The sequence below is a fragment of the Ammospiza caudacuta genome, chromosome 9 (genome assembly GCF_027887145.1).
Source record: "Ammospiza caudacuta isolate bAmmCau1 chromosome 9, bAmmCau1.pri, whole genome shotgun sequence".
NCBI lineage: Eukaryota > Metazoa > Chordata > Aves > Passeriformes > Passerellidae > Ammospiza > Ammospiza caudacuta.
The window spans coordinates 700,828-766,918 of record NC_080601.1 but is presented as its reverse complement, the minus strand read 5'-3'; the positions used below and the strand labels follow the sequence as shown (position 1 = coordinate 766,918).

At 49.3% G+C, this 66,091-nt stretch overlaps 4 protein-coding genes and 1 long non-coding RNA gene across 6 annotated transcripts in view; 2 read left to right on the top strand and 3 right to left on the bottom strand.

Annotated features, from left to right (window-relative positions):
• Nucleotides 1–5,681: 5,681 nt before the first annotated feature.
• On the bottom strand, nucleotides 5,682–7,338 carry LOC131561138 (uncharacterized). Its single transcript, XR_009275046.1, has 3 exons — nucleotides 7,154–7,338; nucleotides 6,174–6,309; nucleotides 5,682–5,848 (listed from the first exon to the last, which is right to left on the bottom strand). It is a non-coding gene; the product is annotated as an uncharacterized LOC131561138 (long non-coding RNA).
• Nucleotides 6,993–28,955, top strand: LOC131561137 (core histone macro-H2A.2). 2 transcript variants are annotated; one of them, XM_058810293.1, is made up of 9 exons: nucleotides 6,993–7,068; nucleotides 13,208–13,441; nucleotides 20,090–20,196; nucleotides 21,395–21,592; nucleotides 22,814–22,924; nucleotides 23,282–23,381; nucleotides 24,283–24,372; nucleotides 26,044–26,218; nucleotides 28,303–28,955. In XM_058810293.1, exons 2-9 carry the CDS (start codon nucleotides 13,270–13,272, stop codon nucleotides 28,466–28,468), a joined length of 1,119 nt encoding a protein of 372 aa, XP_058666276.1. In that variant the 5' UTR covers nucleotides 6,993–7,068; nucleotides 13,208–13,269; the 3' UTR covers nucleotides 28,469–28,955. The 2 variants fall into 2 exon arrangements, with proteins under 2 accessions (XP_058666276.1, XP_058666275.1); XM_058810292.1 differs by lacking the exon at nucleotides 6,993–7,068 and adding an exon at nucleotides 7,963–8,155.
• Nucleotides 28,956–29,463: 508 nt separating this feature from the next.
• AIFM2 (apoptosis inducing factor mitochondria associated 2) lies at nucleotides 29,464–34,584 on the bottom strand. The gene is made up of 8 exons (XM_058810786.1): nucleotides 34,410–34,584; nucleotides 33,461–33,576; nucleotides 32,684–32,803; nucleotides 32,256–32,348; nucleotides 31,876–31,984; nucleotides 31,539–31,691; nucleotides 31,030–31,230; nucleotides 29,464–29,872 (listed from the first exon to the last, which is right to left on the bottom strand). The coding sequence occupies exons 1-8, from the start codon at nucleotides 34,582–34,584 to the stop codon at nucleotides 29,718–29,720; spliced, it is 1,122 nt and encodes a 373-aa protein (XP_058666769.1). The 3' UTR covers nucleotides 29,464–29,717.
• Nucleotides 34,585–42,923: 8,339 nt separating this feature from the next.
• CHST3 (carbohydrate sulfotransferase 3) lies at nucleotides 42,924–45,551 on the bottom strand. Its single transcript, XM_058810774.1, has 2 exons — nucleotides 45,319–45,551; nucleotides 42,924–45,173 (listed from the first exon to the last, which is right to left on the bottom strand). The coding sequence occupies exons 1-2, from the start codon at nucleotides 45,453–45,455 to the stop codon at nucleotides 43,940–43,942; spliced, it is 1,371 nt and encodes a 456-aa protein (XP_058666757.1). The 5' UTR covers nucleotides 45,456–45,551; the 3' UTR covers nucleotides 42,924–43,939.
• Nucleotides 45,552–65,907: 20,356 nt separating this feature from the next.
• The window catches only part of LOC131561601 (prosaposin), a 22,882-nt gene continuing 22,698 nt past the window's right edge, over nucleotides 65,908–66,091 (top strand). The window contains exon 1 of the mRNA XM_058810954.1: nucleotides 65,908–65,986. Within this exon, the coding sequence (XP_058666937.1) occupies nucleotides 65,932–65,986 (55 nt within the window). The 5' untranslated portion in view covers nucleotides 65,908–65,931. The remainder of the gene's footprint in view (nucleotides 65,987–66,091) is intronic.

The window sequence follows — 66,091 nt, the reverse complement described above, 5'->3', positions numbered from 1 at the left end:
GTCCCACACCTGGAGTGCTTGTGTCATTGGCACTGCTGTTTCTCATCTCTGTGTCACTTGGACACCAAATTCTTTGGTACTGGGACACTTTCTGTCCAAGATCTGCTCATCAGCCAACACCAGACAAACGTGAATGACCTGCAGGAGAATGATTTCTGAAGCAACTGTGTCCTTACATATCTGCTTTCCTTGTATTTTACAAGAGAGATTTTCCCCCTTTGATGGCATAGGATGTAGAATATTTATTGCAGCTGTAGCAAAGTGATGAATTGTGAGTAGACTTGACAGGGCATTGTTTCTGTGTTTCTCTTACAGACACTGATTGATTGAGATGTTTAAATCTGAATACATTTTGTACACTTTTTTTTTCCACACTGAGATTTTCAGCCTGTATATTGAATATCCAATGTTAGTTGGCATTGATTCATGTATGTGTTGTGTATACTTTTGTGTTAGCCATAACTTTTACTGTCATTGTGCTGTTTCAAAGACATTATTTCAACTCCTTTTGACATAGTTTAGCTACTTGGAATTTTTTGGACTTCCACGAAATTCCATGCTTAGTAATTCCATGCTAGAGTGAAGAGAGCAAAGGGATGTTCTTTCCCACAAGCTTTTCAACCTCAGTAGGAGCTTCTTCAGCCAAAATGAGCATTTGACTTCTCTTTTTCACTTTTTTTTGTTAATACAATAGTGCTGATTTGTTTGGTTTTTAATCCTGGGAATTCTGAATTCCATGTTGACCATTCCTAGCAGTATTTTACAAAAGCAGAGACAGCTGTGCCATGAGGAGTTATACTGATCATAACGGAATTGAAATATTGTAATTATTTGGTGTTTATTTATAAATATTTTTCCACTATTAGGTTTTTAAGCAAATCTTTTCTCAGTGTGATATAAGATTAAAAAGACACTAAAGGACTAAGCACTCAACATGGACAAGGAAAGGGATTCAGGTAAATGATTTCCATCTCTATGAGTGAAAAATAAGTTAGGAATTTTTGTCAGAACAAGAGCTGAGTTTCAGCTACATTTCCTGATTCCATTAATTAATCCAGTGATTTCTATTAAACCATCCCTGTCCTGGAAACCAGAGATACACTTAAAGAACTCCCTGAATCCGCTCCTCAGTAGTAAATAAAGCTGAGTTTTGTAAAAGTAGAGTGTTGCTTAAATGTAGCACCTTCAAAGTATTTCTTTCTTCTTGTAAAAGATGAGAATGTTATCTTTAATCACCGAGTACACATTCATCAGATAAAGAAGCCAGTGCTGATATTATCAGAGGTGCTGGTTTATATTGTGATAACAACTGCTATGCAAAGCTGTATTATTACTGTTTTAAATACCTTACCTTAGCATGGTATTTATATTAATTATCTACATTAGGAGAACAAATATGTGAGATTTTAGGAGGAACTTTGTCTGGGAAATGGGTTTTTGGATAACTAAAAGTGGGCTAAAAAGCCAGGGAGGAGGTTATGAAAAATATCTCTGCCTGGGGAGTGGTTGTAGTGTGACATCACATTTAAAGTGTCATCCTGTTGTTTTCCAAGAGGAATGTGATGAATTCCCCGTGCCTTGTGTTGAAGCTTTACTCCTTTGTGTCAATGTTTTAGTGAGGTTTCTATTTTAATTTATAACTTAAATACATACATAGGTAGCTATTCCAGTACAGTCTGCGTTTGTTCCCTACGATGTACATACTCTCTTCTCCTTTTATAAAAATGCCTGTTTACCTGCACATGGTTTGTGTCTTTTGTAAATGACACCACATGCAAATCACAGCCCATAAATTCACTTACAGGTGAATTCACTTCCCCTTTGGGGTGGTTTTAGGTTCCTGTGCTGAGGCAACCACGCCATCTGCTGTTTGCCAGGCAGGCCGGGAACTGTGGAACTGGTGGGAAATGTCCATGGATTTAGGAGAGAAACCTCAAAAATACTGTTACCACTATAAAATTAGTGTGCTTCACTCCTGACCTCCTCTGGGTACAGACAGTGAGCTTGGAGTGAGGCAGAATCCTCAAGAACGTGGGTGTTTAACAGTGAATGATGGATAAAGTTATATAGGAAAACATGTTTTGATGATCCAACTGGGAATGGAGTCTGTGTTTGAAACTTTGGTTTTTATCTTTCCTTAAGGCTTCAAGGTCACTCTTGTTAATAAAGTGATGGTTCCTGGGTATGTATTGCTCTGCCCTGGGAAAGCAGTGAAATCTTGCACTTGCTTAATAAATAAATGTTCTGGAGGCTTGCTCTGTCCTGCCTCAGAGAAACCAAAGGTTGAGACCCAAAGGTTGGCTTGGACACAGCTGAGATTTTTTTTTGCTTTAGGGCTATGCATTTAGCAGAAAAAACCAGCTAATGAGGTAAATTTGTTTTAAATCAAACTCAGGAACAATTATGAAAGCAGACAAACAAGCAAGACTGTGCTGTCCTTACCTGTGAAGCTGCTCTGGAAAGAACTTGGAGCTTAATGGTCTGAGCCCGGGAGAAAATGAGTTTGTCTGTGTCACCAGAGGAGAAAGGAAAGGTGTCACTGCTCCAAAGGACAGCAGAGGGTGTAACAGCACAGGGACAGACATCCTTATCAGCACAGGAGTGATCAATCAGATCCAGGATCCCTTTGCAGCCGGTGACAAGTGGGAAGTGTGATCTGTTCAGCGCAGATCTGGAGGGATCTGGAGTTGAGTGACTCAGTGCTCAAACAGTCCACAGAGTTCTGCAAATGCCAAACCCAGATCATCACATCAGGAGTCCCCAGGCAAGGACTGTGTCACTTCTGCAGCAGAAAGCTGGCCTATAGTAAATGCACATTGTTGCAAGTAGTTTTCTTAAAGAAATGCACAGGGATAGAGGCTTTTCTGCCTTTTAGCGTGGTTACCACACTGATCTGTGGCCAAAAGCATCACTCACAAATGGATGGTTTTATCCATCCAGCTTTCCTCTAACTCAGAAACTGAAATAGGTATTTTAGTAGTTAATGTAAAAATTGCAATCCTTGGGAAGCACAGAGCACCAAGCCAAGAGCATCAGAGAGTCCTTTCTCAAGCCACCCTCAGTTTCCTTAGCTACAGGTCTTGACCTGCTCTAATTCTTTGGAGAAGCCATTCTATGCTCATGATTCCCACTATTTTCCCTATCCCCTTCTGGCTACTCTTTCTGAGTTGTGGAGAGGGATCCTACCATGTATTCCTCTGAAAGAAAGGTTTGTAAATCTCCATTAGACAAAAAAAAAAAAAAAAAAAGAAAAAAAAAGAATTTATGTTGATTGAGATTAAACATTCAATTGGTATTTTTACTTATATGGTTAAGGAATAATTAAGACATAATCTTAGCTGCATTTAAGGATAAGTAAAAAGGATTCAAACCTCCTTTTAAAGGATGAAAAGACATCTTTGATATTTTGCTAAGCTAATAAACTATATTTCACTTTTAGAATCAGTTGGTGTTTGGGGAAGAAAGACCTTTCCCCTTGCTTACACACTTTAGCTAACCTGTGACTGCAGCTAATCAGCCCACGTTAAACAACGTGTCAGAATCTGACACACACAAAGACTTTAAACTCTAAAGTACGTGGGATGAGCTAATTTAAGAAAGCACTATTAAAAGAGAGTTCTCCAGAAAGTTAAGATGTAGGGTTTCTGGCTTCTTTAGCCCATTGTACCCAATATGAAAGATGGAGGAAGGGATTAAAAATGGCTAAAAATGGAAAAAATAATTAATTTTCATTATAGATATATAGATTAGTTGCAGAACTCGGTTGTTACAGGTGTTCACTGTGACCATTGTATAGACACACAGGTTATCCTAATGTCAGGGCAGTGCTTACACTGATTTGATCAAGTTCCCTGGATTACATACACACATAAAATGGCGCTTTTGGAGTACTTGGCCCTGAATGCCTGCCAGCCCCAGTGAGAGCAGAGCCCTTTCTCTGGGTTCTGCAGCTATGAAATATTCATTGCAATGTTTGAGCTGTAACAGCTTCTGCCCCAAAATGAGAGTGCCATAAACAGGCTGCTCCCCCATAGCTGGGGAGGCAGGCAGGCAGCAGGCTAGAAATGATCAGGGAGATGTGTTGTTTATTTTGACAAAGTGACAGATTGTATTTGTGCTTGAAAGGCAACAGGCAGATGGTCTTTGCACAACCTAGAGAGGGCAGGCCCTGCTCCTGCTGAGTGGGAAAGCTCTGCTTGACTCCAACACGGCACAAATGAGGGCTAGGACAGTTCTCCCTTAAATAACTCCATCTAAAGGGCACAAATGAGGGATAGGAACAGTTCCTCCCTGAACAGCTCCATCTAAAGGGCACAAATGAGGGATAGGAACAGTTCCTCCTTGCACAGCTCCATCTGAATGGCACAAATGAGGGTTAGCAACAGTTCCTCCTTGCACAGCTCCATCTGAATGGCACAGATGAGGGTTAGGAACAGTTCCTCCTTGCACAGCTCAATCTAAATGGCACAAATGAGGGTTAGCAACAGTCCCTCCTTGCACAGCTCAATCTAAATGGCACAAACAAGGGTTAGCAACAGTTCCTCCCCAAACAGCTCCATCTGAATGGCACAAATGTGTGTTAGGAACAATTCTTCCTTGAATAGCTCTAAATGGCTGGAATATACAGGTGCTGTGATCAGAAGTCTCTTACCTGCTCTAAAAAGCAGCTGGTTCCAAGGGTGCTGTTACTGCACAACAATTCACACCCAGTAACTGCTCCACTGTTGCCTTGCTCAGATCTGCTCTACTCAAAAATTCTTTATTGTGTCACCAAGTGACCCCCAATTTTCCAGAAATATTTGAAACATAAAATATCCATGCAATACTGTATTAGGTTTAGGATATTAAGGTTTACATTTCATATTTAAGTTAAGGATAGGCTGTATCCACTGGAGAAATAAAGAGTGGAATATGAGTTTATGGTGTGAGACTATTAAAAATCACAACAGCACAAAAACTGTTATTAAAACTCAGACATCTATGACAGACTTAAAAAGTGTTACACTGTGAAAATGTTCAGTGTCCTCTCTCGCACTTCTCCAGCACTCCTGCTTCCTTCAGGAGAATGTTGTTTATAAACAAAAAAAACTTGTTATAAACAGAGGGAGTTCTCCTAATGTTGAAAGTTTGCCTCACACAAAGACATTTTTTTTTTCCTTGACAAGACCTCCCACATGCTTGTGTTCTTATCACACAGCAACTATTTGATGTTAAACTCTAACAAACTGGGAATGTTTTCAAAAACTTGGGATGCTTATTTTGCCTCATCTCAAATTATTTTAAATTACAAAGCCACGTACCACATGCATGACTGTAAGTGTTTTTGGATGCAGTTATTTGTATCTGGTAATAAAAAAATGTAAATGCTTTTCTTCCTTTTCACATGAGTTTTACATTGTCATTAATTTTTATGCTTAGTGCTTGAAAACCTTCTTGAGTTTCCTCCTACCCTCCCAATATGGTTCAATACACTGACAAGCCTACAGATATCTTCTTCCTTTGATAAATTCCAGCTCTCAGTGGGCAAGATCAAGGTAAGGCTTCCTCTTACATGCAAAGTAAGTCAAATTCATACATGAGTTTTATCTCCTATGGTCTCAAGGCATCTTGACCTTGTTTTCAAAAAGCACTGAGGAAGAGAACAGACCCCAAAGAATTAATCCACACCAATGCATTGAGGCTCTTACTCAATGCTTGAAAAGAGAAAAGATATCTTTATTTCCATTTTAACAACAGTCAAAACACAGCTGTGTAAAGGGAACTGCTTTCCCAAGGTCACAGGAAAACGCAGGTCCTGAGCTCAGGCCCTCTTTCTTCATGAGATGGTGCGATCCACAATTAACATAACCTGGGGAAATATTCCATTGCTTTTTGACCCACCAAATCCCATCCTGTGCAGACATAAAATTGCTTACTTTGGCAGAGCCAAAACCAAGCTCAAGTGCATCTTTTATGATTTTTTACAGTGGCAAAGAGAATGCTGAATGCATGAATGGTTCTTTCTCTCTGTTGTTCCCAGACTCCCTCCTAAAGTAACCCTGCAAGCAAGCAGGAGTGGCCTGTGTTAATAATGTGCACTACAGTAGCACCCAAATGTCTTTATAGCAAAATCAGCGCAACAAAGTGTTTGTATAGGAACGATGATACAAAGCCAGTTGGATGTAGAAATATACCTGAGAGGAGTTAAAGAGGTGTAGCCCTGCACTCTGCTGTTTGCACCAGCCTCTGCTCACGGATTTGGCGCTGCCAAGACTCAAAGCACAATCGCTTATTGCGTCTCTTGGAGCTCGAGCTCTTCAATCCGTGCGGCTGCAGGGAAGGAAAGAAAAACCCTCAGCTTCCATTCGGAAGGGAACTTTGCAGCTCTCACGGACGTGTTCCAAAGCCTGGGAGCGCCCAGAACGCTCCAAGGCAAGACAACACAAAGAGCTGCCGGCACTCTTTGTTAGGGCCGTTCCAAGCCCACTTGGGGATGCTGCAATATTTGGGTTAGAGCACCATAGCGAGGCGCACAGGCCGCCCTGCCAAAGGCACAGAGCTATGGGTGGCTCTCTCTAACAAAAACCAGGCGCTCCTTGGGCTTTAACCCCATCAGCGATTGCCTTGAAACCTCTCCATCCCCGAACTCCTCCACCCCGGGAAAGGATGGCAAGGCTTTCTGCCTTTATGCTCCCGGCTACCGCAAGCCCACAGGGACTGGGGTCGGGGGGGCCCTTTCTGTGCCGGGCGGGGAGGGGGCTCCTGCCCCCACCGCAGCCCTGGGGCCCGGCCGAGGAGGGCGGCAGCCAGGGGAGGGGGGTTGTAGCGGGCCCGGGCTGCAGTGACTCCTCCTAGAGGCGGTATGTGCCGAGCGGGAGGAAACCCCTGCCGCCCCCCTCAGCAGCAGCCGCCATCGCCATTGAAACATACAATACGGGGAGAGCGGCTGAGGCGGAGCGAGGGCGGGGGGAGCCCAAAAGGGAAAGGGGGAGGAAAGGGGAGGGGGGGCAAGGAGAGGAGGAAAAGAGGGGGAGGAAAAAGAGGAAGGGAAGACAAGAAGGAGGAGGCGGCGGCGGCGGGCGCCGGCAGGTGAGGGGAGCGGCGGCGCGGGGGTTCCGGGGGGCGGCGAGGCCCTGCTCCTCTCCTTCCCTCTCTCCTCGGCCGCACGACCCACCTCCTCCTCCTCCTCCTCCTCCTTCTCCTCCTCTTCCCGGCGCCGCTGCCGTTCTCCGGGAGGGCCCGGCCATGGCCGAGGCCGTGAGGGGAAAGGGCGTGAGGGGGGCGGGTGAGGGGCGGCCATAAAGGGAGGGGGGGCGCGAGGTGGTAACGGCGGCGCGCGCGGGGCCGGCCCCGGCTAAGCGGTGTCTGGGGGGAGGGGGCGGTTCTTCCTCGCTCGCTGCCTCCGCTCGGCCGCCGCAGAGCGCTTCCCGTTCCGGGGCCGTGCGGCCGCCGCCACAGCCGCCCCTCGGCGGGCAGCGGGCGAAGCCCCCGCGGCGGCGGCGGCGCTGGCTGAGGGCGGTGTGAGGGGGGGCGTCAGGGGGGAGCGTTTGCGCGGGAAAGCCGGCGGCCACACCCCCACACACACACACTGCACTGCGCCTCGGGACGCCTGCGCGGCCCGGCTGCTGCCCCCGCCCCTCTCCTGTCGATCAAGAGGCTCTCAGCCAATCACCGCTCTCTCTGCCCGGCCCGGGCTGCGGCAGCGGCCAGTCAGCGGGGAGAATGGGCGGGGCGGCGGTGTCCGGGCAACGGCGAGGCGTGCGCGGGGCGGGGCGGCGGCGCGGGGCGGGCGGGCCGTGAGGGGGCTCGGGGCGGCTCCGGGGCTGAGCGCGGGGTGCCCGGGCCCGGCTGCTCGCAGCGGCTCCAGAGGCTCCCTGTGGGGCCGGACCAGGCCCGTCCTCTCAGGGTCCGTCCTCCCGGCCCCGCAGGGGTGGCCCGATGTTGTTTGTGAGTGGGAGCTGCCTCAGCAGGGACCCCCGGGGTTGGGGGTGCCCTGGAAGCTTTCGCGGGGGACGCGCTCGGTGTGGGCGGTTGTGGAGAAACCCCACCTGCCCCCTGAACAGCACTATGGCCTTAGCAATTCGGTCAGAGAACGAGCCGCTGCTTCTGGTCTTCCGCGTTATTCTTCACAAATATTTCCTTTATAAGTGAGTGTGCAGCCTAAGCTGGATCTAAGGTATGTCTGTGGATTTCTTGTCAACTCTTTACTGTTCTAATAGATCTTCTGCTGGAGATGAGGGGAGTGCAGCTGCGTGGATAGTCCTGAATGTCCTTTCTTTTAGCATTTGGCTGCTGAGTCCGAGTTCTCTCGGTGTTTGGAAGTCACAGAACCATGGAACAATGAGGTTGGCAGAGACCTCTAAGATCTTCGAGTCCAACCTATGTCCTAAAACCTCAACCATAGCACCAAGTGCCATGTCCAGGCGGGTAGTGACAGGGCGAGGGGGTATGATTTAAATCTAAAAAAAGGAGAGATGTGTGTCAGATGTTATGAAGGATTCCCTTAGTTCTTCCCTGTGAAGGTGGTGAGGTCCTGGCACAGGTGCCCAGAGAAGCTGTGGCTGCCCTGGATCTCTGGAAGTGTCCCAGTCCAGGTTGGATGGGGCTTGGAGCACCCTGGGACAGTGGAAGCTGGACTCTTAGGTATTTTCCCAGGAGGCAGAAGGGAAATGTCACTGGCTGCCTTGGGCTCTGAAGAAGGTAAAACTCAACAGAGGAAAGCCCTGCTTGCAGTCATGTTGTAGAGAGCCCTGTGAGATGCTGTAGCTCCTCAATCCCCCGTAGCAACACAGGGATGTTGGAATCATGGCAGAGTGGGGCGTGCTGTGACCAATTAAGGGGCAGGGAAAAGAATTGCTTCCAGTTGCCCAAGCCTGATGTCAGGCAGGCAGGTACAGACACAGCCCTTGTAGCCCAGTGAGGATGGACTTAGCACGAGTGGCACAGGTTTATTTTTAAACGGAGGCTGATATGGACACAGCCCTTGTAGCCCAGTGAGGATGGACTTAGCACGAGTGGCACAGGTTTATTTTTAAACGGAGGCTGTGGTTCATGAGGAGAAACATAGACATGATGAATCTCTGGCAGAGAGGGAACAAGTGTGGGTAGACTTTTCAACTGATAAGCCCTTGAGGCTTGGCTGTATCCTCAGCAAAGAACAATTAGGGCAGCAGTGCTCAGCTTGTAGCCCTTTACCTGTTGGTTGCAGGTCAGGTGAGTATGGAGGGCTGAGCTCATGTGCCTCTTCCTGCAAGAAAACCAGATCCCTGTCTATGGGATTTCTTTGTCCAGGTCCACAGGCATTTTCTCTGCATGTTTCTTTGTCCAGATCTTGTTGTGACTATGCCAGAGCTTGGCTTTCTACCCAAAACTGCCTCCTGTAGGAGTCAAAACAAGACAAGAGCACACTGCTGTGTTTATTGCTCCTCAGTGCACCCTGCTCCATGTAAGTTGCAAAGCAGAGACAGTGTTAGCAGAGTTTTGAAACATCTTGTATTTAGGCTCTCGCAACATTCTGCAAATGTAACCCTCAGTGCATTTGGAAAATATTTTGGGATTCCAAGAGCTGGCTTGGCAGCAGGGGAGTAAATAATGGCAGAGGGCTTCCTGTGAGAGAGAAAGGGAAAATAAAGGAGTAGGCAGGGGTGGAAAGTTCAGTGATTGCAACAGAAGGATGAGCCAAAAGTGAGTAATTAAACATTAATTTCTATAATGCAGCAATTAAACATAAATTTATGTAATGCAGCAGCATGGCCCAGAGCAGTGTGGTTAGTTGTATACAAATATGTTTTGATTTTCTACCGTGGAGATCAAGTGTAACAATGGTATTTTCTGTGGATCCAATCCCTTGATGTTTGCCTTTTTCCACTGTGATTTGTTTCTATAGGAAGGAATATATGAGAGGTTAGGTTAATATAATTTTGATACAGGTAGTGTATTCTTTCAGCATGGCTCTCTGCAGGGGTTCAGTGCTGGCCTGAACACGTGGGTGGTGCAGCTGTCCTGCCAGCATTGCAGGAACCTGTTTGTACCCTACTGCACACATTTATTAAGTTCCACTTCAGAAAGAGTTATTGTTGCTCTGAAGAGAAGGCTGTCCCAGAAATTGGCTCCTCTGATGGCTAGAAGCCCAATTCCCAGCCTAGGTTTGTTATTTGGATGTCAGTTGTTACAAACTGAAAAAGACGTGTTTTAAGGGCTGTTATTATTATGAAATAGAAAGTTCACAAAGGGTTTGTCACAAATGCAAATTTCATTAAGGAAGGAAGACGAGCAGGTCCAGCCTCCAGCCCTGAGGCAGATGGAGTGCTGCTGGATTTGTGACATTCATTCTCAGATTGTTCTGAAGATTGTTCTGAAGTTGTCCTGCTGAGGATTCTCCCTGTGTGACCAAGCCCAGTGCTGCTCTCTCATCTGCTGCACAGCTTCTGTCAGGGTCACTGCTGTAGGGAACACCTGCTCTGCACCTTCACAGCTTCTGTAAAGTCACTGCTGTAGGGAACACCTGCTCTGCACCTTCACAGCTTCTGTAAAGTCACTGCTGTAGGGAACACCTGCTCTGCACCTTCACAGCTTCTGTAAAGTCACTGCTGTAGGGAACACCTGCTCTGCACCTTCACAGCTTCTGTAAAATCACTGCTGTAGGGAACACCTGCTCTGCACCTTCACAGCTTCTGTAAAATCACTGCTGTAGGGAACACCTGCTCTGCACCTTCACAGCTTCTGTCACAGTCACTGCTGTAGGGAACACCTGCTCTGCACCTTCACAGCTTCTGTAAAGTCACTGCTGTAGGGAACACCTGCTCTGCACCTTCACAGCTTCTGTAAAGTCACTGCTGTAGGGAACACCTGCTCTGCACCTTCACAGCTTCTGTCACAGTCACTGCTGTAGGGAACACCTGCTCTGCACCTTCACAGCTTCTGTAAAGTCACTGCTGTAGGGAACACCTGCTCTGCACCTTCACAGCTTCTGTAAAGTCACTGCTGTAGGGAACACCTGCTCTGCACCTTCACAGCTTCTGTAAAGTCACTGCTGTAGGGAACACCTGCTCTGCACCTTCACAGCTTCTGTCAGGGTCACTGCTGTAGGGAACACCTGCTCTGCACCTTCACAGCTTCTGTAAAGTCACTGCTGTAGGGAACACCTGCTCTGCACCTTCACAGCTTCTGTCACAGTCACTGCTGTAGGGAACACCTGCTCTGCACCTTCACAGCTTCTGTCACAGTCACTGCTGTAGGGAACACCTGCTCTGCACCTTCACAGCCTCTGTCAGAGTCAGTGCTATAGGGAACACCTGCTCTGCACCTTCACAGCTTCTGTAAAGTCACTGCTGTAGGGAACACCTGCTCTGCACCTTCACAGCTTCTGTAAAGTCACTGCTTAGGGAACACCTGCTCTGCACCTTCACAGCATCTCTAAAGACCAGATCATGCCTCCCCACTTCTTTTCACCTTCCCTTGGAACTCTGTGGTTCCAAGCTGGCAGCTGGCAGGGAATTCAGAGTGGGATGATGAGCAATGCCAATTTTGACATGTCTGTGTCTGATAGGTTTCATCTTTCCCAAATTTTCTTATCATGCCCACATGATACATTGCTCATAGATTGAAAAAATTGTCTGGCTGATACACAGGGACATGCCAAGGTTTTACAGCTCTCTGCTGATTTTATACCTTTGATATCATAAGTGAAAATATTATTATAAAATGTAGCTATATCACCTTGATTCACTTTCCAAAGTGTCTCCCTTGTTGTGTTTCCTTGTTTCACGGAGGTGAATGGATGCTGGCAGTGAGGTGGCTGTGCTTTCCTTGGCAGAAATACCATCTCTGGCAGACCTGCTCTGTGTTTGCTTCTGAGGAGTAACCAGGCTCATAATTATGCCTCCGGGGCAGCTATCAAAATGGAGTTAAAACCAAGTTTTGTAAACAGAGTTAAAGCTTTCCCAAACATTATTTGTCTGAGAGTGAGAACTGGAGGTGTAATTGTGACCACATGCAAGCTTTGGAGTGGAGTGGAGTGGCAGAGGTTTGTTCTCTGTTTATCCCTAATCTTGTGGTTGCCAGAAAAATAAGGAGAATACAAGGTTTGTTTGCTTTGCTGCTGGTGTTGCTACACTGACAGTGCAATTCAAAAGCAAAGCTATAGCAAATATTCCAATTATCCTGTGTGGTGTTTGTGAGGGTCCCCAGGACGAGGTGAGAATCTGACTCCATGTTCAGAAGGCTGATTTATTATCATATCATATCATATCATATCATGCCATACTAAAACTATACTAAAGAAAGAGAAAGGATACAGACAGAAGGCTTAACAAAAATGATGATAAAATGAGAGAGTGTGACAGAGATTCCAACACAAGTGGCTGTGGTTGGTCATGGAATTAAAACAATTCACATGGAACCAATCAAGCATTCACCTGTTGGTAAACAATGTCCAAGCCACATTCCAAAGCAGCAAACACAGGAGAAGCAATCAGATAATTATTGTTTTCATTCCTCTCTGAGGCTTCTCGGCTTCTCAGCTTCCCAGGAGAAAATCCTGGGCAAAGAGGATTTTTCATAAAATATCACGGTGCTAATTCTGCTTTTAATGAGCAATGCCTCCACTTTAACAGGTGTTGAGGGCAGGTTTGGATTTTTCTTCTGGAACAGCAGCAATGCATGAAGATCACAGATTGACAGAATCATGAGGTTGGGAGAGACCTCTAAGATCATCAAATCCAACCTATGCCCTAATACCTCAACCAGACTATAGCACCAAGTGCCATGTCCAGGCTTTTTTTAAACACACCCAGAGATGGTGATTCTGCCACCTCCCTGGGAAGAGCATTCCAGTACTTTATTGTTCTTTTGGTGAAAAATTGCTTCCTGATATCCATCCTAAACCTTCCCTGATGTAGCTGCAGGCTGTGTCCTCTGGTTCTGTCAGAGACCGACCCCACCTGTCTGCAGCCTCCCTTCAGGAAGGTGTTTGAGCAATGAGGTCACCTCTGAGCCTCCTCTTCTCCAGGCTGAACAGCCCCAGCTCCTTCAAAGGTTCCTCACAGGGTTTGTGTGCCCAGCCCCTCGCCAGCCTTGTGTTTGAGCATCCTTCCCAAACTGAGGGGCCAGAACTGGACACAGCGCTCCAGGTGTGGCCTCACCGGTACAGGGGCAGAATGCCCTCCCTGCTCCTGCTGGCCACACCGCCCTGTTATTTCTCACCAGCCCTCTTGGTTTTCTCTTGCAGCCCCCAGATTTGGAGCAAGGCACCGAGAAGCACCAGCAAATTGAGAAGCACCAGGCTGCAGGATGTCGGGGCGGAGCGGGAAGAAGAAGATGTCCAAGCTGTCGCGCTCGAGCAGGGCCGGGGTGATCTTCCCCGTGGGCAGGATGATGCGCTACCTGAAGAAAGGCACCTACAAGTACCGCATCGGGGTGGGGGCACCCGTCTACATGGCTGCTGTCATTGAGTACCTGGCAGGTAAAGGAAAACCTGCTCCCGCAGGGCTGCTCCCTCACAGGAGCCAGGCTTAGCCAGGGGATGGGAGCGTGTGGAGCACTCCTGGAAATCAGGGTTTGTTGAAAACTCTGAGGTTCGTTTGTTTCATGGGGAGGTTTAAGGTGGAAATTCTCTCCTTTAGTGAGCGTGCTTGGTCACTGCTGGGAGTGTTATTTTTGTTTTGCAGAGTGAGGAGTCACTTCTGTGTAGTTTTGTGCAGTCATGGAGTACCTGGCAGGTAAAGCAAGAGCCTGCTCCTGGCTGTGCTCCTCACACAGGAACCACCCATGGGATGGGATGTGAGCACTCCTGGAAATCAGGATCTGCTGAAAACTCTAAGGAGGTTCATTTGTTCTCTGAGAGAGAGAGGCTCAGGGTGGAAATTCTCTCCTTTAGAGGCACCATGCTTGGTCACTAGCTGGAGACTTCTTTTGTATTATTTTGCAGAGTGAGGAGTCACTTTTGTGTAGTTTTTGTCCTACTGAAAAATGGTATTAATTAGGTTTTTTGGTACACCTAATTGTGAATAATAGGAGAAAAAAAAGCAAACCCACCTTGTACTGCTTCTGTGCTTTTTAAGTGAGAAAACTGTTTTGCTGGCTGCATTTCTCCTTGCAGGAGAGTGTCAAAGTGTTGTGAAATATAAAGGTGGGGGGTTTAATTAAAATTAAAATTTAATTTTAAAAACCGTTTTGCTTTGCCTAAGTGTATAAAGATAGTGTTCTAGGGTTTCAATCTTCCCACACACCCTGAGTTTTCTTTTTCCTGCCTTTCTGAAATTGAACTTTGAGGAAGGGGCAGGTGTCCCGTGGTGATACAATACACTGTGATTCTGTACAGAAATATTTCAGAGTGGCTTTTGATCATACCTGCTGAGTTTCTGGTTTAATTATGGAAAATGGCACTTCAGCAAATGGTTAGAATTCAGGGTCCAGGTCACTCAGGGGTTACAGATCAAGACTGAGGTGCATTGGAGAATCTGTGAGAGTCACAGCCTGGATGGAATCAGCTGAGTGAGTTGTGTTTCAGCAGTGTAGTTTATTGCCAGGGTGGCATGAAGAAGCTTGCATGGAGCCTGGTTGTCCATGCAACAGATTTTATGTAAACACTGCTGTCTTTTTCACATGTGAAGCTTGTTCTCACTACCAGACAATAAAAGCATTATTTTCTTTCAAGGGTGTGGAGAAAATCTGAGAGCTCACTAATTAATTTCACTAATTTCACAATTTCATTATTAAAATTAAATTTATCATAAAGCCCAATATTAGATTGCAAAAATGTCCATGTTTGTGGCAGTACATTCCAGATGAGAATCAGTTGTATTTGTTTTTCCCCTGAGGCTACTTCTGGTGCTGGAGTGACAAAGTATTGCTTGTGTTGAAGAAATCACAATAACTTTTATAACATAATGTGATGCATTGTGACTCTGCTGACCTTCTGTCTGCAGAGAAATACTTTTCTTCTTCTCCTACTCCACAGGGAGATATTTCTAGGATAAACATTTGGAGATGCTTGTTCTGAGCTGTGGCAATTTTTACAAGGTGCAGTAATAAATTGTCAGCAGCACATCTGGAGTGTGCAACATTTCAGTGCTGCAGGCTGACTTGTGGTCAGCACTCTTTGCCTATTACCTGAACTAGAGCAATGAAATTCTTGGCTCTGCTCCTGGGTTGTAAGTGCAGTTTAATTTCAATCATTAATCTGATATGAGCAGATTATGTGTGGGCCTACAATTTGCTTTAGGAAAAAAAGAATGTGTAGTCAACCAGGCAAGAAGGTTGCTAAAGGTGTAGGCTGGGAGCCCACATAAATTGTAAGGGAATGCTGTTTTCAGCTGCTTGGTTCAGCAGAGAACTCCTGTATATATTGTGATAGAATGGAGTAACGTTTCTGAGAAAACATTTATTGCTGCTGGATTGTGTGCTTTCCAAACCAAAGTTGCTGTGCTCTGTCCAGGGAATTGTTTGGAAATATTACAAAGTTCAGTTAAAAAAAAAAAAAGTGTTGCAGCATCTAATCCTGCTGATCTAGTTATTGCTAATATTACAGGGGTATAAAGTCTTTGGTTTTGGGAAGTCTCTGGAAACAAGATAGGTTTTTCCAAGGATGTTGTCAAAGGGGGTATGATATATCAAACAGCTACATTTTCTTATCATTATCTGATCTTTCTATTACAAATGGCATTCTTTTCTCCTGGACCTGCAGGTGTGAAATGGTGGCTCCTCAGGATGAAAGGCTGCATGCAGGGGAGCTGCTTCAGGCTAAATCTGGGAGAGTGGCAGTATGGGACTGAAACAGAACAGAAGCAGGTTGAACATTTTTTTTTTTAAAGTTAAAACATTCCTGAAAACTTCTCCTCTAAACCCCTGAGTGCTTCTCTGTGTTTGAGCAGAGATTTAATGCTTTACAAAAGGAGATGGGGGTCTGTGCTACCTCAGAGAAATGTGCTCTCTCTGGCCAGGCTCTAACTTCGATAAAACACAGGTTGCTCATGCTCAGATGAGACTTTTTTGACTTTAACAGCTAAAATCCCTGAAGATTTGGTCCTCACTGAACATGTTCCAGCCTCTCTCAGCTCCCAAATCATAACATTGCGGGGAGGCAGTGGTTATGGAAGAAAAATATTGATGTTAGAGACAGGGTAGGGATAGGTCTGGCTACTGGGGAGAGCTGGACTGATGACCAGTAGGCAAATAAACGGTGAGGAGTGTCCAGATATCCTGCCAGGAAGCTGGAGAGCAAGGTGAAAAAATAGGAAATAGGCCAAGGTGATGGAATGAGTGCTGGTAATGAAGAACCTGGGCAGAAATATTGAGCCAGAGTAGACAGGAAAAATGGTGACTGTCCAGGAAAGGTGCTGAGATAGAAATCTTGGTGTGGATTGCCAGGAAAAGGAGAATGGGATGTGGGGAAGCAAGTCATGGCTGGGATAGGAGCAAGGTGGATGAGGCTGGAAGGGTCAAACAGAACCAGAACAGCCTGAGTGCCTGCATTCCTCCAGGGCTGGCGTGGAGCAGCAGATCCCTGCGAGTGGCCAGTCCTGCTGGTCACTGCTGCTGGCCCAGAGCACTGAGCCTCAGGGCTGGCATCATCCAGAGGCTGCAGAAACATCTGGAGCACCCTTACTCCCAGTTTAGGGAGTTGGGACTGCTCTTTGCCTTTGGTATGTGTTGTGTGTCACAGAGATACCAGAGCCCTGGCTGTTCCCTTTGTAAGCAAGGTTGGTCATGGCAGCACCTCACAGCCATTATCACCCCCAAATCTGCGCTTTGCCTTATCAATCCCATCATTAAAATGCCAGCAATGGTGGTGGAATCTCAGGAAGAGGTACAGTGTGAAGATCTCCTCACTGTTCTAAACCTTTCTTTGTAATCTATCAACGCTGTTTTACATTTTAGGCTTGAAAATCATATTGTAAAACTGAAGCTTAATTCCTATCCAGAAGGTTGTGTTTGCTGAGAATTCCACTGGCTTCAGAGTTAAAATTCTCTGAAAACTTGGCCTGAGTCCCATGTGATTGATGGGTTTTGCAACAGACTCAAGCTCTGAGTGTTCACAGAGCTGACTGCAGGCACAACCACCTAAATCAAACATCAACTGCATATGTCCCACAGGGCATCTTCCCAAAAAGCAGGCAGAGAACACAGAAGCCCCTTGATGAGGAAGCACAAGTCATGTTCAAAGGAACTTGTGGGACATCTCAATGGAAAGCCATCCTCTCTGAATTAGGGCAGAACACACCACCAGCAAAGGCTTCCTCCTTCTCAGGAACCACCTGGAACACTCTTCTGCCTCTTGTGCTCATCTGCTGTGCAGAGACAAATCCAGCACACACCTTTCCACCTGTAAATGGAGGGCAAGGACTCCATCATCAGTAGATTATTGCAGAGTAGAGGTATTGCTGGTAGATTTGATGTGGTAGTGTAACAGGAGCTGACAGAATTTCTCCTGAAGGGGAAGTGGAAAACAAGACAACCTGTATGAAATCTTTTCAATTTTCTATCAGTAATTCTCACAGACCTTTCTTAGCAGTCCACCTTCCTACACCCTTTGGCATGGCTAGCATGCTTCAGTTCCCAGACATTTCAAATCTGCTGATCCATCAGCTAAAGAAACCTCTTTTTCCCTGTATGTCACAGGGTCACAAGAGGTAATCCCATTCAGGTCATAGCTTGGCTGCAGCTTGTCTCTGCTGGAAGAGAGTTATGTGCTTCTGAAGGTGTCTGGATTTGAAGTTAAACTTCTGATGTGGAGGCATCTTTGTGGATTTTGACTCTTGCAGGAAGCAGTAGTATTTGAGATTTCAATCTAATTCTTAATACCTGTGCTTAGAGCACAAAGTAAAACCAATTTAGGGCTGAAAACATCAAGATGCTCAGTTCCAAGAGAGCTTGTTATGGTATAGAACCTATATTCTACTTTCCTATAATCTATATTCCTATTATATTCTATAATACCTATTTATATAGGTATTATAGGACCTATATTCTCAGAATAGTATTTTTAGAATTTAGGTAACCTCAGCTGTTAAGAAGTTTCTACTTGAAATGTGAAGCAGTTTCTTTAGGGATCTGTTATTGTTAGCAGAGCATGTGATAACTGAAGCCTCCAGTTTTGATATTGTATTTTGTAAATTTTATATTCTTAAGATTATGAGCCTCTGCCTCCACCATTAGAAAAAAATATGCATAAAAACCTTCACTAGAAGGAGGTAAGGCAATGATTTACTATGCAGATGTTTGGCATCCTTAGGTAAGTCATGTGCATATTCCACAATCTGCCATACATCACCTCTGCCTCGGATTCCCTTCTTCCCAGTGGCCTGGGATGGATGGCTGGCTGGCATTTGAGTGTTCTGCCTTTTTTGCTCTTAAATTAGGCAGAGGACTAAGAGTGCACCATCAGGATGCTGCTGGCCAAAGGACCCAAACCTGGGGCACTGGGGTGAGCACACAGGTAGCAGGATGTGCCTGTTGTTGGCACACCTGAAAGAGCTTCAGTTCCCACACAGGTAAGTATCTGCTGGTTTTTGGGTTTATTTTTTTCTCCCTGATGCAATTTTCCTCTGCTGTCAGCACACATCTGCAAACCCCACTGGAGGAGCCTGGGTCTCTTTTCTTGCTCTCTGCTGGTGTGCACAATGATGGGATCTGTTCCTGCTGTCTGCTGCTGTGTTAGCTCTGCTGGCAGAGGTCTGGGAGAGGGTCTGGCACTTCCATGGGGGTGAATACAGCTGGGCTGTGTGGGATCTCTTTGCAGTTTCCTCCTTTAAAATCCAGGACACACTAGGAGATGCTAGAGGTTCCTGCCCTAACTTTTACAATTCACTGTGAATATGCATATAGTTTTTAAAAAAGGCTTTTACATTTCCAACATTCACTTAAATATGTGTGCTGTGTAGCAGTGAAAACTGGAAGACAAGTTTGTACTTTTGTTATTCTGAGTAGAATTGAAAGCTTGTATTTTCCCCATGATCCAGAGCTAAGCACCATGTTGAAATCATTTGGATTTTAGCCAAACATTTTGTACATTTCCACTAGATTTTTCCTGAAAATCCTTCTTTTTATAATATAGTTTTAATGTAGTCTGTAAAAAGGAGTAGGATATCATTAAGACATCAATAAGTTACTAACAGGACACTGATTGGCTGTAATTTTCATATTCCTGTTACTGAGAAACACAAACCCAGAAGACAGGGACACTGTATACTTTTAAAATGAAAAAAAAAATGTGGATATGATTTTTAGGAGTAATTGGAAGGAAAAAATCCTTTCTCCTTCCTTCTCAGTGTTTCAGTAGAGTTCTTATATGAGAAATAACTTCTGAGTAGAGGCCAAACTATGTAAGCTAATGAATTATACTGATTGCTACAGTCCAGATAATCTCAGGAAGATGTGTCTGTATTTCTGTAATAATTAGGAAAAGCTCAGTGACTTTGGCTACAGTATAGATGTTACTATTTCTCTAACTGGTAGGTAGAGAAACTACCTTTGAAGTGACCTCCTGTACCCAGAGATGTAGAAGGACCCTTCTATCAATATTTCATGCATTGAAGCTCTCATGTTGAATCTGCTTGCATCTGGATCAAACCTTTCATATCTTGTTCTGAAATGAAGCTTCTCACAGGTTTTCAGTAGGGCACTGAAATTCCAGCAGTGCCTGGCTGGTGTGTTGGCTTTCCAAGTATTTCTTCAAATGCACCTCAGTCTTCATCTTCCCTGGTCCTGAGAATCCTTGCTGTTTGTCAGAGCTGTCTGTTCCAGGTTGGGGGTTTCACTGCATGCCTGACTGTTCTGTTGTCACAGGGCTGCTGATACATTTTGGGCTGCTGAGGTACATTTTTAGGGGCTTTTTTTGCCTTTTTGAAAGAGAGTTAAAAGAAATTATGTGAACCAAACTTAGCATGTTTTCTCCTTTAGGGAATTAGGAAGGACAAATTAATTTATCTAAATGTGGTGATATATTGAGTGGGGTTTGGTTTCTGCCTTGCCCTAGTGAGAACCCTTCATTATATAAATCTGGAAACATCCCTGAGAAGGTGAATGGATATTGAGAAGCAGTGTAAACTGTGTATGCAGCATGTACCTAAGCTGCATTTTTGTTACTGGTTTTTATCTTGATGTGTTACAGCTGAAATCCTGGAGCTGGCAGGAAACGCAGCACGGGACAACAAGAAAGGAAGGATTGCCCCCAGACACATCCTCCTGGCAGTTGCAAATGATGAGGAGCTGAATCAGGTGCCTGTTTGCATTTTGGTGCAGGAGTTGTGTGCTTGGGGGAAGCTGCTACCAGGGAAGGTTAGGAACAGCTAGGTCTGAGACAAGAATGAGATTGCAGTTACTGGAGCAGAAGATTGTGCCCTCTTAAATAAAAGGAAACAAAAATTATGGCTCTGAGATACCTCATCTTAAATCTTATGGGCATAAACTTTGGTTCTTCTTAGCCTATGAGTCCTGTTGAAACAAGCAGTCTTGATGCTTCACTTTTCCCTCAGGGACAGTCAGTACTTAAAGAAAATGTGCAAGATCTTTTCCCAAAAGCTGTAGAAATGTGTGTTTTCTATTATACTGGCTGTGAGGCCTGTGTTGGGTAGGGATCTGGCTCACTCTCTGCTCTTGCTGCCTCCCTGTCTGTTTGCCCAAACTGTGGTTTTCAGTGCTCTGACTCCTGGGATCACTTGTGGGATCACTTGTGCTAAACTTGTTGAGTGAGGACAGAGATCACAGCATGGGCTGCAGACTGTGCTATCCAGGGCTGCTGAAAAGGTTCAGTCAGCATCAGAGGGTCTCCTCTGTATGAAGATGGATGATGTCATTCACACTTTGAATACTCCTGCACTTAGTATGACTGCTTTAAATAATGAAAATGTGCTGCCCATGAAGTCATGGGGCTCTGTTTCCAGTCAAGTGGAGTAAAAATTCAAAACAGGCCAGAAGAGAAAGTGTGCTAACACTACCAGCCCTTCCCAGCTCTGTGTTTCTGGTCAGTGCCCTGTGAACTGGGATCCAGATCCAGTGTTGTCTCTTAGGAATTAGCCAGACTTTGTCCTCTACATGGTACCACAGCCCATTCCTGTTGTTTGCCTCTGCAAAGCAGGTCCTTAGAGCTTTTCCTTGCTTTCACTGCTTGTTTCCCTGCCAAAGAGTTCTGCATCCAGCCTTCTTCTGAGCAGGGCTGTGGTGCAGTCCTTTTTTGAAGTACCCCACACACTCTTCTTCTTTTCCCCTGATTCACTGCTTGTGGGTCACCAAGAACAGGTTTGCACTAGGAAGGGGTAGGAATGATTGTACAGGAACAGAATTCTCCAGGATGTGCTGTTTGACTTTGCTGTCACCTGCCAAGTTCCTTGTTTTGTGGATTTTCTCCCTGATGGTTTTTGGTGGTGCAGACTGAGAGGATCTGTAATTTGCTTCCATGCGCTGCTTGTCCTTGCAGCTGCTCAAAGGTGTGACTATTGCAAGTGGAGGTGTCCTGCCCAGAATTCAGCCTGAGCTTCTAGCCAAGAAAAGGGGTGCCAAAGGCAAAACTGAGACCATCCTTTCCCCTGCTCCTGAGAAGAAGGGGAGGAAATCCATGGTGAACAAAAAGAGTGGGAAGAAGGCAAAGTCTACCAAGGCCCGGACGTCCAAAAAGGTGAGAACAGGACAGGTTCAGATTCTGTGTCACCCTCTGCAATAATCTCTTAATAATTGTGTAGATCTCTAACTCTGTGGCAGTGAACCCTTTTAAAATAGAGGAAGCTGTGTTGTAAAACATTTTCTACCAGAGAGATGTCATCCCTTCAACCTTGCTCAGTTACTGGGTTGCTGTTAAAGATTTTTCACTGTCCAGAGAATTTGACGTGGAACTTCAATGTCATTGTGACAAGCTCTTTGTTTCATGTGTTCTTAGCTGTGCTGTTGTTAGTGAGCTTTAAAAGAAGAATAAATCAATCAGAACTTGACCACTGCACTTTCCCATCTTCTATCACTATCCAAAATGGATTAATTTGGTAAAGCAGTAACCCAGATCTGTGCTCTTGGTTTGTCATTCCAGAGCATGCTGAGCTTTTCATTGGGTAGAGTTAGATGATATCAAGCTTTGACTTAAACTTTTAAAACTTGAATTAAGCATATTTTTCAAAGTTTTAGGACAGTTCCATAGGTGATAATATGCAGAAACAGCCTTTAAAAAGACAACAGAGTTGCTTAATGGGATGTTTAATTGAATGCCTCTGTGCATTGATCTCAGCTACCCCCTCACTTTGAATTGTGCACATGCAGAGTTTGGATTGTTAGGAGGTGGTAGCTCCTTGACAAACCTTAAAGCAACTATTGAGAGGTGTGAGGAGATGTTCCTTTAGCCCTCTAGGACTGGTAGGTGTGCTGCTCCTGAAACTAAGCTATAGGAAGGCTTTATCACTTAATAACTGAGACTTAAACATTTGTTTTTCAGACCAGAAAGTTGTTTTTTCTTCAAACTGGAGCATTTGACTGGGTTACTAAGTGACTAAGTTTGATTTAATATGAGGTTCTGCTCTGTTAGCAACAAAAATAAACTAACACATGCCCACCCATGTAAATACAACCTTAATTGTCAGTAAATGTACAGATGGGTGTGGGTGCCCTGCCTCTGAATGTGACTACAAAAACATGTAAAGCCTCAGATGAACCACTGATTTAGCATTATATAAACAGTGCAGACCTCTGTTGTTACATAACCTTAGGGGATTACAAGGCTATGAGTAATGTATTGATCTGAGAAGATCAGATTTGTAGTAAGTTATTAGCTCTCTCCATTACTGAGTAATGCTAGGTGGTGATTATTTTGTTTCCTTTGAGAAGTCTTGCTTTTTTTTTTTCTCCCATCAAATAGAACAAACAAAAGGACAATGAAAAAGAAGGAGCTTCAAATTCAACAACTGAAGATGGACCTGGGGATGGTTTCACTATCTTGTCCTCCAAGAGCCTTGTGCCAGGACAGAAGGTAACAAAGAACAAAAACAGATTAGCATGAAGGGAAGAATGCTTTTCTCTTAAACCAAAGCATTTCCAAAATCAGCCTTTTTCCCTTCAAATTATGATGTTAGAACATTTGTTTTCTAGCAATAACTTCCTCTGAAGCAGGCTTCCAAGTTGTGGGCATATCACCAAATAATCTGAGTGGTGTGCAAATTAATTCATTAAAAGCTAAAAGTCAGAATCACACATACTGAACAGAATAAAATAGCTGGTCTGTGAAAGACTGAATCCAGCCTTCTTTCACTTCAACTTTTTGGTATGAAATGATTTTGCACTGGGATTACTATTTATTTGTTCCTCCCCTCTCATTGTTATTTTTCAGCTTTCTCTGACACAGAGTGACATCAGCCATATTGGCTCCATGAAAGTAGAAGGAATTGTTCACCCTACAACTGCTGAAATAGACCTCAAGGAGGAAATAGGTGAGGCTCTGTACATGCAGAAAATACCACATCTAGAGGTGGAACAGGAGCTGGTCTACTGGCTGCCTGCTGAGATGCCATCCTGTTTCATCCCAATCTACCCCAGGCCATAAAATATCACTTACAGCTTCTGAAAATCAGGCTGGGTCTGACTAGGTACAACAGGCTAATCACTGATTTGTCTGCTTTTAATGACAAGCAAAACACAGATAATTTGTTGAAGCACATGAGCAGCAAAGGTGTAAATAATTATTATTGAGGTGGTTATTGGCTTGTTTTTACATTTGCATTTGAAAATTGCATTGCAAAATTATGTGTTATTAACACTTCTAACTATAACTTTCATTGTAGGATGTTACATAATATAGAAATACTCATGTACAAAGCCTTATACTGCTTGTTCAAAATAAGGAAATACTGTTATTACCAATACGGAAATTTAAGCAGGAGGGAGGTAAAAAGCTGTTCAGCCAGTCCCATAGGGGGCACAGAATCTAGTAGCAAGCTTTGGGTCATTGTTTTTTAGTCATCAAGACCTTCACTGGCATCCCAGCTATGTTTGTTTCAGTAAGTAGTAGGGTTTGGACGTTGGGTTCATTTTGGAGGCTGAAATCCTGAGTCCTGAAAGTCCCACTCCACATTATTTTAGCCCTGAGTCAGAGTAAAGAGCATTCTTACAGATATTTATATTAAAGTAATTTCCAATAACAGCATACAAGGCTCTTTAAAACCATAAAAAGTAAACTTTATCTGCGTCTAAGCAGAGTGGTAGACATAAAAATCAGCTGCTGCTGATAGAGGGAGACAGGATGGTGTGTGTACAGTGTTTTTTAAATAATGTGGACTTGTTTTTCCACACTGATACCCCGAAGCCAAGGCCTTTTGCTCTGTGTCCCTGCAGGCAAGGCGCTGGAAAAGGCTGGAGGCAAAGAGTTCTTGGAAACAGTGAAAGAGCTTCGCAAATCCCAAGGACCTTTGGAAGTTGCTGAAGGTGAGAAGGATTCTCTGCTCTCTTTTGGACATGGCTCGTTTTATATGTTCTTTTCTCTGGACATTGTGATCTGTTCCTGTTGTTATGTGTCTTTGTGATGTAAATGTTTCTTCAAAGCTGATGCTGGGAGGGGGAAAAAAGGAAGAACAGGACACCTGTGGGCTGTGCGCATTCTGTCCTGAGACTGATCAATTTGTCTGAGACAATTTCTGTCCATGGGAGTCCAAAATTTAAGGAAATCTTGTGCCATCTTTTCTGCCCTGTTTTTAGTGCAGCCTTAGTGAGAATCAGAAACAGCTCTCAGCCTAACATATAGGCTGAGGAAAAATTAGGCATAGGAAAAAATAGTGATGCTTCATAAATTATTCTTCTTTATGCATATTAGATGAATGTATATAACCCACATAATTGCTTTACTTTGAGCAGAAATGAAGATGTGATATGATCTGCAGAACTGGCACGTTTTTTGGAACTGCAGCTGCTTTATTAGAGGAGCTCCCTTCAAGGGTTAACACATTTGTAGCAGGGAATAGTTTGGGACCTCAGATTGTGCTTCCCTTGTGGACAGATTAAACCAATTGAAGGTATCTGGAACACAGATGGAGAAAAGTTACAATATGCCTTATTTGGCTTAGTATCTCTATATTTTAAAAATTGCTTTAAATAGTTTGGGAAAATTCCTAATTGAGTAGCCTAGTTTTATCATCTGAAATGATAGAGAAATTTTTATAGAAGATAATTTGCTTGACTTTCATATCAAATCAAACTAATATGCTGTAAAATCAAAGTAAACTACTTTTCTCTGTCAGCATCACTACCTAACTAGAAGATAGATTCCTTTTATACTATTAAGACAAGAACTCCTTTTATACCATTAAGACAGCTGGTTAAAATTTAAGTAGCACAGAATTCCTCTATGCCTGCAACACAATCCCTCTGTGAAGGAGAACAAGTGAATAGATCCAGGATTTTCATCCTTGGGCTAATTCCATCCTGCACAGCTGATTTCAGAGTGTTTAACCTGAGATTACCAAGACACCCAGACTTTCAGTAGTGCTGATGGTGACAAATTGCAACAAAAGTAAACTGGTGCCATGCTGTAAGCTCTGCAGCTCCTGGAGAAATCTTACACTTTCTGAAAAATTAATCTGGGACTCCTAATTGGACATAACTGGTGGGGACTTTCAACAAACAACTTTGATTTTCATGTCCTTGTCTGAAATTACCCAGCTGTAAAGTGAGTCTACATATTAATCCTCAGCTCTCTGGAATTGTAAAGATGATGGTGATGATGAGGATGATGATGATGGAGGATGTTTGTACAAAGCACTCAGTGACAGCTCTGCAGAAATGCTGTGTTTAGGGCAAGGTTTTTGTGCTTTGCATAAAACAAACCCAGAGGCTGTGCTGAATGAGAGAGCTAAAAGCCATTATTGAGTAGCTGTGTGCTAACCAAATGAGCCCTGGGTTCTTTGGTCTCCAGAGAAGTAACAATTGATCACAGAAGGAATGGTGAGACAGGTTATTATTGCAAGTGACCCCTGTGGTGTATTGTAATCCCAAATGCATTTCTTTGGAGAGGTGAGGTAATTAAGAAGTTACTTTGGGTTGAGAGGTCGTTGCAGGGCGGTTTCTGTTCCAAACTAAATGTTATGTTTTCATTTGTGTTAGCTGCACTCACTCAGTCTAGCGGCCTAGCAGCAAAGTTTGTCATCCACTGTCACATCCCACAGTGGGGCTCGGACAAGTGTGAGGAGCAGCTCGAGGAGACTGTCAAGAACTGCTTAACAGCTGCAGAAGACAAGAAGTTGAAGTCTGTGGCTTTCCCCCCGTTTCCCAGTGGCAGGTGGGAATCCCTGTGTGGGGAGCAGAGGTGGAATGGGCTGTCAGAGCTGCTGCTGTGACACAGAGGTGCCCTCTGCTCTGTGAGCCGGCCTCTGCTGATCCATGTGACCCAGAGCTGCTCCAGAGGAATGCGCTGAAGTGCGGTGTTTGCATGAAACTGCCAGAGAGCCTTTGTAAAGGGAAATTAGCCAGCCCACAGGAGAGCTGAGTGGGCTTGCTGTGTTTTCTATTGCTAGGCAGTCATTTGCATTCCTCTGCACCACCTCGGGTTTTGTGTCCCTTCATTTTGCTGTGGGGAGTCTTATTAAACACACATTTGTACTAATGAGATTATAGCAGCATAATTCTGCAGGCAGGTTGCAGTGATGCCACCTGAGCCACGTGGATGTGGGGTGTTCATTAAGCCCTCCTGATAACAGATATTGCAAAGACTTGTCACACAAAACCTTTCAGAAGAAAAGAAAATCTGTTTCTCAAATGTAGGTCTGCTTTCAAAAGTGTGAACCATTAAACCAAGCGTGAAGCCACACATTTCTTTCTTAATAACTAGCAAGTAGAATGTGCTTGACTAAGAAATCTGAAGTTTTTTTCTTTTTTTCTTTCAAATTACTTTAAAAATCGACAGTTTGTTGATCTCTGATGACAAGAGATCTTACTGCTAACTGCAGTAGTTATTTTGTGTGACTTCACGTGCTTATATTTATTTGTAAATAGAATAGAATAGAATAGAATAGAATAGAATAGAATAGAATAGAATAGAATAGAATAGAATAGAATAGAATAGAATAGAAATAGAAATGGAAATGTATCTATTGATTTTGGTAGTAGTGCCCAAAGAGTAGAGTACATAGTACAGTCCTCTAGTGTTGGCCTGACAGTGAATAAAATTAAAGTAAAACTGCATTTAATCAGTGAAATCACCACACATCACTGAGTACACATGAGGTGAAAATGCCATTTTTATACAGATGCTTTTCACAGAAAAATATAACTTTATGGATCAGGACAAAAGATTAAATAGAGGGGCAGTGCAATTTTTAGTCATTTTTTTAATATACAGATCTTTTTGTTTATGGTTTTCAGTGCAAGCAAAATGTGATACATTACTTTAACAGTCTTTAATATAAAAATTTACTATAGCTTTTAATGCAAATAGACATAACTTCTAGACTTCGTGTCTTCTAAGAGCAAAAATAAGAATAATCCATTCTTGGACCATTAGTCTTAGTGCAGATCCTTCTGCTGCTTTGTTCCATTTTACTCTGTTGCTCTTACAATTACTCCTCCTAACAGAAATAGAGAGACTGACCAGGTGCTGCTGGTTTACACTTCATTTATCCAAGTACCTCAGAATTTCCTGAAAAAAGGCAGTTTTTCAAATAGGACTTTCTGGTTTTTCTGTCATTTTACTCTATCTCCATGTCTGCACCCGAAATGCTGGTTTTGTGGGTAGATAAAGAATTATACTATATCAGTTATGTGAATCTCCATTTTCCTCTGTCCCATCTTAGGGACTGTTCACAGTAACTGATGTACCATTGGGATACTTCAGTTGTGCCAGATCTTTTTGATGGCTTTCAATATAAATATGATTGTAGGTTAGAGAATATTACCATCAAGAGGAGTGAATGAATGCATCTCAACCTAAATATGTCTTGGAGTTGTAATTTCAATTATTTTCACAGGAATCCCAAGCAAAGTATTTTAATGACAGAGTGAGGAAGTCAGCTAAGTAGGTGATGTTTTGGGTTTGGTTTGTTTTTAGTTCTCAGTTAAAAAAAAAATAATCATCCTTGGAAATTTTTAGCCTGCAAGGCAAAAGGGCAAGCTAAAAAAATTTAAATTATTATAAATTAAAAAATTAAAAATAAGTATGAATAAAAATTTGTAAATAAAAAAATTTGGTTATAAGAAGTAGAAGCAGATGAAAACAGAAATTAAGGAAATGAATTCAGCAGCAGGTGAATATTGCTATCAAATCCTTGGGGTTTGCCAAACTGCAAGTGGCACTGGAGGAGCCCTGGCTGCTTCTCTCAGCATCCCTGCCCCACACTGACCTGCTCTCTTTTCTCCCTGACCACACAGAAACTGCTTCCCAAAGCAGACAGCAGCCCAGGTGACCCTCAGAGCCATTTCCAGCCACTTTGATGGCAGCAGCTCTTCCTCCCTGAAGAACATTTACTTTCTGCTCTTCGACAGTGAAAGCATTGGCATCTACGTGCAAGAAATGGCCAAGCTGGACACGAAGTAGCAACGGCAGCCAAATGAAACTTTATTTTTCAACAAACTTGAGTAGCATTCAAAGCATTAGAGGTGGGTTTTATTTTTTCAATGTGACGATGAGGGGGAGTGGTAGTAGTGTGACGTGCTGTGACTTGATGGAGAGCTGTGATTAGAGATGAGAGGGGTTTAGTCTGATTTCTTCATGCCATTTTTATCACCTTAAGCAATTGAGTTATCATCTGGCTTCAGGAGTTTAGTGTCCTTTGTTACTTTAGTTTAGAGGTTTTTAAAGAGTGACCTCATTTTAGATTTGTAGTGATGATTTCTTCACACACACACACATGCCACTTTCAAGAAAGCTCTTAAAAATGTCCTGCCCCTTTTTCCCCTCCCTTGAGGGTAGATTGTAAACTCCTGCCTTCAGCCCACAGAGAGGTGAAAAGGGTTTTAGAAGTGATGCATGAGGAGCTTCTGTTTTGCTTTTAACTCACAGTAACCTCTGTAATTACTGAGAATATTTCATGGTGATTTTGTTTGTTTTATAAGAAAAAAAGAAAAAGATGTGTCAAGTGTGGTTATTATTATAAGCCCTAATTTTGCTTTAGGGGATTTCTCACCCTAAAAAGAAAAAAAAAAGGAAAAGAGAAGAAAGAAAAAGCAGCAGCATCTGTAATTCAGTGCTTGCCCTATCACAACCAGCAGCTTTTCTGGCTGAAGTTTGGTGCTACAAGTGATGCAATCAAAGCTGCTGAGGAGATTTTGACACAAAGCTGAATTATATTCTGTTGAATTCCAGGCTTCCAATATCCCCTTCCAGGTTTTACACAGGCATTACCCTGGCAGCACCGTGAGCCATTCTCCCTGCAAGCTGCAGAGCAGATGCCAGATCTGTAAGAATCAGGTCCTTCTTAGAAGAGCAAGAATAGACAAAGCCAGGGAAAAAAAACCCAACCTACATAACAAACAAACCACAGAGATTCTGAAAAGCACAGTGTTTATTGTTACAAATCAAGGTAAGCCAAGCTTATTGCCCAGAGCTCTCTCAGCAGGGGGAGTAAAAGAAACATTTCTTCCCTGGCTTTTATCATGGGAACTTCTGTGCAGCTCATTTGGGAAGTGCCTCCTTCCCCTTCACAGCAAGGCAGGCACCCCTTTTATGTGTCACAGTGACAGGTGGCCTGAGGAGGTGCTGCAGAGGACACTATCAGCCAGTCCAAGCAATAGAAGTGCACTCTCAGCCTGTTCCAGCTGCTGTTCTCCTTGCTGGATTGTTCCTCTCAGGAGGGCATTGTCTGCCCCATGTTCTTCCAGCTCTTGGACACAAACAGATCCCTGCTCTTGGCAATGGTCACCAGGAGCCGTCCCACATAGTAACCATTCACCTGGCCCACACCATCATCCCTGCCCATGGACAGCAGGAATGTCAGTGACCCTGCAAAGGAGAGGTGGAGGTGTAAAACAACTCCCCTGCATCCACAGGGAACAGCACTCTGCATAGTTCTGCTAAGCTCATGAAGAAGAAGGCCCATTACCCAGCTAGATTTTTGAGACCAGATTGTTCACTTTGTGTTTGTTGTAGTTTAAGGGAGAAAGAAGGAAAAGGGAGTCATCTTGCTCCTGACATTTAATTGGACAGTGAGCAATTTCAAGAAAATAATTTTCATAAATAGCAGACTCCCACCAGTATATTTATCAAGACATTCACCTGGCCCACACCATCATTCCTGCTCATGGAAAGCAGGAATGTCAGTGACCCTGCAAAGGACATGTAGAGGTGTAAGTGAAGCAACTGTTGTCTAGCTCCCCTGCATCCACGTGGAACAGCATCCAGCATAGTTCTGGTAAGTTTACATCAGTGCTCATGAAGAAGAAGGCCCATTACCCAGCTAGATTTTTGAGACCAGATTGTTCACTTTGTGTTTGTTGTAGTTTAAGGGGAGAAAGAAGGAAAAGGGAAGTCATCTTGCTCCTTAGATTTAATTGGACAATGAGCAATTTTAAGAAAAGAAAAGGAGTTTCATGAGTAGCAGACTACCACCAGTAGATTTATCAAGACCCTGGCCCACACCATCATTCCTGCCCATGGAGAGCAGGAATGTTGGTGATCCTGCAAAGGACATGTAGAGGTGTAAAACAACTGTTGTGTCCAGCTCCCCTGCATCCATGTGGAACAGCATTCAGCATAGTTCTGGTAAGTTTACATCAGTGCCCATTACCCAGCTAGATTTTTGAGACCAGATTGTTCAGTTTGTGTGTTTACTGTAGTTTAAGGGGAGAAAGAAGGAAAAGGGAAGTCATCTTGCTCCTGAGATTTAATTGGACAGTGAGCAATTTTAAGAAAAGAAAATAAGTTTCATGAATAGCAGACTCCCACCAGTATCAAGACATAAGTGAAGAAAGAACACATTGTGTGGCAGACTGACACAGGTAATTAATATCTACACTGTGTCTTGGGCAAGGACTAATGTGAAGCTGAGCTATAAGTTGATATTACCCCAGTTTTGAGTTCCTTCAGAGTGAATTCAGGGAGTTCAGAGTCTCATGAGAGTTGGGACAGCTGTTCCTTGCAGCTGACCTCCCTGACCTTACCTGGCTCATAGGTTTTGAGAGGCTTCTGTGTCAGGCTGTTGATGATATTTGTCACTGCGATGTTGGCATGGAGCCCAGCATGGTAGGCCATCTTGGGCTTCTTGAGATCTGCACAGTCCCCAATGGCATAGATGTTCTCGTAGCCTTCCACCTGGAGGTGCTTGTTAACTTTCAAAGCACCATTACTTGCCATTTTGTCACCTGTTTTGCCAAACAGAGGTTTTTAGAAGCAGCTCTGTGTTGCTTCTTGTGGCCTGAGACGCCAAAATGCTGCAGATGTAATTGACACAAAGTGAGGGATTGTTTTTCACCCTCTTTTCTATGTGTCAGGGTGCTTTTTGCCTTGCTGTAGTTAATCACTGCAGTCTCATGCAATGCACCCTTTGATATTTGGGTGGAATCACCCCTGCAGGTTGTACACAGTCCATTCCCCACCTCACACCCTCAGGCACCACACGCTGAAGAGCTGCTGCTTCTCCCCACGCCATGGTTTGGGTTTTTCCACTTACCAAATGCAGCAGCATATGCAGAAGAGTTAATCTTTATCCCTGTGCACAGCACCACCATGTCAACAACCACCTCAGTGCCCCTCTCTGTCCTCACTACCATGTCCTTCTGGAACTGGTTTGGCCTGAGGTTTTCTATGTCGCTGACCTTTTCACCTGTTGCAACAGAGAGCCCTGGGTCACAAACCTTTGCCAGGCTGTGGTTTCCAGCTAACCCAGAGGAACAGGAATTCAGGGAAGCCATGTGTAACCAAAAAAAGTCAGAAAGAGGACATCAGGAGATGCTTTGGCTAAAGGAAGAGCAGCCTGTAGGTGTTCAGAGGCATTGTTAAGGACATACCTAATAGCAGCCGGACTCCTTTCCTGAGGAGAATCTCTTTCACCACCTGACGGACACTGGGCAGCAGCTCCACGTCAGCCAGTGCAGTTTTTGAGTGAATGAGAGTGACCTGTTGGGGACAAAACAGCAAATGGGGACACGGGAACAGAACAGGACTCCCGTGTGCAAGGTGGGAGCAGCTACAGCTCGCCTCCCTCCACCCTAACTGATCCCTGCAAGAACAAGGCAGGAAGGGGCACCCAGTGCCACAGTCCTGGCTGGTGGCTGGCTACAGGCTCAGCAACCAGGTGTGCAGTCATCTCAGGTGCCTCCAGCAGCAGCAGCACCACGCAACAGTAGCAGAACCAGGATGCAATTAATTGTGATGGAGATGTTCCCACCTCTTTGTCTGGGTACTCGGTTTTGATCTCGGCAGCCATCTCCACTCCAGCAGCACCACCTCCCACCACCAGGATGCGCTGAGATTTCTCAACCTTCAAGAGAAAATTTGTGTTACAAGAGAACTGCAAAGGGCAGGAAGCAGACACCTTCAGTCACTCCATGAACATTCTGGGACACAGCACAGGCCCAACAGCAATAAACCTCTTAGCCCATGAAGAGGCAACAACAGAGGAGTGCCCTGTGCTCTCTTCCTGCCTACCCCTTTCAGGTTTCCCCTTCTGCTGGAGAAGCCAGGATGAGCTCCTTGTCCTGGCTGCTCCCTGTTCCCTTTCTCTTAGACACAGGTGGCTCCAGATAGCCACAGTGGTATCTGGGACAGGGAGGCTGAACAAAGGCAGGCAGCATTTCCTAAGAGTGGATTCCTCACCTCTTTCACCATGTCCTCATAGGTCTGGATGGCACTTTCCATGCCAATGACTTGGTTGAACTTCCCAGGGAATGGCCCATCACTGCCTGTTGCAAGAATGAGATGGGAGTAGTGAAGCTCCTGGCAGGGCAGAAGGTAGAATGGGATCTTAGACCTCTTAAAAACAGAGCCTAGAACGCAGTGCTGGCCTCCTAGGTGTTAGTCACTCATTCCCTCATCTCCATCCCTTGCTGGTAACCAGGCAAGTACTTGTCACTGTCGGGAAGTGACTTTAGGAAGAGACACAGGCCAGGTCACACCATGTAACTGTTCCTCAAGGTCTGAGCTAAGCACCATTCAGGTGAGTTGAGAGCTTTAAAGAAATTACCCCAAATTTACAGGGAATAACCTGATATTTATGGTGGACACTCACAGCTGGTTCCAGAGAATAACTTCTCTCCTGAACAGAGGTGAGATGCTCTGGCTGAAAAGTGTGATTGATGCTGCTGCTCTTGGCTCTTCCTGCAGTTAAATAAGGATCTGAGCCCCAGGTTTAATTGTTGAGCTCTAAATCCAGCTCTAATAATAAAAGCTCAGCTGAGCAGGAGAAGGGGTTGGGTATTTACTGCACACCCACATCCCAGCACAGCTGAAGGCCACTTAGCTCGGCTGGAAGGGACGGGGCTGTGCAGGAAAAGATGCCAAGTTGTGCAGGAGGATGGAACACACCCTGCTGAGGGCTGGCTGCCCGCACTAGCAGGTGACCCCGTGAGGCAGCCAGGGCATTGCAACACTCACCTCACCATCACTGAGCACCACTTGCTGCCTCTCGGGGTCTACGGCCACCACCTTGCCTTGTCGGAAGCTGTCCCCAAAGGTGACCGAGTAGGAGATGAAGGTCTTCTTGGCAAAGCCTGTGGGAAGAGGACACAATGGGAGAGCTCTCCTTCTCTGGGTGCTAACCACCCCCTCTTCTCTTCTCCCATCATGCTGTCCTTGCTCAGACAAAAGCATGGCAAATATCTGGGACTGTGGGCTGAGCTTCTGCTGGGTGTTATCTCTGCCCAGCAAGGAGCTTCAGGACTTGGCCTCAGATCAGATGATACTCTTGGCTAGATTGCTTTGTCTCTGCTCCTCATATCTCCTGTACTGGTTCACCAATTACTGTTTCTGTGGTCCTGGCAGTTTCTGGCTCAGTGTCAGAGGCTTTTTTCATGCAATCTGCCTCTCAGACCAAACTTTTGCTGTCGTTTTGATGCTTGTTCCAGCCTCGAACGTGTTACTTTATCCCTGAATTCCCCAGTGACTGGACTAATGGGGAGGGCCCAGACAAGCCTGAGCACCTCTCTGCAGGGTTTTATCATCCAGGGCCTCACTGCTCCACATTTCAAGGGCCAGGGACAGAAAGCGATTGACTCACTCCTTCCAGCAGCTCTTGCTTTTAGCTTAGTCACCTTCTAAACTCTTGAAATAAAAAATAAAATAAAGGGGGATGGGGAGAGGAAGGGCAGGGAGGAAGAGAGATGGTCTGAGCAGTTTTTAGTCAGTTTTCCCAGCTGATGTGCAATTAGCTTAACCACAGACGGGCTGTGGGTCCTCCCGGTGCCAAGCATTTGTTTTCCAGATGGAAAACATCAGCTCTTTCACCATCGCAGGGCGGAGGAGGCGGTGCGAGCCCGCGTTCCCTGCCGCTCCCCGCGTCCCTGCGCAGGTGCCGGTGGGACAGGGGGGCTGCCCGAGCCCTTACCGCTCTCCACGGCGGCCCGGAGCGCGGCCACGTTGTGATGGAAAGCATCTCTCACGTCCACCAGCACGAAAGGGACGGCCCAGGACTGGAGCAGGCTGGCGGCCGCCGTCCCTCCGAAGCCGCCCCCGACCACCACGACCCGCACGGACTCGTCCAGCGACAGGCGGGCGCCCATGGCCAGCGCGGCTCCGGCGGGGCAGGCAAGGGGGCCGGGCCGGGCCGGCTCGGCCTCCCCGGGCGGGGCCGCGGGCGGAGCCGGGCTCTGGGCGCTGAGCCGGGGAGCTGGCAGAGCTATGAGCCCGGCACCCCCGGCTGGCAGAGCCCTGAGCCCGGCACCCGGGGCTTGCTGGGGCCGGCACTCGGGGCTGGCTGAGCCCGGCACCCACGGCTTGCAGAGCCCTGAGCCGTGAGGCCAGGGCTGGCGGGGCCCGGCAGCCGGGGCTTGGAGAGCCCTAAGCCGGGTATCCGGGGCTGGCGGTGCCCTGAGCCGGGCACCTGGGGCTGGCAGGGCCCGGAGCTGGCAGGGCCCTGAGGCCGGGGATTGCGGGGCCCGGAGCCCGGGGCTGGCAGGGCCCTGAGGCCGGGGCTTGCAGAGCCTTAAGCCCGGCACCCGGGGCTGGCAGAGCCCTGAGGCCGGGGCTTGCGGGGCCCGGAGCCCGGGGCTGGCAGGGCCCTGAGGCCGGGGCTTGCAGAGCCTTAAACCCGGCACCCGGGGCTGTCAGAGCCCTGAGGCCGGGGCTTGCGGGGCCCGGAGCCCGGGGCTTGCAGAGCCTTAAACCCGGCACCCGGGGCTGTCAGAGCCCCGAGGCCGGGGCTTGCGGGGCCCGGAGCCCGGGGCTGGCAGGGCCCTGAGGCCGGGGCTGGCAGAGCCCTGAGGCCGGGGCTTGCAGAGCCTTAAGCCCGGCACCCAGGGCTGTCAGAGCCCCGAGGCCGGGGATTGCGGGGCCCGGAGCCCGGGGCTGGCAGGGCCCGGCAGGCAGGAGAGCCACGGGCAGGGAATGGTTCCTGCCAGGCAAGCAGCGTGTCCCGAGCGCAGAGCGCTTCACCTGCCCTAAGCCCCCCCGCCTGCATCCCCCACGAGAAGGGACTCAGGGTTTTACACACTGAGGGCTCTGCTCTGAACTTCACAAGGCTGGGAGATGGAGAATGGCCCACTCCACCCGAAGAAACAACCTTTTGGAGAGAGAAATTAAGATTACATAATTACAGAAACAATTAGGAAAATAACTCTGAGATCATCGAATCCAACCTATGAGCAAACCAGCATCATGTTAAGCAGACCAGGCACTCAGTCTTTCCTTAAACACCTCCAGGAATGGTGAATCCGCCACTTCTCTGGGCAGTTCATTCCAATGTCTAATCACCCTAACTGTAAGGAAATTCCTCCTGATGTTCAACTTAAACACAGAAAACATGTATCTGCTCTGAGTGGAGCAGGAAAGGGAGCCCAGACATGGCTGTGCAGGAGAGATCACAAAATCTGTGAAAGGTTTGGGTAGGATGAGACCTTAGAGGCCATCTGGTTCTGACCTTCCCACCACGGGCAGGGACATCAGCACTGTGGAGACAGTGGAACATAAAGAGGGAAGGGCTGAGGAGGTGGCAAAGGGCCCAGGAGAAGGGGAGTACGGGGTGCAGGAAACGAGCAGTTCCATTTGTTTTTTAAAGGACATCCAGATCGTGTTCTTCCCCTGCACAGAAGCTGCCCCGAAGATGTTCAGCTCCTGTGGCATTCTGGATAAATATAGCTGCTGGCCCTGTGGATAAAAATGGATAAAAATAGCTGCTGCACACACTGCTGCGTGCTGTGAGCTGGCAGAGCTGCTCCCACACTCCCTGCCCCCGCCCTGCTCCTCAGAGGTGCCAAAACTCCCTCCCAGCACAACACCCTCCAGCCTCGGGGGTGGCCGACGAGAAGGAGTTTTCCGGGAAAAGCAGGGCCTGGACTCAGGATTGCCGCCAGAGGGTGCAGCCAGCTCGGCCGTGGGGACACAAACCCTGTGAGGAACGTTGGAAGGAGCTGGGGCTGTTCAGCCTGGAGAAGAGGAGGCTCAGAGGTGACTTTGCTCTCTACAACTCGCTGAAGGGAGGCTGCAGACGGGTGGGGTACACAGGCATACCCCCAGGGTAGCAGTGCTCCAGGTCTGCCTGTGTCTTTCCTCCTGGAGCTGGCATGGTACCTGTGTGAGGAGGCTGCTGGAAGAGCCTGGCAATGGCTGGTTTTGGGAAAGCACACTTCAGTGCAAAAATTGTGAAAAACCAAACCCACCTCCATTTCTAAAGGGATGAACTCTGCAATTTAAACCTGGGGTTTAAACTCTTCTGTAAAATTACATGGTCAGGCTTGCTTGGCACCCCTTGTGTGTGAAACCATCCTGGTTGGGGCAGGGTTCTCCTTACCTGCATAACTTCCTTGTGGCTTCATCTTCCCAGAGCAGAGCTGGATCAAAGGCCCATTCCTAGCAGATGAGGATGCTGAGTTGCCACTTCCCAAAGTCTGCTTTCCTGTCCCCTTTCCTCTGCACCTTTGTGCCCAGCTGTGTCTTTTCCAGAGGCAGTTTTGGGCTTTTCATGAAAGGAATTTTCCTGTATTTTACAGCACATATCCACTGCTGGGAGCAATCCATTGCTCCAGGAGTGCTCTGTAAATTTCCCCTGTCACCTGATGTTTTTCCCCTCCAGGTGTACATGAGGGCTACCTTCAGGTGAACCCAGTAGGATAACAGAACATCAGGGCGGCCTTTCAAAAAAAGGAGGAAAAATCTTCTGGGCCAGTGAGTTGGAAATGCACCAACAAGCAAGAAAATGTCACTGGCAAAAAGAGTGCCCAAAGCAAACAGGGAGGATAAAAGGGGCCTTTGTGAAAACCTCACTCCCAACTCCAGGCAAGCAGGAAGGAACTCAGAATGCCCAAAGCTGAGGCCAGTGGGAGCACTCAGCGTGCAGGTCAGGGCTCAGGTTTGGCAGGTGGGATGTTTGGATGATACTTCTCCATCTGGGTGCACACAGGTGCTGGAAAGTTCAGCAGCCTCAGAGAGAGGCTTTTTCTCCTGCTGGTGGTTGGTGGGGCAGGGATTGCCCTGTCCTGTCCTGTTTCAGGCTCCCTGGACTTTTCCTCACAGCTGCCCCAAGGACCAAATGCTCCCTGCAGGATGGCAGGGGGAGAAGGTGCAGGGAAGGGGCTCTGGGAGATGGTCTTGCCCCAGTTTGCCACTCTGAGACAGGCAGCATGGGGAAATGTGCCTGTCTGTGAGTCCTCTTCTCACCAGGTGTAATCCATCATCCAGAGCTGAGACATCCCTCTGAGGGTGGTTAGTCCATGGATGGGTAGAACAGTGCTGTGTGGGGAGACTTTAGGATGCCACAAGTGCGCCTGCTCTGCACTGGCCCAAATCCTTGTGAGCCTCTGCATCTTTGTCCTGCCCTCCCTGTCCATCAGGGCAGTTTGGCCTCCCTGGCTTTGCAATAACCTGGAAAAGGGATAACATTCCTCCCTTCACCCTCCTCTAGGGAGCAGCTCTCCACCTGGGCCAGGCTGAAGGGCCCATCCTCCCCTGCCAAGCCTGAGCTGCTGGAGACCCTTTCTGGCTCACAGCCATCTCTGCAAAGCCCCAAACCTCTCCTGTATCAGCAGCCTCACACACCACATTCCCTCTGCCCACAGACGTGTCCTGCACAGCGTCCTGTGACAGCCCCAGTGGCACCAGGGTGGCTGCAGCTCCCTGGCTGTGCCCCTGGGGGCTTTGCTGCAGGGAAAGGAGGATTTTGAGTCTCCCAGGGGTGAGGGATTGCTCTGAACAAACTGCCTGGTCCATCCCTGCCCCACAGCTTCCCATTTTGCCTGGGTGAGCTGGCTGCCCCCCGTGCCTCAGGGAGCTCTGCTTCAGCCAAGCTGAATTGTGTCTGTTCAGGGCAAGGAATCACCTGGAAAAACCAATTCAGACAGTTCCTGGCTGCTTTTAAAACATCAACACCGGCTATTTTATGCCTTATACATAAAAATCTACTTTTAGCAGAAATCAACAAGGTTCCACTTACATTTATTCTCTCCCTGACAAACCTCATTTTTCACTTTCAGTTTTTCAGTGCCTTGAGGAGACAAGCTGCTTCCCATGGATAGCAGCACCAAAATCACCCTGTTTTGGTCAGGCTGGACCAGTGATGTGTATTTATAGGCAGCATCTTTGTACATGCCAGCCCATAAATTGGTCACAGATCCCAGCCAGAAAAGGGTGGGAAAACCCCAAGGGTGAAATGCAAGGGTCTCTGCAATGACATGGTCTTTGTGTCCATGAGAAGAGCCATGGGGAGCTGTGATCTCCCTCCATCCCACCCCAGGATAGGGTTGCACAAAGCTGTTCTCCTTTTTCCTGGGATCACAGCGTGCTCTGTGCCAAGGTGCTGCCCAGCTCCTCTTTTCCTGCCCAATACAGCAGGATGAATTTTCCAGGCTCAGGGTGCTGTGGTGCCATCACACCTACAAATCTGGGCTCAACCCAAGGCAGCTTTTGGGGAAATGGGGGTGGCCAGGCTCAGGGTGCTGTGATGCCATCACCACCTACAAATGTGGGCTCAAACCAAGGCAGCTTTTGGGGAGATGGGGTGGCCAGGCTCATGTCAGCCCCTGGCATGGGGTGAGCAGGGAGCAAACAAGTCCTTCCCCTTGGAGGGAACCCCGGCTCAGACAGCTCCTGCCTTTGGGTTTTGTGCCATGCTGATCTTTCCTACCCCTCCAGAGCCAAACATGTAGCAGACGTTGGGAATTTTACAGGAATGCCATTTTGTGGGAATTCATCCCTTTTTGTGATGTGATCCAGGCAGGTGCCAACAAGAAACTTTATCAGCTTTATTCATGTCAGCTGCCTGGCTCTAAGGATTTCAGGGAGCTCCTTGGAAATTCTCTGGCTTCTCCAACACAGCCCAGAGATTGACAGTGTGGTGGTAACTCTCTTTTATGGGATAACATGGTTTGTGGTATTAATCCCTGTGGGGTGGCAGAGAAGCATAAAGGATGTCAGTGGCTGGGGTTTATTTGGGAAAAAGGAGAAGGCTTGTGCATGCTCCTTTGCTCTTGGAGCAGCTTTTGAGAAAGAACAGCTTTCACTCCTGATGTCGGGAGTTTTCTTCCCCTTGCCCCCCAGATTTCATTACAGTGAAAGCAGAGCATAGAATAAAACTGTGTCCTGAAAAAAATGGGCCTCACAGACAGACAGCCTTTGTCCAAAGGTGTAATTACAGGATAAATATGGGATGCAGACCAAGAAATGCAGTCTGGTCAGGCGTGCAGTCTCTTAGAAAAACACAACAGAAAACAAGGTTGTCATTTAATGCTGAAAGGTCCACACGTGCTGCAGCCCTTGTGGCCTCTCACTGGCCCGTGGATCTCCCCTCTGACCTGGTGTTTGGATGGTGCAGCTGGAGCCATGCACCAGCTCCCTGCAAGGACCACACCAAGCCCCACGATGGAGGGAAGGAAAGGGTTGATTTGGCCTCCAGCAGAAGCCTGTGAGGGTTGGTGAGGGCATTGCTGGTGTGATGGATTTCCTTGGCTCCAGCCCCTGTGCAGAAATCCCCTCCGACAGGGCTGTGAGGAGACGGGGGATTAGCTCATCCTATCCCATTAAATGGAGCTGCAACAAGTGAGGAGAAGGCTATGGGAGGTCAGCACAGCCAGCACAGCAGCCACCACTCCTGCTGTTTGGGAGAAACCTCATGTCAGGCTGGAAAAAGGCCTTTTTGTGGATTTCTATGGACCTGCCTGGTGCCTTGGCCCCAGCAGGGCCACCTGGGTGTTAAACTGCAGGGCATCTAAGGTGGCATTTCAGAGACTTCACCGCTCCCTTACTTGGCTTACCAAGAGCTTCTGCCTCAAGGAGTGCCTCTCCAAGGCAACCCCAGCCATGCCAGCATGGCCCCAGGCAGCTCTGAGAGGGAAGCAGAGAAGCAGCAGGATGTACCTGCTGTCCAAAGTCAACTCCAGATTAGCCCAGTGACAGGGAATTATTTCCCAAAAAGATCCCACTGAGAGGGGAACAGGACATCCATTATTTGTTAAAGCTGTCACCGGTGCTACATCATCTGCAGTGACCCCAAGGAGCAGCAGCTGTGGCTGGTGGCCCTGTCCCACGGGACACATGTCCCCTCACTGTTCTGGGCTTGTGGAAAAGGTCTCTCTGGTGCTAATTAGCATCACCCCGATGTTCCCAAATTCCCCCCAAAGCACAGCTGCAGCAGGCTGAGAGGTGAGCCTGGAGGCAGTACAGCTGCAGGTGAGGTTTGTCTTATTTCCATATTTTAAACCAAGCTTTAGTACTGCTTTATTTCAGAAAGCTTAGATCTTTTGAAAAGAGGATTGTTTGTTTTTTGGTGGGTTTTTTGGCACTGTTGTCTGTGAGAAAGGGTGAGGCTGCATCCATTGCAGCTCCTGTTGTGGCCTTCCTGCATGGTGTGTCTGGATGCAGGTATGTCCTTGCTCCAAGGCAGTCTCTTACTATGACTTTCCCAATCTGTGCCTTCCCTCCCAAATCGTCCAAAGAGCCGGGCAAGGCTGAGCCAGAGCAGGCTGAGCAGGAGGCCCCTCTTTGTGAGGGGGCACAAAGCTCCCCAGCAGCTCAGGGGGAGTTCAGCTGCTCCAGCCTCGGAGGAGCCGCGTCCCCTGCGGCTTCCCGATGCGCCTGGAGCCGGGGGTTTAATGGCAGCAATTAGCCCCGCGGAAATCTGCATGCTTCGGGAGCATGTTTTCATGTTTTCTCTCTGTCCTGTGACGGCTCTGACGGGAAGCTGGAGGGCGGCCAGGAACAATTGCTTATGCTTGGCTGGCGGTGAGGGCTGGAGCAGAGGGGCGCAGACAGCGCAGGTAAAAACGGGCGGCAGTCACCGTCCCCTCCGGAATGGTGTGGCCAGCAGGAGCAGCGAGGGCATTCTTCCATTCTTCCATTCTTCCATTCTTCCCCTGTACCTGGCACTGCTGAGGCCACACCTCAAGTGCTGTGTCCAGTTCTGGCCCCTCAGTTTGGGATGCACCTTGGGATGCTCGAGCACATCCAGAGGAGGCAACGAGGCTGGAGAGGGGTTTGGAACACAAGTGAGGAACCACTGAGACAATTGGGGGTGTTTAGGCTGGAGAAAAGGAGACTCAGAGGTGACCTTACCACTCTCTACAGCTCCCTGAAAGGTGCCTGTGCTCAGGTGGGGCTGGGCTCTTTCTCAGGCAGCACTGACAGAAACAGAGCACAAAAACTCAAGCCGCACCAAGGGAAATATAGGTTGGATATTAGGAAAAAGGTTTTTACAGAAAAAGTGATAAAGTTCTGGAATGGTGTGACCAGGAAGATGGTGGAGTCACCATCCCTGGGTATGTTAAAAAAAAGACTGGATGTGGCACTGGTTTAGTTGAGGTGTTGGGGCTGGGTTGCACTCAATTTGGAGCTCTCTTCCAACCCAGTCTATCTGTTCTTACCTGTTCTTATCTGTTCTTGTCTGTTCTGTTCTCTGGCCTTGGCTCAGCCCAGCTCCTGCTTCCCTCACCACTTGTTTTCCATGCTCCTGGATTTGCCTGTCCTTTCCCCCTGGACCCGCTCTCCGAGCCCCCAAGCACCATCACCCACGGTGGGATGGGAGGGGGATGCTGGCCACTCTCCAATGTCCCCTCTTCGGCTGTGGCAGCTCAGTAGCTACCCACCCCTCCTGCTGTTTCACAGACAATTACCCTAAAATGATTTTCTCTGCAAAAGCCAACCCAATGGTGCTTTCCCAGAGGCATTTACAGGACCAAGCGCGTTCCCCCTGATGCTGGCTGAGCTCTGTGGGCTTTTCCCAGCGCGCAGCTGCGGAATATCCATCTGCCCTCCGTGACCCTGCTGCTTTCCCAGCAGGAAGCCTCCAAACAAAACCCGATTCACTCAGCAGCCCCGGGGCTGCTTGTGATGCTGAGAGCTGCGTGTGAGGCGGGGAGGAGGCTGGCGCTCTCCATCGCCCGTGAGCGATGAGGGTACGCCAAAAATCTCCACTTTTGTGGACACTGTTGTGTCCTTTCCCCATCCAGCTGGCACCGAGCGCTCTGAAATCACACCTTGAAGCCTGGTGCTGCCCTGCCCTGCTCGGAAAAGCTCCCCGGGTGGATGGATGGCTGCCCGGGGCTCCGGTGCTGCGCTCCCCGCCGGCCGGCCCCGCGCTCCTCAATGCCGCCTCTGTTCTCCCTCTTGGGTCAAAAACGCGGCTTTTGTGAGCTCAGCCCAGCCCAGCCCTGCTCCGGAGCCCCAGCACGTTCCTCCCGGCCGGCAAAGCTCAGCCCAGCTGTGGCCGGCTGCCGCCTCCTTTCATTTATTTATTTTTGCTTTTAGCCAACAGCTCTAGTTGGGGAGAAGGGGACGTGCGGCTGCTGGGACCCCTCAGGGCTCGCTGGCAAGCCACTCTCCACCAAAATGTTTCACTTCTCCCTCAGGTGGCTGCCATTACCCAAAATATCAGGGGGAGAAAAAGAATGAGATACAAAGAGGGCTAAAAATAGGCATTTTAATTCATGAAATGTGAACTGGAGGGAGCAGCTTGGCGCTGGGTCAACATCTGCAAACGGCAAACACCCTGGAACTCCCTGGGCCTCTACCTGGTTTGGCCACCCATCAGTGCTGTTAGCACTTGTTTTTGGGGCTCCCCTGGGCAGGGGACACCCACAAATACTGAGGAGACAGGGGACTCTGTGCTGTGGCTTTGTTTTTGATCAGATAAGTCTGGCCGTCTTTCAGCACCCCCTCAGAAGTTTGCAATCGCTGCCACACGGGGGCTGGGAGGGTTACAGCCAGTCAGTGTCCGGGGCTCTCCCGAGATCATACAGAAGGACACGTGGTGGTCTCCAGCTAAAAGGTGACCTCTGTTCTGGGTGTCTCCCTTTGTGGCACCTTGTGCTGCTCTGATTTTTGGGCTTAGCTCCTTCACCAGCTTCCCCCTCCTTTTCACATTATAATAAATAAATAAATTCACCCAGTATGCAAATATACAGAGAAAAAAGGAAATAAACCCAAACCTCCAAAACCAAGTTTGAAGAGCACCAAACCATAGTCACCTCATTTTGTCGTAGCCCAAGCGCCATCCAGGGCTCTGTGGGCAGTTTCCAGTCTCTGCTGGTGAATGAAGGCACTAAACCAAGAAGGTCTCTGGGCGCTTGCTGACACCATAGGGATTTTTGTCCTTGCCCGGTCCCAGCTGGCAATGGGGGGTGGCAAGGCAGAGGTGCTTGGTCCTGTCCCCCTCTGCTTGCCATCACCCTCCTCCTCCTCAGTGCAGCTCCCGAGCTGGGCAGGTGGCCCTGCTGCCGACCCCACCTCCCCTCACCCTCACCATTTCCCCATTCCCGGAGAAACTGAGCAATTCAGGCTCTGCAGGACCCCGGGGCCAGCTCTGCCAAGACGCTCCGGCTCCTGGGGCTGCCACCTGGAGCATTTTTGGGAGCAGGGACCCCCAGGTCGCCTCCGGACCGGCCGGGAGCACGGCCGCCGCCCCTCGTTCCGCCCCGCCACCGTGACCCTGTCCTGCTACGTGACCCACGCGGGCTGTGCCTCCTCCAGCAGGCTGAAGGAGCGGTTGGCCAGCGCCGCGGGGCTGCTGGCCAGCTTGTAGCCAAAGAGCCGCATGGCCGGGCCGCAGGCGTCCTGCACCACCTGCGCCAGCTTGAAGGGCATGCCGAAGCGCCACTTGTCGAACTGCTCCGAGGAGTTCTTGCACGTGGAGTAGACACCGTTGCCGTCGGGGGGAGCCTGCGTGTTCCTGCCGATCCACTCCTCCACCTGGCGGGTGAGCGGCAGCCCGGCGAAGCGGAACATCTCCCGCGCCTTCTGCAGCGGCGCCCGCGCCACGTCCTCGTAGCGCACCAGCATGTAGCGGCCCCGCAGCCAGCGCGGCCGCCGCAGCCCCAGCTCCGCCGACACGCGGATGCTCTCGCAGTTGCCCCGCAGCCGCTGCACCTCCTCCTCGCGCAGCGGGGCCTCCCCTTCCGACGCCCACTTCTTCCAGGTCTCGTACTTGCCCGAGAAGGCCACCATGCGCGAGGCCAGGACGGCGCGGGGGTCGCGCACCAGCTGGATGATGCGCAGGTCCAGCCGGGGGTCCTCCACCAGCGGCTGCAGGAACTCCAGCTGCCGGATGCGCACCGTCTTCAGCGCCACGTGCTGCTTGCGCCGGCACGCCTCGGCCGCCAGCGTGATGTTGAGGGGGCCGCAGCGGCGGTTCTTGCAGTAGTACTTCTCAAAGACCTTCTTGGTGCTGGGCGTGCAGACGGGCTCCTCGCACAGCGAGTGGCTGGAGCCCCGCCGGAACAAAAAAGGCGTCAGGTGGCCCTCAGGAACCGGGGAGATGAAGTTCTCTAGGATGTAGAGGTCGCAGAGGAGGAGCTGCTTGAGCACGTCTCGGTAAACCAAGGCCGAGCCCACCGCGCTGGCACCCCCTGGCAGGAAGTTCACCGTCTTCTCGACGTGCCAGAGGGGCTCAAAGAGGTAGAAGATGCTGCCCTGCTGGTTGAAGAACTCGCCGACAAAGGAGGAGCCAGTGCGGGTGGTGGCCATCAGCAGGACGTGCCGCCGTGGCCCGGGGTCCCCGGGGTCACCTGCCAGCTGCCGGGTGATGTTGTACAGGTGGGACCTCAGCTGGGAGAAGGCAGCGTCCAGCTCCTGCAGCGAGGCCAGCGAGCCGTTCTTGGCTGCTGCTGGGCTGAGCTCCGTGCTGTTGGCCTCTGCCAGAGCCTGCGGGGACTGCTTCAGCCTGTCCGACACCCTGTGGGGAGAGCCAGCCCAGCCTGGAGGACAGCAGCACCACCCTGCATCCCACCAGGGGACTTGGGGGGCTCCTCTGCATGGGAGCTCAGGACTGGGAGAGAGGGGCTGCACACCTTGGCGTGGCTCAGATGCCCACTGCCTACCTGGAGATGAAGTTGTTCTCCTTCTCGATGATGACGAGGCTGATGACGAAGACCAGCAGGATGGCGTACTTGCTCTTCATCTTCAAGTAGTTCAGCAGCTCCCGGACGTCCTGGGGCAAAGCGCGTCGGATCTCCATGGGGAGCGCACACAGCTCCCTCCTGCACGCCAGGAAGGTGTCCTGGGCCAGCCCTGCCGGTGGGGAGAAGAAGGCTCAGCATGGCGAGGGTCAGAGGCTGACAAAGGCTGGACAAGAGTGGTAAAAAAGTGGAAGCTCCTCCCTGCTGCTCCACCCCACCCCCGGATGAGGAGCAGCTGCCTGAATGCCCCATCGGCTGCTCCTCCTCCTTCCCAAAATATATCTGCCCGACAGGATCCCTTCCCACGCTCCCACCAGCTCCCCCTGCCCACCCTGAAACCCAATCCCTGCCACCTGACAGCTGCCTGCTTCCCGCTGGCAAAAACCTGCTGCTGCCAGCGAGGGAGCCCCTGGATCATCCGGATCTTCTGCACATTGTGGCTCCCGACCTCTGGAAAGGGGAGGCCTGGAGGCTCCACCGCAGGGCCCCAGCGTGGGGCTGAGCAGCTTCCGCCTCCCCCCAGCATGGCAGCAGCAGCTGCTGAGCCTCGAAAATGAAACCCAGAGAGTTTTCAGGGACGACGGTGGGCCGGAAAATGCTGCTGCTGCTGCTGCCAGTCCCCCTTGGGGAGTAGAATGCTCCGGGGGAGGCTTTTGCCAAAAAAGGGAAGAAGAAAAAAAAAAAACCCAAATGATGGTGCAGCTGCTTGGTGTGGGATGCAAAGCCAGGAGACTTGGCAGAAAAATCCCGCCCCCCCCAGCGTCTCCTTCAGCGCCCAAATCGGGGCGTTGCTGGAAATGCTCTGAGTGGCACCAAACCCACCCCCCAGCTGGAGATTTGGGGGTCACAGCCGCTGCTTCAGGCTCTGGGGCAGGTCCCCAGTGTGCAGATTTGCACCCCTAGGCCTTGTTGGCACCTGCCACCTGCCCTGGGTGACGCTGTTTGCCTGTCCCACTTTCTTGCCCAGACTTTCAGTGACTCAGGGAAAGTCTATTTAGCCTTGGCTGGGCTCCACAGGGGGCAGCCCATCCCAGCCCTGCTTTTGGGGTGAAGGAGGGGAGCCAGGCAGAGCCTCATCCTTTGGGGGGACCCGGGGTTTGCTGGAGGGGGGATGCCCTGGCCAAGCCTTGGCATCTGCAGCTCCATCAGAGTGTGGAGTGAGGAAGCCCTGCCAGGCATTGCATCACGTCGCAGCCTCTTCCGCATCGTGCTCGGCCAAAATGTGCATTTTTAGGCCAAAATGTGCTTTTCTTAGGCCAAAATGTGCATTTTTTAGCGTTGCTCGCTGAATGCCCCTCCGGCTGGGAAGGAGGGACCACGGGCAGGAGGGGTGGGATGTGTCCCGTGGCCAGGGCAGCACCCAGCCTGTCAGATTCCCAGTCCTCTCCGTGCGAGGACCAGGAATTTCCCAGCTTGAGCAAAGCACTCAGCTCCCGGGGCTTGGCTTCCAGCCATCTCCTTTCCAGCAAAACCTTCTAAAAAGAGACATCCACACCCACGCACCCAGGAAACTCAGGATTTAGTGGGATGCAGGGACTCTGGAGAGCCCTGGCAGCCCCGGAGCCCTCCCGCAGTGGTCCCCCCGCAGTGGTCCCCCCTTTCAGCAAGCAGCACCGAGATCCCCGGCACACGTGTGTGTGTGTGCTCGTGTGTGCGTGTGTTTTTAACAGCCCTGTTAGTTTAGTTTGTCATCACACCGCTCCTGGGGGACGGGCCAGCAGCCAGGGCAGGTGCCTTTCAGCAGCCACCCCTCACATCCCCCCTCCTCGGTCGTGCCCCCTCGATGACAGCATTTGTCGGAGTGTTTGGGCAACCGAGAGAAAAAAATCAAGTAGACAAAGTCCTGGGCGTGCGGTGGCATCCCAGGGGGCGGTGATCTGCGTCCCTGCCCTGGCCTGGGGCTGGGGACAGTCCCCTCGCACAGGGGATGCCATCAGCCGCTTCCTCAGACAGATCCACGGGCAAAGCCAGCCCTTGGTTCTCGCCCTGTAATGCCCCCAGCTGCCTGACCACAAATGAGCCCCAGAGCAGGAATCATTCACAGGGGTGACACAGAGATCCGTGTCCGGCAGCGCTGGCACCGCCCTCATTCACAGCCCCGGGGCAGACACCATTCATTAAACAAATAACTGGCTGCAAATCCCTCCTGGGACCCGCGGGGCCCTGTCAGGGCTGAGCTCAGGGGCTGGGGACACGAGGGTGACCTGGGGAGGCTGCCTGGCTCAGCCTAAAGCTCAGCCTAAAGCTCCTCCTCGCTGGGGCCCCGTGGCTCAGCCCTGCTGGGGCTCTGGGCCAGCCACAAGTGCCCCTTTGTGAGGGGAACAGAGGGGCTCTGTGTCCCTGCACGCCCCCCTCCAGGGCTCTGCTGCGATGGGATGGATCAGGAGAGCCACTGGGATGCTGCTGCTGCCGCCCCAGGGCGCCCTGCCAGTGTCTGCCCCTGGAAATGCACCTGTGTGAGCAGACAGACAGATGGACATCACCCCTGGAGATGGCAGGCAGCCTCATCTTGCTCTCCACGTCCCAAAGCAAAGCAGGATAATTTCCAGGAATGCTAAACTGAGATGCTGGGGAAGGCAGCACCCACAGCTCAGATGCTGCTCCCCTCAGGCTGGAAGTGCTTTTCAGTTCAGCAGGGATGGCGGTGATTCCCATGGCAGAAATTTATGGATTTCTCAGAAAAGGAGCTTTTTTTACGCGATGTTGGGGATTTTGTTGCCATGCAAATCTGCCCAGGTGGGATCCATCACTACCAGCAAGTTAACTTAACCTTGCCACAGCAAGAGGGAAGGACTTGGACAGTAATGGAGACACCAAACCATTCCAGTCCACTGGAGCACGTTGGTTCGTGGGATGGATGCTCTGGTGGTGCAGGAGGGGTGAGAGGAGCAGAGACCCTGTGGGAGGAAGGAGGGAAGGGATGCTCTGTCACCCTCCTGCAGGGCATGCCACAGGACTGACTGGCAGAGCAGAGCAGGGGTTTCAGCTCTGTTTTGGGAAAGGGAAGGTCTTACACAAAGCCTTGGGGCTCTCCATCCCCATCTCTGGCTGCCCTGAGCCCCCACCAGGTGAGATCCAGAAAGGAAAGATGCCTGTGGCTGCCAGGGGCAGCCAGCTGGGGCTGAGACTGGATGGAGTCACTTTTTCCTCTGGTGACTCAACAGGCAACAACTGAGCTCTGGGCACAGACAGGCAATGAAACACCCACGTGCAAGAGTTCCTGAGATCCTTCTGACCATCCTGCCCCCATCCACTCCCATCCATCCCTCCATGGAAGCCCACAGTGACCTGCAGCTGAGCTCGCTGCCCCTGGAGCTGCTGCTGCTGCTGCTGCTCTGAGTAATTCCCTCCACAGTCCTTTGCTTCATCAGACTCCATCAGACACTGGATCAGCAAAACACAGGAGTGGAACAACAAAGAGAAAAGGAGCACGGGCTTATCTGCTCTCCGTGCTGCTCTTTGTCTGCAACCTGGGAAAAAAAAAAACCTGTCTGTATTTACTCTTTCAACTATTTCCGCTCCCAGCTTCCTCCCCAGGCTGGCCTTGGGAAACGTGCCACCAGAGCTTCCCACTTTGCTTTCATCTCCCAGCAATTTTCATCCTGGTCCTGGCTGTCCTCCAAGGCATGGCACGAGCACAGCGCTGCTTCGGTTTGCCCTGCAGCACAGCTAAGGAGCCTGTCCAGGCAGGTATTCTTGGGTTAAAAACATGTCTAGTCAAGCTAAAAAAAAGAGAGGGGAAAAAAGTCATCTCCTACAATGTTTATAAAGTTGCTGAGAATAGTTACAATCCTCATCAAATTGAAGCCTGCAAACTGCCCGTTGGAGGAGAAAGTTGGGAATGGAAAGTCCTTCTGACTCAGAGGTTACACTCAGGAGCAGCAGCAGGAATAGGGTTGGTACAAACAGGCACCACTGGAACGACTTTGTTTTCATTGCACGAGCTCTCAAACTCCAGTGCATGAGGTCCTGTCCACTCTTCCCTGTCCCACCTGCTCTCTGATGACCCAGATGAGCTGTGCTCGTGTCCCACTGTGCAGAAGGGGTGCAGAGGCTGCTGAGAGCACAGTGATGCTGGTGACAGCACCAGCACAGGCTCCATGGCCAGGACAGAGTGCCCTTTTCTCTCCCTCACCTTGGTGGTGTCCAAAGACACACCAAGAGTTTTCTCCTGACCCAGCAGAGAGGAGAGCTGCTGCTCCTGCCCCTGCTGAACCCCTTGGGGCTCAGAGACATGAGTGCTGGGTGTGGGGATAAAACACTGCATCTGCCAGGCAGGGAACAGCCTCAGAGACATCAGTGCTGGGTGTGGGGATAAAACACTGCATCTGCCAGGCAGGGAACAGCCTCAGAGACATCAGTGCTGGCCGTGGGGGTAAAACACTGCATCTGCCAGGCAGGGAGCAGCCTCTGGAGTGGATCTGGACCAGGACTCAGCTAAAACACCTCCAACCTTTAAACCAACCCGCCGGCAGCCACAGGCACGGCCGGGGTGGGGTTTGCAGCACCACCTGCAGCAAAGGTGAGCAGCTGAAGGCGCCGAAGTGCTGGGCAGCGAGGGGGGCTGCAGAGCAGAGCAGACCACCAGGAGGGTGAGAGGGAGGAGGTTCGCTCGGCGCCGGGGGCACAATGCCGGCTGCTGTGCGTGCCGGAGGCCCCGGCCACGCCGGGAACCGCAGATGCCCGACCCCGCTTCAATGAGCCCTTTCTTTGGGGCGCGGAGCCCGCGGTCCCTCCCACCGCCCCACGCTCCTTCCCTCGCTGCTCCACGGAAGCTCCTCGGCCAGACCCACCCCAGGAGCAGGGATACGGCGCTCCCTGTGGCCGCCTCTGCTCCCCTGCCAGCCCCAGCCAGGCGCCTGCAGCGCTCCAGGGATGCAGAAGGGACTGGTGGCAGGAGATGCTGGCGAGGGGACAGTGACCTGTGCTCGAGTCAGCACGGGGAGACTGGGGGTGTGGAATCGAGCTGAAGCAACATGGCAGATGTGGAAAAATCGCAGAGTTAAATGCCTGTCCTGGTGTAGGGCTGTAAATCGTTGGCTGTGGAAAAGGAGACGCTTTGCTCCAGGCACCAAGGCAGGCTCGGTGCGGAGGCAGCGGGGCGTGGGCAGCTCTGCCCAGTGCGGCGGGGAGCAGCTGCTGAGACCCCGGCAGGCGTGAGGGCGGACTCTGCCTTTCCCCAGGGTACCCCGTGCCGTCCGGGGCCCGTGTCACAGTCCCGCTCCCGCAGAAATGTCCCCGGCTCCCGGGTGCCGGCCCACGGCCAGCGTGCCCCGGTGGCTCCGGGACAGGAGGGGAAAGGGTGAGAACAACTTTCCAGTGCTCCCTGCTCGGGGCTGACAGGACGGATGATGCAACTGCGGGATGGTTGTGAGAAACTCTCCTTTCCCAAAGTCTCCTTCTGCCGCCCCAAACGCGCTCCGCTCCGGACGGAGGCTCGGCGCTGCAGTGGATCCCATTCCATTGATTTTTTTCCCCGAAAGAAAGGCACGGGGAGAGCTCTGAGCAGTCATGCGCCGGGAGGACTGTGGGCAGCGGGGAGCTGCGATGGGGCTGGGATGAGGGGAGGAAGGGAGGCTCGGCCGGCGCTGCCCCGCTGCGGGAGCGGCCCGCGGGGCCCCGCACCGAGACAAAGGAGCGGCCGAGGCCGGAGGGCGCACAAAGGAGCCGGCGGAGCCGGGGCCGCCCCGCGGGGGGACGCGGCCGCCGAGCCCCGCGATCCCCGCCGGCCCCGCCGCCCTGCCCGGCCCGGGCCGAGCTCGGGGCCGCGGCCCCTCCCGCACGCCCAACTTCCCGCAAGTCCCGCCGGCCGTGCCGGGAGAGAGCCGAGCCCGCCGCCATCCTCCCCCGCCCCGGGGCTCTCGCTGCCCATCGCGCCCGTCCCGGCCCCGCTGCGCTCCGGCCCGACCCCGCTGCACGTACCCGGCGGCGAGCGAGCGAGCGAGCCCGGTCCTGCCGTGCCGGAGGAGAGAGAGCAGCGGGTCCCCTGCTTTTCTTCACGGCGCTGTCATCCTCCCTCCCTCCCTGATTCCCTCCCTCCCCTCTTCCCTCCCTCCCTCCCTGATTCCCTCCCTGATTCCCTCCCTCCCTCCCTCCCTGATTCCCTCCCTCCCTCCTTCCTTCCTTCCTCCCAGCCGGGGCAGCGGCGGGGGGAGCGGGGCTGGGCAGGGTCCCCGGGCCGAGCCCCCGCTGTATCCCCCGGCAGCTGCCGGGCCCCGCTCGGGATCGCCGCCCGGGTGGGGAAAGGGGCGAAGCGGGGTCCTGGGAGCCCGCAGACACCCTGCGACATTGTCCCGACTGGGCCAGGGTGAGTCCCCTCCCGATTTGGGCTTTGGGCTTCCTGCCCAAAGCAGGGTCACACTGCGGCGGTCAGGGCTTCATCCTGCAAACCTCCAAGGATGGAGCCGGTACAACCTCTCTTTGCTCACTGCCGTACTGAAGAAATTGTTTCTTCTTCCATCCGCTCCAAACCTCTCCTGCCCCAGCTCTCACCACCCCGTCATGTGAGGAACCTGGCTCCGTCTCTGTGACCACCTCGTGGCAAGGTTCCTCTTTGTTCTCCTCAGCCAAAACTGGCTTCAAGAGCAGCACCTTTCTCCCCAAACTCCACTTTGTCCCCACACAGGAGCTGTGGAGGGTCGGTGGCACCGTGCTGTGCTGTGCTGGTGGGGTCACATCCCTGTGCTCCAAGAGGGCAGGGAGTGAGAGCATCCCACTGGGAGCAGCCCAGGAGCACTGGGGACACCGCTGTCACTGTCCCTGCAGGGCAGGCTCAGGGTCTGGAGCATCAAACCATACAGAAACGGCTGTTTTGGCCGAATGCACAAATTCACCCAGCTCCCTCAGAGCTCTGTAATGATAGACACCGAGGAGCTGAAAGACATCTGGCTCTGCAAGCAGAGAGAGATCCAAAAAACCAGTCCCCATAAAAACTTTCAGCCTTCTTCCACATTCCTGGCATAGTTTTTCTGCTACGCATGTGGCACAGACAACAAAATGCAAGTTTTCTTGGCATTGAAGTGTGATCATCAACGCTGTTCATCGCTCCTCAGTGGCTTCCTGTGAGCCAAGGTGATGGGGACGGGTTTGCATGGAGAGTGCCAGCAGCTGGTATGCAGGAAAGCCTGGCTGTGATCCTTCCTTCCTTCCTTCCTTCCTTCCTTCCTTCCTTCCTTCCTTCCTTCCTTCCTTCCTTCCTTCCTTCCTTCCTTCCTTCCTTCCTTCCTTCCTTCCTTCCTTCCTTCCTTCCTTCCTTCCTTCCTTCCTTCCTTCCTTCCTTCCTTCCTTCCTTCCTTCCTTCCTTCCTTCCTTCCTTCCTTCCTTCCTTCCTTCCTTCCTTCCTTCCTTCCTTCCTTCCTTCCTTCCTTCCTTCCTTCCTTCCTTCCTTCCTTCCTTCCTTCCTTCCTTCCTTCCTTCCTTCCTTCCTTCCTTCCTTCCTTCCTTCCTTCCTTCCTTCCTTCCTTCCTTCCTTCCTTCCTTCCTTCCTTCCTTCCTTCCTTCCTTCCTTCCTTCCTTCCTTCCTTCCTTCCTTCCTTCCTTCCTTCCTTCCTTCCTTCCTTCCTTCCTTCCTTCCTTCCTTCCTTCCTTCCTTCCTTCCTTCCTTCCTTCCTTCCTTCCTTCCTTCCTTCCTTCCTTCCTTCCTTCCTTCCTTCCTTCCTTCCTTCCTTCCTTCCTTCCTTCCTTCCTTCCTTCCTTCCTTCCTTCCTTCCATTGTAGGTCGGGCTACAATTTAAATACCTCCACTGGTTTTCCCTCTGTCAGCACCAGCGCAGCATCTCGTTTTTATCACTGGCATTGTCCCATCTCGCAGGAGCTGCTTCAACAATTTGGGTATAAAACAGAGGCAATCAGTTGGGTTTTGGGTGGTAAAATCTACTTAAACTGTAGGAGACAAAATGTTGTGGAAATTCAAGTTAGTCTGCAGGGAAGAGAATGATTTGAGGTAAAAATGAGGTAATCAACAGGTAGGAAAAATTGTCTATAAAACTTTAGGTGATCTGTAAGGCACAGTGAATATTTTGGGGGTAAGATGTGAGATGATCTGTAGGGGGCAGAATTACATTTTTTGCAATAATCTAGAGGTAATCAGCAGGGTTTTTTTTAGTGGTAAAATGTAGGCAATCTGTTGGGGAAAGAATGAACATTTTGGAGATAAGACAGAGGTAGTCAGAGGGTTCTTTTGATTGTAAAATCTGGGCTAATCTGTAGAGGACAAAGTGAACTTGTGAGGGCTAAATGTGAGTTAATCTCCAGGGAACTCAGTCTTCATCACAGATTATTGCACAATATCGTCTTTTCCGTTTGAAAAACATCTCTCAATGAGCAGCAGGACTGATCCATGTCCCAAACCACTTCCACCTTTGTTAAACACCAGAGGCTTCATCTGCTGGGAGCAGAAAGTGGAAAATCATGCAAAATAAATGCAGGGAGATATCAGGGAGTTGCAGATTGGTTTAGGTTGGAAAAAACCTAAAAGATCACCTAGTTCCAACCATGAAATCTGTTTTCCCCACTGTATTATCTAAAGCCCTTTGAGACGGCAGGAGTTAAAAGCAAATCTCCTGATCTTCAGGGAGCAGGCTAACTTGTACTTTCCTTTGGCATAATAAAGCATTGCTATTTCTGCACCTTTTTGAGTCTCCAAAGCTTCTTCAAAACAAACTGCCCCATGTGGATGCTGAGTGTGAGAATAGAAAACCCCAAAGGACGCAATGCATTGGCAGAAGACTTTATAATTCCTCTTCTTTTCCTTTTCCCAAAGGAAATGGAACAATTACCAGCAATTTCCCCCACCCTCTGAAGGGTGGGGGCTCCAGTTTCCCATAACCTGCAGCAGGCCTTCCCAAGAAAAGCATTTTCACTAAAGAAATGCATTTTCACTAAAGACTCCCTGGCCATGGGCTGGTACCAGGAGGGTGACAGTGTGAAAATCCTAATTATCCTCAAAGGGCTGAATGCCATTTAAAATCACTGATCTACCTGTCCTTGGAGTTTTCCTCCCAAACCTTCCCACACAAACCTCACCGGGGAGCTTCCATCCTGTGTGCCAAGGCTGCCCTGCTTTTCCTGTGGAATGCAGCGCCGAGAGCTGGAACTCTTCTAGGGTTTTTTTTTTTTTTGTTTGCTTGGGGTTTTTTTTTTTTTTTTGTTTGTTTGTTTTCCGGTTGTTTTGTTCGGTTGGTTTTGGGGTTTGTTTGCTTGCTTGAGTTCTTGGGGTTTGTATTTTTGGCTTGTTTTTATGTTTGCACGAATAACTAAACACTTGTGCTCCCTCCTGCTGGGAAACCTCTCTCCTGGTACCACCCTCTCTGCGGCGATGGGTTTGGTGTCACGGAAGGCTGCGGGGGAGCCAAGCTCGGGGACTCCGCGTTTCCCGGCAGTTTTCGGAGCCCCGCGCTCCTGCCGCCACCTGCCGACCGCCCCCGGTGCCACCCGGTCCCGGTACAACCTCGGCAGCCCTCGCTGGAGCCCTGGCTTTGTCCTGTGAAAAACGCCGATCACTTGTTTTTAAAATTTTTAAAAGTTTAATAGTAATGAAATAGTTATATAAAAACAGTAACGCGATTAGGGTAATGACAATTCGGACAAATTGAATTAGGGCAATATGAGACAATAATAAAAACAAAGAGTTACGGACGTCTGGGTACCTCTTTCTGGGCAGCACGAGCCCGAAAAAGGACCCCCGGTAACAAAGGATTGACCCTTAAGAACAACAGCCCGTTGCATAGTCATACACTTCATACATGGTGCATAAATTCCATTTAAATACAGGATTCTGTCTGGTCTTCATCAACTTCTTCCCTCTAATCCTAACAGCGCCTTCGAGGCAGGAAGAAGTTCATTTCTTCTGATAAGAGAGCAATAAATTCCCTTTCTCTGAAAGATTCAGGTGTCCTGTGGCTGCTATCTCGCTGCAAGTCCTTTCTTTTAAACAAACCATCTTACATAGCATAGTTTCTATTTTAACAATTTTTATAACATAAAACTATATTTAACACAGTACTTAAGAAAATGAATACAGCATTGCTTTCTAACACAACACATATAATATTCATTTGAATATTTGCGAAAAGCCAATCATGAAATACACGCATTTTTCACTGTTCCTCTCCCTGGAGCCCAGCTCCCCCCGTGCTCCTGGCCCGGCAGGTTGGAGGGGGAGAGCGAGCGCTGCCAGAGCCCACATCTGCTTTTTCTGTTCCTCCTTCCCCATCCCTTCCAGCGCCAGAAAGCTCCTGTTTGCTCCCTTGTCTGTTCCTGTCTCAGCACCCTGCTGCCCCTGACCCCGTGGTGCCACAGGGACGGTGTTGCCATCAGGAACAAAAAGCAGATTGCCCACCAAGCCCAGGCAGGGGCCCTGGTGACAGGAGCCGGGGCTGGGGGAGGTGACAGCCAGCAAACAGCATGGGAAGGGCTGTCCCTGAGCCAGCAGGGTTTGCTGTCTGCTCGTTCCCCGAGGAAGGAGCTCTGCTCTCCGTGGAGAGCTGATTCTGGGCCGGTTTGCACCCAGGACCCGTGGATGGGGCTGATGCCTCATGTCTGCTTTCCTGGCTGGTGCAGCCCAGCACATCCCGTCAGCTGAGCTCTCCAGAGACAGCCACGTGCAGTGGATTTCCCCCCACTTGCACAGCAGGTGCAATTAAAACCCTTCCTAATGAGGGTGGGAGCTCCGTGGGAACCGAGGTGCTGACAGCTGATGTGTTTTGCACTGAGCCCCACTCGCCCCACCCTCGCTGCCTCCTTCAGCCCCCCACAAACATGTGCACAATCTTCAAATGACCCCGCACCTCATTTTCTGTTCCTTTTTCAATTCTTCTTCTCTAAAACTGCTGAGGGAGAAATAAAGAAGTTGGTTTATTTTTAATCATTGCAAACGCTTTCCAAACCTGCAACGCAAAAAAATTCACTTTTGACACGATGAGAGCAGCTGAGCCAGGGGGATCTCTGTCGAGAAGAGAGGCTGGCAAGCCTTAAAGCAGTGACACCAGTAGGAAAAGGCTCTGATGTCCCCCATCCCAGCAAGGCCAGTCTGCGGCTCCCCCAGGTGAGCAGGAAGCCTTGTGCTTTCTGGTTTGGTGTTTGAAGCTTCTGCCACGGAGGAAAAAAGGCAAGTGAGAAGGGAGGGGGATCACATGCAGGCTGCAAGAGCATTTGTACCAGTGTCACTGGCTCTGGAGCAGCCCTGCAGTGAAAAAATGCCCTCATGTGGCTGTCAGCATCTCAGCAAGGTCAGCAGCATCCTCAGCTGGCTAAAATCCCTGTCTCCCTGTGCTGGGAGGGTCCCCAGGACGAGGTGAGGGATGAGAATTGACTCCAAGTCCTCAGAAGGCTGATTTATTGTTATATGATATGATATGATATATGATATGATATGATATGATATGACATTATATGCTAAAACTATACTAAAGAAAGAGAAAGGAGCCATCAGAAGGCTAGAAAAGAATGAATAATAAAAACCTGTGACAGACCAGGTCCTGACACAGCTGGACTGGGATTGGTCATTAAGTTAAAACAATTCACATGCTGGGTAAACAATTGTCCAAATCACATTCCAGAGGAGCAAAACATGGAGAAGCTGAGGCTTCTCATCTTGCCAGGAGAAGAAATCCTGGCAAAGGGATTTTTCAGAAAATGTCACGGTGACATCCCTGCTCTCTACACACATGGAAACTCCCCATCCCCAAGGCCAACCCCCTTTCCCAACACACCATTCAAGGAAGGGAACTGTATTTAGTGTGGCTCCTTTTCTTTCTGCCCAGCCTGTGAGTGAAGAGAAACCCCCAGCAAAAAGGAGCTGACCGTGCTAAATGGCAGCAGTTACCCACTCTGGGCCTCAGTGGGAGAGGAAATGTCTGCAAAGCGGTGACTTGTCTCATTTTTGACCTCCAAACAGAAGGAAGTGAGAACCACTTTGGAGTGGAAGGGTCTGAGCACCCAGAAAACGCGAGGAGTGACTCAGGTTTTGGGGTGCCCGGGGGTTTTACCTGGGAAGCACCACAGGGGCCACAGGCACAGACCAAGCGCGGTCCCTGCTGCAGGCTGTGCCCTTCTGCTCCTCACACAGAACATCACCAGCCTTCGGAGCGTGGAAAGAAATTCTGGCAACACTGACTTGTTAATAATCTGAGCCAAACCCCTGGTGTCAAGGTGTTTATGAAATGGTGTGGTTTTACCAAGGTGTTCTCAAATGTTGATGAAACCTTCAAGAAGCCCCAGGTTGGAAGAGGTTCCTCATGCTGAATGCTTTCATCAGTGAGGTTTATTGGTACAGCTTATTTCCTTGCCCTAATTTGTTATTTGTATCCCATCTTTTTGTTGCCCTACCATTCCATGGGGTGCTGAAATCCATCTAATGCAGGGGAATTCTGATTTCCTTGCCCTAATTGTGAAAAATGCATGTATTTTATGATTGGCTTTTCACAAATATTAAAATGAATATTATATGTCTGGTGTTAGAAAGTAATGCTGTACTAATTCTCTTAAGTAGTGTGTTAAATAGAGTTTTAGGTTATAAAACATGTTAAAATAGAAACTATGCTATGTAGGATACTTTTTTAAAAGAAAGCAGCGAGATAGCAGCCACAGGACATCTAAATCTTTCAGAGAAAAAGAATTTACTGCCCTCTTATCAGAAGAAATGAACTTCTTCCCACCTCGAAGGCGCTGTCAGGATTAGAGGGAAGAAGCTGAGGATGACCAGACAGAATCCTGTGTTTGAATGGAATTTATGCATCATGTATGAGGTGTATGAATATGCAACAGGCTGTTGTTTTTAAGAGTTAATCCTCTGTTAATGTGGGGCCTTTTTTGGGCTCGTGCTGCCCGGAAAAAGGTAGAATAATAATACAATAGAGTCATAATAATTTGGACTATTCAAATTGCCCAAATTGTTATTACTCTAATTGTATTACTGTTTTTATAACCATTTTTATTACTATTAAACTTTTAAAATTTTAAAAACAAGTGACTGGCGTTTTTCACTCTAATGGGTTATTTGTTTCTCATCTTTTTGTTGCCCTGCCATTCCGTGGGGTGCTGAAATCCACCTCGTGCAGGGGAAGGACCATCTGTGCTCTCTTTCTGTCCCTGCCACATGTTCCCGTGCCTCCCTTTGTGAGACCTGCAGTAAAGTGAGCCTGTAATCTTATCTTTTATTGCCTTTCCTTTGCAGGAGGAGTTTAGAGTTGGATCCTCCTGATGTAGCTGGATCAGGAGCTGACAACATCTAAGCCTGGGCAGGGAAACAGCAGGAGCACGAGGCCAGGGGGTGATGGGTGGCAGGGAAAACCCTTTCCAGCAGCAGCTCTGCCTGGAGACCTTTCTGGCTCGGTGATAACCAAATCCTCCCTGCTTTGCACACAATGAGGACACCAGGACCTTTGGAGCCTTGCTCATAACAGAGAAGGGCCTTTCCAAAAAAAAAAGGGATCTGAAACAAAGTACCTGAGCAGATAAGGGACAGAGAAGCAGCATCTGCCCAGAAGCCTGGGGAGCTCACTGGGATGTCCATGGGGCCAGCCAAGCCCTGCAGCTGGACAGGATGAGCCCACCAAGATCTCCTGCTTTGTGCGGACAGCTGCAGGAGGAGCCACTGCTGCCACTGGAACCAGACACTTTTACTAGAAATCACTACAAATTCCATGTGTCTTCATGTTCCTGTCACACAAACCTGTTTGCTTTCTAAGCTTTCCTGTGAAAGGGAGCAGCACAAACCTGATAATCCTCATTCTTATGGAAAAACCAGTTTCCACATCTCTTGGTGTTAATTAAGTCTCATTTGCAGACGGGCTAGCAGGGACAGAATGGTTCTGGACCCTGTCCCACTGAAGGAGCACAGACAGAGACCAGCTGCAGCTGAGCAGGGGAATCACAGCCTGAGGGGAAGCAGCTGCTGGGGAAGTTTTAAAGGCAGTTGCAGGGGCTCAGTGAGGGATTTGGGGATGGTTATTTCTCAGCAGGGTTGGGGTAGGTGCCTTGGGCTGGTTTTTGTCCCTCCACAAGTGCTGGGTGTGACCGAGCGTGTTAAGCCAGGAATACCATTTGCTGCTCTAGACACTGTGGGGTTTTTGTGCCTTTTTCTTCCTCCCCTGTCTTCCACGGGCTCAGCTTTTGTTCTGCAGCTGACTGGGTGCAGTGGCCAAGGTTGAATGCTGACTCCTACGCCTCTCTGCCTTCCCTGGGGAAGGATAAGGAGGGTTTTGTTCCTCTCTGACGTTCACCATGGCAAACACAGCTCAGCAGAATGGTGAGTTTTGCTCCAGCTATTTCCTGGCAGTAGCTCAGCTTGTGTGGGTACTTGATGCTGACTTTCTTAGGGCCAAGATTAACAAACTGAGGGTGAAAATAAGCTTGTATTGATTTTTTTTTTTTTTCTGTGAAGAGCAGGTGGAAACACACATATGAGGTGATAATCATGGAAACTGTGACTGCCGTGGAAAACCAGGCTGCTGGCTGCCACTGTGACTGCCGTGGAAAACCAGGCTGCCAATGCTTCATTAGTCAGCACTGCCCATGGAATTCATAAAGCATCTCTGCTTCCTGTTTTGAGGAGACGCTCCAAGGTTTCCCCAGCTGCTGTTGGGTGAGCAGTGGGAAGCACACAGGAAACGAGGAGAGATTCCTCTCGTGAAATCCAAAGGCATTGAATCGCAGCTGTTTGCCCTCCTTGTGCCACAATCCTGGTGCATTTCCCCCTGGAGTGAAACATGCTTTTGCTTTGTGGAACTGGAAGGTGAAGGAACCCTGGAAGAGGCTCAGGGAGTTTGCTGTGGGATGCCTGCCAGACTTGGAGCAAGCAAGGGATGGACACCACTCTGGGCCATTGCTCCAAACTGTTAAAATGCCAGGCTCAGCTGGGACAGTGGAAGAGAGACATTGAGTCTCTGGCTGTATTTTTACCCTTTTGTGCAAGAGGGCAGAGGGCAGCTGTTCAGATGCCCACGACTCTGGGTGTGGGTTGCGTTCACTGATGAATAGGATGAAGAAAAACCTCGTGGTGGGAGCCACGGCAGCTGCACTTGCCACTTCCTCCCGTGTGACTTTGATTAATCCCAACCCGTGCCACTTCTGGCCACAGTGACTGGCTGCTGCTGCTGCAAATTCACTGAAACCCTCAGCCTGCCCTGAAATCCTGGGCTGTGAGTGTGCTGAGGTGAGATCACACGTGAGGAGCTGCTGCCTGGGGCTTTTTGTGACCTACAAAAAGAAATGTAGACCTTGCAATAGCTCAGAATCCAGTGAGCAGGAAAGGGACAATCCCTGCCTGGCTTATCAGGCTGTTTATTAAGATATTAAACTGCATGATCTTCCTGTTCTATTCCTTTTCTCTTAGCTCATCCAAGGTTTTGGATTTCCAATTTGAGGACGGCTTACTTGGGCTTTTTTTTTCCAGTCCAAACTCTTTGGTTTTGTACCTTCTTCCTCAATATTTAGTCCCTTCCTTTTTGCTTTGGGTAATAAGGGAAGAGAAAGCAAGTGTTTCAACAGAGAATGAAACTGTGTGAAGAAAGTTGGGGTGGTGTGTGTGTTTCATCAGCCCAGTTCCTCACAGCAGCCTTCGTAGCTGTTCTCTGCCAACTCTGATTTTCCCTGCAGAATCTGTGATTCTTTGTGCTTTTCCTTAAAGCCGCAGCTCCTGGAGTCCCATGATTTTCTAATCACTTCTGTGTGAGCCCAAGTGAGTCGCAGCAGATGGAAAACACTGGATGGCAATGACCACCACTGATGAAAAAGCTCTAAGTGTAAAAAGGAAAAGCTTCTAAGTGTAATCCTCAAAAACCTGCAAAGCAGGGACCTAATGAAAGGAGCTCAGGCATCTATTTTCTAGATTTTTTTTTGTTTTATATATGTGTATTGAAATACATTTTAAAATGTATTACATTATTATTTATGTATGATTTTGTTTGTTTTCTTCCTGGATAACCTAGATGTATGGTTCTAAATTTTTTGGGGGGTTGGGTTAAATAGGATTTAGAGAAACATATTACTTTACACTTATAAAAAGAAACCCTGCTTCAAAGGTTGTGGCAGAGATTTACCTGGCTAACATCTTACCGCTTATGACCCTGACAAGATGACACAATGGGAGCAGAATTCTGCATTTTGGTGCATATCCTTTAAAACATTGATGAGCTGCTGCTGCACTGTTGATTCCCTTGTATTTGGGAGGAATCATCTGCCTTTCTGGCAACTCTGATCCAGCCAAGAACCATCAGTTTCTGTGGGTCAGGGATGGTTTTTTGGTTTTGTGTGTGTGTGCCAGGAGGAGTGGGTCAGGTCCTGCATGCCCTGGCTGCTGCAGGTAGGAGAGCTATTTCAGCAGGCAGCACCTGGCCAACTTGGAAATTATTCTTTTGCAACCTTTGCAGTTACCTGGGACGATTTTCTGGGCCAGTAGAGGTGCTTTTACTGTCCCAGCTCATCCAGTTCTCTGCTCTCTTTAATTTCATTGTGATGGCTTGTACCCACACACACTGCTTCTCTTGTCATCTTGCGTTGCTGAGCTGCAGCTCTGCCCTTGGATGCAGCCCCTGCAGCGCTGCCATCGCATTTGGAACGTGCTCTGGGCAGAGTGTCAGAGCAGAGCTGTTTCTCTGCAGCCCAGCGGTGAGGAAGGGTGGCTGTGTGGGGGTGTCTGTCTCCGCTCCAGCAGGACCCACCAGCCAAACCCTTTGGTGAATCGCAGGGAGGCTGGAACAAACTTCAAACGTGCTCAAGGCTCTGCATGAGGCTGTCAGGCTGTAATTTGTGGCTGGCTTTGCTTCCTCTCCTCGTCCTGCTGCAGCCTGAGTGGAAATGCAAAAGAGTCTGAACGGCAGGCCACTGTGGAAAATGCCTCTCTTTAGTTATTTGGCTTGTTTTGGGTTATTTTTCTTTGCAAAGAGAACACTCCTCCTGCAGAGCTGGCGTGGCTGCAAAAGCAGAGCCTGCAGGGGCCTCTGGCTGGCCTCCAGGGGTTGCCAAACTGGGATTCCTCACGCGCCCCACTTGTGCAAAGCACAGAACGGGGTGACGTGGAAGGAATTTGTGCGCTGTAGGCGAGACAAAAGTGAGCATCAAAACCAGCCCTGGTGCTGGCCCAGCCCAACTGGGCGGTAGGGAGGCAGCTGCCAAGTGAGTCATGCGCGCAGCAAAGTCCCTCGCTGGGCTCCTCCTGCTCGCCTTCTCCACTCCGAGCACATGGCTCCCAGAAAATGGGGCTGAAAACCAAGTTTAGGCTGGGCAAGGCCTGCTTCTCCTCAGCTGCAGCCAAGTGACTCAGCTGTGTGGCACTGCAGGCAACGATCCCTCCTGAGAAGCCTTATCTGGGAGGTTTATCTGCAGGAAAACCCCAAATCTCAGCAAAAGCAGAAGGTGGAAGGCAGACAGTGGCTGCAGCTCGTGCCCTCAGTGCCAGTGTCACATCTGCTCCCAACAGGCTGAGATATCCTTTGGAGTTTCCCTCTCCTCCAAACATTCACAGTAGTCAGCTGCTGCTTGAACTCTTGATGCCACTTTATTGATTCCATTTTTAAATGAGGAAACTAGCAGGCAGTATGGCAAGACCAGGAAAGCTGTGTCATGGAGACAATTTGTTAATGCCAGATATTGAGAGAGGGGGGAAAAAAAAGGGTCCCAAATCAATGGGAATTGGCAAATCTCCAGGAAAACCTGGGCTAGCCTGAAATGCTGACAGACTGGGGGTAGAACCTGCTGGCTCCAAGCTACTCCTTCCTTCCTTCCGCCTGTCCTTCAGCTCCCAGAAGAAAAACACCCTGCCTGCTGAAACAGCTCTCGTGTTCCAGACAGTCTTACTTAACCTCCTGTTAAATATCCTTCACAAAGCTCCTTTTTTCTGGTGTGTGCTTTCCCAGGTTAGGAGCTGGCTGCTGGTTGGAAGGTGGAGGTGCCTCATCAACACTTTGTGTGCACTCCTGAGATAAGGGCAGCACACTGAGCCCTGCCTGGGCAGGGTGGCTTTAGAGCTGGGTAAAGGTTGCTTGTTTAGTCTGGCCAAAATTGGGGGTGGCTTTCTGCCCCGCTGATTCAGTCTGGGTGCACCTGGCTCCAGTTTGGGAATTACCCAAGAACCTGATGGTGTGATAGCAGAGACTCTGGAGGCTTCAAAAGAAACTCCTGTGGAGGGGCAAAGGCTCTGTGCAAGCATCAAGTTCCCCTGATGTGGTTTGTGAAGAAAATCATGGGAACTGGGGCTCCTTAGCCGGCCTTTTAAAAGGGTCTTATAAGGAAAGGAGAAATGTGTGTTAGCAGGAAAAAGTGAAACAGAACAGATCCACTTCCTCCTCTTCCCTGTGCTGCAAGTAAACCTTAAATATTATACACAAGAGTGAGACTTGAAAAATGAACATGTAGGTAAGGCCCTAATAAGGTAAAAATGTGTGTCCTCAGATGAAGGGCGGCATCTGGAAGGTGCCCACAGGTGAGCTGGGCACAGACCAAGCTCCTTAGATGGGAGAAGTTTGTGGGAAGCTGAGCTGGTTCAGTTTGCTGAACAATGCTTGGTTTTTTTCTTTTTCCTCTGGGTTAGTTTGTTTTTTTTCAGTTAGCTGCATCAGTGTGTGAAAAATGCATATTTTCTGATTGGCTTTTCACAAAAATTAAAATGAATTTTGTATGTGTTGTGTTAGAAAGTAATGCTGTATTAATTCTCTTAAGTAGTGTGTTAGATATAGTTTTAGGTTATAACAAAATGTTAAAATAGAAACTGTGCTATGTAAGGTGCTTTTTTTTCCTAAAGAAAGGACTTGCAGTGAGATAGCAGCCACAGCACACTCAAATCTTTCAGAGAAAGATAATTTATTGCTCCATTATCAGGAGAAATGAACTTCCCACCTCAAAGGCACTGTCAGGATTCAGAGGAAGAAGCTGACACTGACCAGACAGAATCCTGTGTTTGAATGGAATTTATGCATCGTGTATGAATATGCAACAGGCTATTACTTTTAAGGGTCCAAATTATTACTACTCTAATTGTATTACTGTTTTATTAACCATTTTATTACTATTAAACTTTTAGAAACAAGTGATTGGCTTTTTTCACAAGTGTAAGAGGCAAGGCAGGAGCAAGAGGCTGGGAGACAGCAAGTGAATGCAGGCTGTTCTTAATTAATTTAATTGCTGCTCATTTGGAGCACAGGGACGCCTGGCTGCCCTGTGACAAGGAAAAAGCAGCATTGCCGTTGTGTCCCGAGCCAGGTGGGAACCCCATGAGGGGAAGCACTGGGGTGGCACACACCCACTGTGACGTTTGGTTCTGCAGAGACCTCACAGCACATCCCGCTTATCTGAAGGAGGTGTGGAAAATGCCAGTCGCTTGTTTTTAAAATTTTTTAAAAGTTTAATAGCAGTAAAGTGGTTATAAAAACAGTAATTAGAGTAGTAATAATTTGGACAATTTGAATTAGGACAATATGAGACAATAGAAACAAAGAGTTATGGACGTCCAGGTACCTCTTTCTGGGCAAAATAAGCCCAAAAAAGGCCCCACGTTAACAGAGGATTAACCCTTAAAAGCAACAGCCTGTTGCATATTCATACACCTCATCCATGATGCATAAATTCCATTCCAACACAGGATTCTGTCTGGTCATCACCAACTTCTTCCTCTGAATCCTGACAGCACCTTCAAGGCAGGAAGAAGTTCGTTTCTCCTGATAATGGAGCAATAAATTCTCTTTCTCTGAAAGATTTGGGTGTCCTGTGGCTGCTGTCTCACTGCGAGTCCTTTCTTTAGAAAAAAAGTATCCTACATAGCATAGTTTCTATTTTAACATTTTGTTATAACCTAAAACTATATATAACACACTACTTAAGGAAATTAATACAGCATTACTTTCTAACACAACACATATAATATTAATATTTGCAAAAATTTTTCACAGAGGCCACAGGGAAGCAGGAGAGGGATTCTTCGCCAGCAGTGGTACAATTTGAAGGAGAGATAATTTAGGCTGGATATCGGGAGGAAACGTTTATTACTGGGAGGGGGTTGAGGCACTGGCACACGCTGGCACAGGGAGGTTTGTGGATGCACGATCATGGAGCTGTTCAAAGCCAGGTGGGAGACAGTGGGAAGTGCATGGTATTGGATCGGAAAAGGCGCATTCCAACCCCTTAACTCTGTGTCTCCGTGTTGGTGCGTGCCTCAATCACGCGCTGCCAGCCTGGCTGGTCTGCGGGGGGAACTCCCGCCTTTGGGACTCCCACTGCCTCAGGGCAGCAGAGGCAAAAATCGCCTTGAAGGCTTTATTTCTTCCCGGCTAGACACCGCTGTTAGCACCGGCGGGGGCCGCAGGCGGCTTGGGGAGCAGCAAGGGGCTTGGGGAGCCGCAGCTCCGGCCTCCCACCGCACGCGCCCGGCCGCCATTTCCCGTTCCCTCAGCGGCCCCGGCCCCTCACAGCCCCCGGTCCCGCCACTGCGCGTGCGCGGGGGGCGGGGCAGCGCGCGCGCGTGCGCGCCCCCGCCCCTATATAAGGGCGGGCGCGGGCGGTGCCGGCGGCGCCGCATTGCAGACGGGCACGGCGGGGGAAGCGATGGCGCGGCCGCTGATCCTCGGGCTGCTCAGCCTCCTCGGGCTCCTGGCCGCGGGTAAGCGCTGCCCTCCGCCTGCCGAGCCCCTTCCCCATCCAGCTGAGCCTCGCTGGGCTCGGGGAGGGCGCCCAGCGTGCTCGGGACGAGGGGCGAAGGCCGGCC

Excerpts from the sequence above, each read along its gene's own strand:
- CHST3 (XM_058810774.1), bottom strand. The coding sequence starts at position 45,455 with ATGGAGATCCGACGCGCTTTGCCCCAGGACGTCCGGGAGCTGCTGAAC. Across the intron at positions 45,174-45,318 it reads GAGAACAACTTCATCTCCAG|GGTGTCGGACAGGCTGAAGC; the intron begins GTAGGCAGTGGG and ends CTCTCCCCACAG.
- LOC131561137 (XM_058810293.1), top strand. The coding sequence starts at position 13,270 with ATGTCGGGGCGGAGCGGGAAGAAGAAGATGTCCAAGCTGTCGCGCTCG. Across the intron at positions 22,925-23,281 it reads GCCTTGTGCCAGGACAGAAG|CTTTCTCTGACACAGAGTGA; the intron begins GTAACAAAGAAC and ends GTTATTTTTCAG. Across the intron at positions 24,373-26,043 it reads ACCTTTGGAAGTTGCTGAAG|CTGCACTCACTCAGTCTAGC; the intron begins GTGAGAAGGATT and ends CATTTGTGTTAG.
- AIFM2 (XM_058810786.1), bottom strand. The coding sequence starts at position 34,584 with ATGGGCGCCCGCCTGTCGCTGGACGAGTCCGTGCGGGTCGTGGTGGTC. Across the intron at positions 32,804-33,460 it reads TGGTGCTCAGTGATGGTGAG|GAGCTTCACTACTCCCATCT; the intron begins GTGAGTGTTGCA and ends CTGCCCTGCCAG. Across the intron at positions 31,985-32,255 it reads CCGAGTACCCAGACAAAGAG|GTCACTCTCATTCACTCAAA; the intron begins GTGGGAACATCT and ends TGTCCCCAACAG.